General features: G+C 38.3%; 4 protein-coding genes across 4 annotated transcripts in view; 1 reads left to right on the forward strand and 3 right to left on the reverse strand.

The window, feature by feature from the left end:
- Positions 1-180, forward strand: part of LOC137274310 (lactase/phlorizin hydrolase-like) — a 27037-nt gene extending 26857 nt beyond the window's left edge. The window contains exon 21 of the mRNA XM_067807452.1: positions 1-180. This exon is cut by the window's left edge and continues 318 nt beyond it. The gene's annotated coding sequence lies outside the window, so the exon portion shown is untranslated.
- Positions 181-6844: 6664 nt separating this feature from the next.
- Positions 6845-17133, reverse strand: LOC137274317 (uncharacterized). The gene is made up of 6 exons (XM_067807464.1): positions 17125-17133; positions 16540-16613; positions 16052-16116; positions 14241-14456; positions 7328-7570; positions 6845-7083 (listed from the first exon to the last, which is right to left on the reverse strand). Exons 1-6 carry the CDS (start codon positions 17131-17133, stop codon positions 6845-6847), a joined length of 846 nt encoding a protein of 281 aa, XP_067663565.1.
- Positions 17134-18313: 1180 nt separating this feature from the next.
- LOC137274327 (fucolectin-like) lies at positions 18314-28268 on the reverse strand. The gene is made up of 4 exons (XM_067807476.1): positions 28226-28268; positions 27816-28031; positions 19750-19992; positions 18314-18552 (listed from the first exon to the last, which is right to left on the reverse strand). Exons 1-4 carry the CDS (start codon positions 28266-28268, stop codon positions 18314-18316), a joined length of 741 nt encoding a protein of 246 aa, XP_067663577.1.
- A 9075-nt stretch (positions 28269-37343) lies between these two features.
- Positions 37344-56543, reverse strand: LOC137281748 (fucolectin-like). Its single transcript, XM_067813350.1, has 4 exons — positions 56472-56543; positions 41733-41948; positions 40309-40551; positions 37344-37821 (listed from the first exon to the last, which is right to left on the reverse strand). Exons 1-4 carry the CDS (start codon positions 56521-56523, stop codon positions 37595-37597), a joined length of 738 nt encoding a protein of 245 aa, XP_067669451.1. The 5' UTR covers positions 56524-56543; the 3' UTR covers positions 37344-37594.
- Between the last annotated feature and the right edge of the window lie 15546 nt (positions 56544-72089).

A 72089-nucleotide genomic window follows, 5' to 3' on the forward strand; every position in this document is an offset into this window, starting at 1 on the left:
TTTCACCACCCACACACGCTTTTTATCAGTTACGATTTGTTTAAAAGCCGTTTGTTTGTTGTTTGACGCCGCATTCCACAAATGTCAAGCTGCAATAAATAATTGAGTCTGGACCAGATCAGTGATTGACATCATGAACATAAAGCAAGGCAACTGGGACATGGTGACATGGGTCAAGTCAGCGAGACCCCATTTAGCATAGATTTAAATCTATATGTGTCCAAAGGATGTTAGGACTGAAACAACGATAAAGTTAGATGACAGAACATTCGTATTGATTTGGGGTTTCATGTCACTGGAAAAAACTGGAAAAAAATCTTGACTGAATCAGCGATGTGTAGCGACATAAGAATAAAAGCTATAGAAATACTTTTGTCACTGATTTTAAAAAATCCCAAATTGCTCGCAGCAAGTATTGGATGGTAAGAAAAATGTGTTTTGGAAATGGTGTTTGGCTCGTTCCTTCGTAGAAATAATTGTATTCTTTGCAGCAGTGACCGAAAAATATCAAACGTCATGTAGAAATTCTCGCTGACGTTCCAGTTTAAAACAGAAACAAAACTCACATCATCCAACGTTTCCCGATTGAAAGGTTTACTTGTATCTAAAATAGGTTTCGGAAAATCTGAAATAATGACCAATCAATACTATGTCGTCCCGATTGGGGAAGGAATGTCTCTTATTTTAAAATCACAAATTGCAAAGGCAACAAGCTAGTCAGAAGCATCGTAAGGTATTCTACACTGAATTCCATAAATGTTATGGAACATCTTCCAGTCCTTTTGTCAAGGACATAGGCGTTGTGAGAAGTAGGACCAGTCACTAGAGCTTGACACATTGGCAGACCACATTCTAACCTCGCAGACATGGGCGTTGCAGTTGTAGTTGAAGAAGATGCAGAATCTGTTGTAACTGCAATGGGTGCTGCACTCAGCTGCAGATGTGACACCAACTAGGACAACATCCCCGACATACCTGGTTCTCACCCACGCTGAAGTTTGTTGCGGAAGACAGTTAAAGAAAGAGATCATCAAATACGTTTGAAAATAGATTTCACAAAGACGAAATACCTTAGTTTTACCGGGTATGGGAATTTAGTAGCTTCCACTATAGTGTTAAGCAGTAATCTCAGTTCACGACGGCATACACAAACTTGCCAAGGCTGAGCCAGACACACCGATGATTTGTAATGAACTGAATAACCGAGTTTGACCGAATTCCTTAATTCCCTTCTCATGACAAGTATAGGTAGAGTCAATGCAACTTTTATTTTGCAGGAATAGCAAACATCTGTGGGAAAATTGCTTTAACCTTACACTAAATTCTCTAACGTTAGGTCACGTACGGGAATGTAGCATCATAAGCTGGAGAATAACAGACGCATGGACTCTAATCAGTGTGAATCATTAGAAGTTTAAATAGAACCGACAAACCTCTTTCCACACCGATAGGAAATCTCGATTGTGACTATATCATGAGTATATATTTGTTTGCAGTTTTGCAGTTGTATGATATTGTTTGTAAGGAGATTTGACACTGCGAACGAGCATTTTCACACTTCCCAACAGAAACAACCCTGGTGGGGATGTTCCAGAACACATGTTGGCAGTGTTGTACAGCATTGTCTGACTGAAAAATGTTAACATATTATTATGGTCTGTAAGATCTACTGACCAACCGAACATGTTTGTGATTAAATGGGATGAACAACATTCGTGACCTCATCAAAATCCACAAGTATCTCTGCAGGTCCTAGAACTTACACAAATAAGAAAGGAATATTCCCCAAGTCGTTCTTTGAGGTTGAGTTATTCAATGAGGAGAAGAAAGTAGGCACACAAACACTACTAAGTGGAGAGTTTAAGAATATGAGAAGGAACGTAATACCCAGATGTGACAACAAAACGATGGGCAAACTGAAAAGCTCAGCTGTTGGACATTTTCATAAGAGTGGTATTCAGCCAAAATATGAAATACAATTCTAAAACAGACAATCCGCGATCAGTGTCTGAATGAAATACACTGTTCAGAAACGTACACAATCAATGCTGAAACCAGAACCCAATTTATGTTTCGGACCCTTGTTGAAAGTATGTTTGAGCAGGTTGCATAGTTAAAGGGCGTAGATAAACCTTATCACCGTGGTACGCTGTTTACACTCTCAAACACGTCAACTCCACACAGTGTTAGTCGGTCACTCTCCGACCGTCTGTGTAGACGCTGGATTCTGACATAACGCCCCTGGGCAGCACAAGAACATGATATATTTTCTGTTGCACCAGCAGGCATTGGCGCGTCATACATGACACACAGTTGTGAGGGAACCAGTTGGTTCTGGATGGGGTCATCTGTGAAGACCTTAGTCTGCAAGTCATGCATCCCGTCACCTGAAAGTTGCAGGGATTTATGACTAATGATATCCAATATATTTACCGCTTGTAATGGACTGCAACAAATCATGTGTTCATGCAGGAGTAGAAATGTAGCAACGTGGACATGATTGTCTGTGGGAATGCTGTATATCTTGTAAACTTCACATTAAAACATCCCAACGGAATATGTATGAAGACAAAAATGACAGATACCCTGCATCATATCATGTCATATTACAATATGGTTAAAATGTAGTTAGGGCACCACAGTAAAGAGTTGATTGTGTACCGTATCATCCTATCTATTATGTCGTCGATAATTAAAACTTCATAACTTCAAAAGAAAAAAGGAATACAATTACAGAACCTAACAAACCGGCAAATTAATCCAAAATTATAAACAACCATACACACTTCAGGGTAAGTGGAGGAAACCTGGAGGTTACAGCGTCTTTTCATCACATTGAAGATATGTGATATTTTACATACACATTTCTACATTCAGATATCATAAGTGTCCTCAATGCAGACATGCTTGACTGTTATTGTTCCATCATAAGGGATATACAATGGAGTATATTCACATTTTAATAATTGTTTGTGAGACTAGCTACGATATCGTTGCATAATGGCGTCTTCAAGTAGGTATGTTAATCCTTGGTTTAATTGATGGACAGCTAATTGGGTAATCCACTTCTTCCATTGTTCTTCAGAATTAAATAGCGGACGAAATATTTGAAAAGAGCTTTGTAGTCGCTGCATGGTATCAGAAGTGGTGTCCCAGATTAATTGAGTCCTGCTTTAGAATCAGCACCAGTCATTAACGTTCCCAATAATAATTACGAATATGACTGCGTGATCAACAAAAGTAGATGTCGCATTGGCCCGTTGTAACATGGTTGAATAATTCAAGAATTTCGATTCAATGTGGATGTTTCATTGATTCATTTTTAATTGTCTGAAGACAAGGACATGAGTCTGAAAAGATGATAAACTGTTTGTGTTTTGCTTCCTGACTGTTTAATCCCACATAAGCCGTAACTGCCGAAGACTTGGGTCATTGTGAAAGTTTTGCAAAATACAGCCGATAATAGTGTTTGAATCACTTTTAAAGAGATATTAGACATATTTCAAAACGTGATTATACAGAAAGGGTGCCATAACATTAACACCGGTATTTCCGTAATATACACGTCACACATGTGTCCAAGTAATATATTGTGACATAAAGTTGCACACATAATCTTTAACCGAAAGGAGAAGCTTAGATCTATTACGTTTTATCTAACCCCACACAAAAATGCCATTTTCTGATTGGCAGAGCGCTCTGCTATTATTTTCAATGTATCCCACTCATTTGGTACTTCTTGGTAATAATTCATTATCTCGAATAACACTGAATCACGGATGATACATGTACGGAAATTACCTACGTGTTGCGAATGCAAATCGCTGGGAGGGGGATAACACTAAATGTGTTTTTTTTTTGTTTGCGAAATCTAGCGATGGCCACAAAACGTTTGTACCCGAGCCTCAAACATTTCAAAATTAACATTGTGGTGTTCGGTAAGGTAAAAACCTTGCTCATTGTTCCCCCGAAGGGCGAGGGGAACATGTACAAACATCGAGGGTACATCCTCTTCGTGACCAGTGGACAACTTAGAATACCATCAGTTATGGGACTTTTCCAGTAAAACGTTCGAGTGATTGAGTGAGTATGTTTTGGGCTGCTTTTGTAAAAACAATTGATTAATTTCATTTACGGAAAAGTAGTCACCATCATTGTCAAGTGTGTTGTAACCAGTGCTAAAGAGTTACGATTGCAATGCTTTTAAATAGTAAGGTATTATTTATTATTATTTATTGCAGGATATTTATATAGCGTATATGTCCATGCAACTGTTGCTTGCTCAAGGCGCTGGTATATGTTTCCCTAGATCATTGAATGTCAGTCTCAGCGTCACTTCGTATTATCAACCTCAACTCCCTGGGGAGTATACAAACTGTTGCTTGCACTAGCCGCACCGTGTTTATTGTGGCTCTCTTATCCTACGAGGTACCCGCTCCAGAGCTGGGTGCACTGGGACACATAGTTTACTGCACATTGCTATGCCCGCAACCAGGTGTTTTAAGTGGCCACCATCTGGTCATATACCAACGGATTCGTGGGTTCTTTCAAGTTGAAATCATAGTAATTTTATTCAGTGTCTCAAGCACAGCGAACCTACCCAACTGCCATCATGTGACAACGTATATTAAATGAAGAATAATAAAATTAAAACATGCATAACAAGCTACATGTGATATACCGGAAAACGTTTTAGTTTTTCACCACCTACATATCGTTTACCTGTACAAATTTCGGTTATACATCTCGATGACGTTGACGTCAACTTCGACCGGAACGACAACGACAGTTCTGTTTGCCGTCTGTACTACGTCAACATCACGAACAGAAACGTGAATTAGCGTTCCTAATGCATGCATATCTCTATTCATTCCACCATGCATATGCCACCCATTTTACGTTTATTTGGCGATGACGTTACATAACCTAAGCCCAACCACAATGTCGAGTGGAAAACGGCTATAGCGATTCTTCCAGTGTGTACAACGTAAACATCATCGATTCAAATCGGACCAAGTACAGTATGATATAGCAGTCTTATTATTGAATTATTGCATCTTGAACGTAATTTTACAGTCTAGGAGGAGTGTCCATTATTGATGGTCGTTATTGGATTTTGGAGTGTCATCGTTATCCTTTTCGAGCACACACACACACCCTTGAAACACCCACTAGTACTTGAGTTGATATGCAAACGTCTGTCCAATTGATAAAGTTTGACGTTATACACGTAATTACTTGATTGGATCTTTTTTGTCGTTTAGCATCGCAGCCCTATATAAGGTATGGCCCTCGATGCTTGACTCTATGTCCAGATTACATACCATTTTGAAAATTATAAAGGGGGCACGGTGAGGAGTGAGTGGTGAGTGAGTTTAGTTTACGCCGTACTCAGCAATATTCCTGCTACATGGCGCCACATGTGTCAACCAAGTCAACCAGCCTGACCACTCGATCCTGTTAGTCGCCTCTTACGACAAGCATACTCGCCTTTTATGGCAAGCATGGGTTGCTCAAGGCTAATTCTACTCCGGGACCTTGACGGGTCGGCACGGCGAGGACCTTAACCCATCCACCATAGAACATTTAGGGGTCTGTGCATGAATAGGACGTATACCGGTTTCTCCAAGGAGAGTATTATTTGTTGTAGACATATGTGTGTCATTGTACATGATTCTCCATAAAAATCATAATAATCATCTTATGCCATAAATTATGAACGGCCCCTAATCACCAGGACAATTCACCGCCCATCGTTATAAAGGAATGTTAGAATTTTACTGTACATGTCAAATGATAAAATGTGTATTTAATAATGAATAGTAACCTACATCATATTAATCTCACCCCCATGTCTTAAGAGGTCTGACGTCCTCGGGGTATTTGTGGTAGCTGTGGCAGGCCAGAGTCGTTGTGGATGACGAACTGGAAGTCGTCCTGACGTTGTAGGGCAAAGAGGAGTTTAAACACGCTAAAGTAATAAGGGTGTTTAACCAATGCTCAAGTCAATACTAATATTGACTTGATAGGATCTCTTTATCGACACCCATGTAACAATGAGGGGGCAGATTTAAGGTCCGATTTTTCAACTGAAGTTTTGTGCGAAATCAAAATCACTCTATCAGCTGCAACACTCTCAAATCTTGGCGTCCAGTGTCAATAATTGGCGGAAAAGAAAACGGCTTGAGACAATCTTCATTAGACGATTAGTACCGGAGATTAACAGAGATCTGGAGGTTTACCTCCCTAGTGCCTGGTGCATCACCAAAAAATCGTAGTAAAAAGACCGACAAGGGCACCCATGGAGGAACCATAACTTCTATGTACTGTTAATAGTATTACTTTACATGCTATACATGCAATACCTTTATCAAAAACTCTCTGTACATGTCCAAACTTACAATTTGGTATACTAAGGATCTGTCATTTCTAATGTAATCCAACAACACTACTATATATTCAAAATAAGATGTATTCATTCTAAGAGTCATGTTAGTTGTAACCATTCACTACTAATTCTATTATGTTGTCATAGTATTCCTGTTAGCTACTAGTATTACGTTGTTATAACGTCATAACGTTATCATTGTGACGTCATAAGCAGTGTTAGGTCATGGGCAGAGTAAACAGTATAAGCCTTACTGTTCAGTTCAGCTCAGCCTGATGAGGGGGCTAGGATAAGCCCCGAAACGTTGTGAAAATGTACTCAAGAAGTTGCTATCCATAAACTTTGTCCTGAATCCACAAGCCTGTCAAAAGCAGTGTAACGTGTTGTACAGGTATCATTGTGCACCGCAGTGTCAAAAGCAGTGTAACGTGTTGTACATGTATCATTGTGCACCGTTCAGTCGATTTCCCAGCGACACAGGCGCTGGATATAGTAGAACCAGTTATTAGCGCTTGATGCAGTGGCAGATCCCACTCTAAGCTCACACCTATAGATGATGAAGTTGTAGTTGAAACCGATGCAGGTTCTGTTGTAACTGCAATGAGCGCTGCACTCTACCGCAGATGTGACACCAACTGGGACAACATCCCCGACATACCTGGTTCCCACCAAACGCTGAAGTCTGGTGCTGATACCTGTGCAGACAGAGTTCAACAAATATAATAACGATGGTGTAATAGTACAGAGTCCGCCAATACTTGAAGTGCCAAGGATGTGTATCAAACCGAAATAAAAACTGCTCAGAAACGTACGTCATCTATGATAAAAATCCACTGTGTGGATTCGGGCTCTTGTTGAACGAGATGTTTGAGCACGGTTACAGCGTTCAAGGACGTATGAGGATAACAAGTATTACTATGGGAAGTGTTTTATACTTACACTCTGGTTGCGTTCTCTCAAACACTTCAACTTCGCACAGTGTTAATCGGTCACTCTCCGACCGTCTGTGTAGACCCTGGATTCTGACATAACGCCCCTGGGCAGCACAAGAACATGATACATTTTCTGTTGCACCAGCAGGCATTGGTCCATAATACATGGCACACAGTTGTGAGGGAGTCAGTGGGTTCTGGATGGGGTCATCTGTGAAGACCTCAATCTTTAAGTCATGCATTCGGTCACCTGAAAGTTGCAGGGACATCTGTTTATGTGTGAGTTAAAATTTAAAGCCACTTTGGTAATGCTGTAGCCATACCAGAGCTGAAACAGTAAATACATTATAAATGGTAGTAAAACAACTAGTACATGACAGTTAAAACAGAGTCATCAGGACATTACAACATAAAATGGATCGCCATACTCGGGACCACAGGGACTTACAGTGGATTTGCTACCAACATTGACTCTAGCTCGATTTACACAATTCAGCCACTGTAGTTACCTTTAGCCATAATTCAAAATTACAAAATTGCTACATTTGAAAAATCTGATCAGATTATTTTATTTCGACAGCTTTGGGAATTGATTACCCTCTCAGGCAGACAATATTTTAACAGTACTTAAACCCTCTTCGAGGATACAGTCACTAACAATCTGAGTTGCTAATTGAAATTTCCAGTTATAAAAATACATCTATGACAAAACATATTACTCAAAATTTATCAATCAATTACAGTTATTTTAAGAATTCGGTAATAAAATGATGATTAAGATTTTAACTCCGAAATATTTTCCTTCTGAGGGAAACATTTGTGCAGCCAAGCAGTGTTTCTGACTAGCAATATGCAATATATTTACCTCTTTCAATGCGATGCCAAAACTCATTTTTTCATGTGGGCTTGGAGATACACGTTCTTTCACCAAACCAAAAAAATATTTGACCTGCTTTTTGTGAAAAGATGTCTCAAATAGATACAAGGTTAAATCTATACATGTCAGTTAATGACCAGGTCAGAGTTATGGAGTGAGTGAGACCAAATTTTAACGTTACATTCGCAATATTGCAGCCATATATTGACGAGAAATGTTGTAGATGCACAATAATTACCAGTAGTTAAACAATCAGTCATCGACGGACTGTAAAATAACCGGGGTATCACAAAGAGAGGTAAAAAAAGCTAGCATGTATTTTTAAAAGCAGAAAAAATATTTTAGACAATACCAGGTAAAATGGGCTACTGACCACCAACATGTGAAGGTAGATCACCATACTAGGGGCATTGAGGACACCATCCCTTCAGCTGCTGGCGATTGTATGCAAGTTTAAAAAATTAAAATTAAAAATTAAAAAGACAATACTACTACAGCTAAAATGTGAAAGATTAAATTTGACTTCCAATGTTTTGGGACTTACGTACCCTTTCAGGAGGACAATAATTTTACAGTACTTTTGAAGGACCATTGAAGATACCGCCACTAACAATCTGAGTTGTTTATTTAAACCTCCAATCATAAAAAGTGATCTATTTACAAATCAGTCAACCATTCCAGTTCTTTTAAAAACGCAATAATTAAATTATAACGCATATGTCTGAAACGATCCTTCATAGCTATATTTTCCAGCTCAATGCCAACAGCAGCAATAAATGGCTTAACTCTGTGGTGGAACAAGAGAAGACTTTTTGTGATACAAATCCTCAGAGAGAGGATTGAAGACACAGTTATATGCAGGGTTAGATTCGTTAGAATATAGTTTTGTGATATACTGTAAAGATATTTTATACGGCGTTGAGTAAAAGATGGTTCATCGGCCACAAGGTAGAGACAGTCATCAGAAGAGGTTCTAAAGGACCCAAGACAAAGTCTTAGACCTTGATGGTGAACAGAATCTAATAGTTTTAGGTTACTTTTGCAGTCTCCACTATAGACGATAGAGCCATAATCAAGTTTGGAACGGACGAGCGGTCAATATAGATGGAGGAGGGTAGCTTGATCCCCTCCCCATTTAGAATTTGAAACCACTTTTAACAAGTCAAGAGCTTTCAGGCATTTAGCTTTGAGGGATTTAATATGAGACAGAAACGTTAAGTGTGAGTTTACAACTTTAATGAGCGTGCCATCTAGAGATAGTTCGGGGTCAATATGTGGTTTGTATTTACGGCAGAAATGTATGCATTCAGGTTGCGATTTAGAAAATTTGAAGCCGTTTTCAAAACACCATTTATTTAACATGTTTAGACAGTTGCCGTTCAATAGTATGCACATTTTGACCACGACAGAAACATGAAAGTCACCCACAAATAACGAACCATTAAGTTATACTAAAAGGTGTGACAGACAAAATACAACCTTGTGGAACACCCTAATCCTGATTGTAATGATGAGACAGGATAGAAACCACGCAGACTTGAAATTGTCCGTCATTTAAAAAGTTGGCTATGAATTGGGGCACACGGCCTCTCATATCGAAATCATGTCAATCTCTTAAAATGCCACATTTCCACGTCGTGTCATATGTTTGTCAAGATCAAAAAAGATAGACACAGGGTGCTGTTTATTAATTAGAGCGTTTACAACAAATGTTTCCAAACGCACTAGGTGATCGACAGCACTTCTGTTTCTACGGAAACCACACTGTATATCTGCCATAAGGTTGTTTCCAAGTACCAAACAAGTCGGTTATTTGTCATGCGTTCCATGGTTTTGCTTTCACAGCTAGTTAGCGAATTCGGTCGATAATTGGACGGACCCATACGATCACGTCCAGGTTTAAGTATTGGTACTACTACAGCGTCACGCCATGATGAAGGAAATTTCCCTGACGTCCAAATATGATCAAGAATATATATAAGAGCGTCTCTAAACACGATTCTGGCAAGTGATCCAGGTGTTGATAATGTATGTTATCAGCTCCTGAATCAGTATCGTGAGCGGTATGGAGCTCATACACAGAACATGTTTCATTATAAACATTATCTGAATTGAAATTAGTAGGTTTCTTTTCTTGGTTTTGATAGTGTTGGAATCTAGGCAAATAAATAGAAGAGATGTTTGCGATATGTGATTTATCAGGAAGTAATTGATCTCTATGCTGGAGATGATAGACACTAGATTTAGTACATTTACCTTTGATTATCTGGACCATGTTCCATACATGGGCATGGGTGTTTGAGAAATGTTACTAAGATTGGCGTTTATTCTGCTTAAATGCTTTAGCTTTAAAATTAAATATTTATTTAAATTATGCACTACAAGATGGGGGCGGGAATTGTAAAAGCAAGATTGCATGTGTCAATATTCCATTAAATTGTACGTGTTAACATTGTTTGAAGTTTAAACTAAACTCAAGTTTACTTAAATTTCAAATCCACATATCATAACTCTTCTAATGGTATACTAATTCATATTGTATTTAAAGTTTAGCCTCGTTTCCAGTACTTGTGTATCACATGACATCCCTAAATAAGCACATGGTCTAAACAACATGCACTTCAGTCTGTGCCTGACCACCATACGAGAAAGTTCCTCACCTCACTGTCTTCCAATTACTGCATGTTAAGTAACAAATGTATGTTACTGTGAACTCACATAACTTCTACCTTTAATCCTTTCTTAGTTGTATTAATAATGAATTATATATAATTCCTGGTAAACAATTTTTGATAAGTTTAAAGAAATGTTGTTCAAATGTGTATTCAACCAAATGTCTTTGTACAATTTCAATACATACTGTAAAGTTTGTTAATGCCTCAAGTAAATAACTTTGAAGTGCATTGAGCAAAGATTATGGAATTGTTTTTTTTTTGCTTACACTGTAGTTTTTTAACCTCACCAGAGCTGAACAGATTTTCTTCACGCCCCTCATTCGTGAATCGGTTTTCGTCTATCTTGATGTATTGTTCAAGCATTCATCTACCTGTCAGTCAACGTCTCAAGAATGTTTTCAAGGATAAATTGTAACTGGATATGAATATAATAAACTCTGATGCGAGTATGGAATATTTTGTTGTTGCATCTACAGAAAAACCGATCAGCTTTCTTCCCTGCCTTCATAGCCTGCTTGCACTTATCGGTGAACCATGGTTTTCGTATATGTGAATTGCAGAAGATTTGGGGATACAATCATCAGCTATATTATCAGGTTACCAGAGAAATCCTTTATGGCAGCAGGATCCTATATAAAAAGTTCAAATTCAAGTCTGTTACTACAGAGTTCGGTATAAAGTCCAGATAGCGTTTTTAAAATTCAATATCGAGGATGAGGTAGTGTCAGATGGGTTCACAGGTTGTAATACCGTTGGAAAATAATCACTTCCACAGAGGTCATCATGGACTGTTAAGTGTTAATCTGTAAGTGATAAATCTAGAGCTGAATGGGTTCCCGAGCCAGGATGTAAATATGTGTTGTAACCGTCATTACATATGCATAAATCATTATCTGAGCAGAACTCTTCCAGTAGATGATCCCTAGCATTAGTTGTTATACCACCCCAGAGTGGGTTGAGGCCATTCACAACTTCCATAATGATACATAGTTTTGGTAGTTGATCATATAGATTTTGTAGTTCAGTCTTGTGAAGAGCTAAAGACGATGAGATATACTATGAACATAATGTTGGTGTAACATGTAAAGTGAGTTATACGGCAACTGCTTGAGGATTAGAATTAAGTGTAATTGGGCTATAGATATCCTTGCTTTTTTTTGACTAAGATTGAAGATCCTCCAGTGACCCTGTCACCCAGAAGTGAGCAGTAATGATAAGCATTGGTCTAACTGCTTTAAATAAGGCTCCTGCAGACATAGTGCTGATGGTGTACTATCCAGGACTAATAACCTCAACTACCTCGCACTTTTTTGGTGGGTGACAAACCGTGTGTCCTAGACCAAACGTTTTCGGACACGTCCATATCCTCATGAGATCCATATTTGTTGAACAACTGAATTTTATTTTCTGATCCTTTCAGGGTTCTGCCACTGAGCTTTCTTGAGGATTTTGGCTTTTAACCTTAAGTTTTTAGCGAATTGTTGAGACTTCACTGTTGACAGAGAGGATGGTTCATGATCAGAGGTTGTCTCTGATTGCATTTGGGGTGTACTGGGAAGTGGTTCTGCTGTTTGAGTAGATATATCAGATGAGATAAGTTGAGGAGTACCTGTTGTCACTCATGTTAAGTTGGTCTGACAACATGCAGATAATTAGGTGTGTGTATAGGTGGCTGCTGACGTTCTGGCAATGGAAACATTGCTTCGTGTTTGGTCCGAGCTATGTACCAGTTTCTTTGCGTCTGCAAAACTAATAGTTTGTGTAAAGTGTATTCCATTGATAGTCATTTGCTCTTTCCAAACAGAACAGTCTTTAGAGAATGATAGTTGTTCCCCTTTGCAGTTAGTGCATTTTTTGACATCACAGTCTTCTGTTGTGTGTCTTTTCACTGCAGTGAGCACACACAACAGACAATGTGCAAGTATTTACACCGTGATCAAACGTTTGACATTTGAAACTCTTAAGAGGATTCGGAATGTATGTCTCAACATCGAGGTTAGAATAACCCGCCTTCAGTGATTTTGGTGCATTAGGTAGAAAGGTAGAAAACAGATAAGTGTTGTGAACTTATAACATAGAGTACACCCTTATCCTTCATGTCGGAGACGATATCTAGTTCTGACATGTCAGCCAGCCATCGCCCACGATCTTCAACAATTCCCTTGCTCGTATTAAGGGTTTTGTGAGCCGCGACGGTAACAGAAATGCCAACAAATGTTTTGGTGCTCAATGTGTTCAAAGGGTTAGTTGACTGTTGTCTTTTCGTACACTCAAGCACCAGCGCACCAAAACACAATCTTTTAATGGTCTTCACAACGACGGCAATGCTTTGGATACCGTTAGACACAGCAATGGGGTTCAATTTTAATTTTGTCCAATCACTCCATGGCAACGAATCGTGCCCAGTAATCAACTGACGTCGTTGTCAGCAGGGGCATTTTCAAATGGACGTTTATTTGTTTTGTTTAGGGCCTCATAAGCCATGGTTTGCGCTGTAGATTTCATGATGCGAGCTCCCCAGCCACAAAGGAGCATCACAAGGGCATGGCTAAAAACAAGTGGGTCTCCAACTTGCAGCACCAAGGATAATCGGGTGATATGCTCCAGCAGAAGAATTATACATAATTTATCCACCAGATTGGCACATGACTCTAGACAAAAACATGAAAGTGGGAAAGTTCGCCAAGACTTACTATTATTATGGCACAATTTTCAAAATTTTGAGCAAGATTACTTCATGTAATGCTCAGTTCTTGGCGTGAGCAGCCGATTGGTTGAACCCGGCCGATTGAACCACCCGTCTAGGTGAATGTAGGGCCAAAGTGGTGTGTTAGGCAAAAGGAACACGGTTCCAGGCCCCTATTGCCCTTAACGACCAGGATCCCTTCCTCCACCGACATGGGGTCGCAACCTACACCGAACGGGTTGGTGGACCAAATATGCCCCCGGGTCCACAGAGGGTGTTGGCGAGCTCATAGCGTTACCCAGCACTCACCACGAGGAGGTGCCTTGCCATGGGTGTCTGCCGCATCATGAAATAATTGCTTCCACACTCAGTCTTGAAAACAAATTAGCAGATCCTTTAAAACATCATCCAAAAAAGAAATACAATTCCCTTAACACCATGCCAAAATAGTCCATACCTGAAGTGAATTAATCACACCGACGTACTACCTTAGGATAATGTGGGGTAGGCAGCCCAGAGGTTAAAACCTTTGTTTGTCAAATGGTAGGCCCATGTTTTCTTAATTCCAAACCAGAAACACTGCTTGACTCACTTGTTACTCACCTCCAGGAAATAGGCTTTTAATTCTACAACTTATATTTGTATATTTCTACATGCTTCAAAGATAGTCAAGTATCCTTACCACAGCAATCCCCTCTGTTAGTTATTGTAATGTATTCCAAAATATAGTCGCCTTGAAGGTCAACCATCCAGAAGGGCTGCATGTCCCCCAATCGGCTCTCCCAGCATGATAACTGGAAAAAACCTGAGTCTTTGTTGCCGTCGACTGCTCTGTCTTTGATGCTTGCTAAAGTCGAAGATTCAGCTGGCTTACGCAAAGCTAGATTATTGAGGGTACCTGTGAAAAGCAAAGGGACTGGGCAGCTGAGATGTTCAATGTCATGAAAACGATTGGGCATATTAGTTAGCTTTCACGGGAACCTGCGAACTTGATATGAACGCCTTTGTTATTCAGGGATTGACACGTGGCAATTTCGGCTGGTTGAAAGAATTATTCGATTGCAAGGCTAGGTCTGTTACGTGTTAGATTAAATCATATTGCACAGATAACACCCTCCATTCAATTACGATATAGTTACATCACCTCAATGGGCCTAAAGAACAAATGAGATCCGTTCCAGAAAGGGATACTACTAATATATAAACAGTAATGGACAATACCACAAATGAACAGTGGTATAGTCCGCTTGGCTCAAAAGCGGACGGATGAATTGCAGTGTAACTTGAAAACGAAAAAGCATATCATACTTAATGAAACGCTGATCATAAAAACAATCAAAACATCGCACCACCTCTGTGAGGGTTTTGCAGAAGGTCTGTCCCAATAATAAAAAAAGGTTGTTTAATAAACTACCATTAAAATATTGACACAGTTCACTTTACTACGAGGGAGGAGTGCAGAGAAAGGCACAGCCATGTGTTCGAGAAGCACAAGTGCCGAGAAAGTTACTTATTCATTAACCTGTGCATTAACAACTTTTTAAATTTTAAGGAAAAATATTCTGCAAAATCCGAGTTGCATAGATGGCAAGGCTACAGAATACTCGATGCCTTCTGCCGTCTTTGAAAGCCTATGTTAGAGAGTTCCCTATGAACGGCGTTACGTTTATGTTGCAGACTGGACTCGATTTTTCAAAGGTCATATGCAACGCAAAACACTTTGCAGATTCTGATACCTTTCGGTATGCACTTACCGAAACAAATCATCAAACATGCCATGAAAAAGCGATGAAAAAAACCCCAAACGCGTTCAAACGATTCACTAAACTGCACCATAAACAAAATAAATTGATTTATGATTCCTGTCTCTGTCACATTATGTAATAAGGCAGGTGTGATACTTGTACATATGACATGTTTTTATGTCTGTGGGTTGCAAACAAACTACATCCGTTTTTCTCTGATGGCTGGATCTGACGGAAACTGGTGCGAACTCTTGTCAGTTTCAAGTCCAGCTTTGTACTTGGACGAATGACAGTTTCCAGCCACACAGTAGTTCACCATCTCTACTGAGATGATTTTTGATTGGGTCGAACGCAGATTCAGAGAACATGTGTTTACAAAACCCAACATCTCTATACAATTCTTTATGGATACCAACTTCTGCTAGTGTATACGATTTTGTTTGACAACGGTATATGAATCCATACTGAAACGACGCATCAAGTACAATAAAAGAAGTAATACGAGTCCACGATGTATTGCATGACGAAATGTCTAGTTTCCGGCATACAAAATCTTAGGACAACTTAAAGACTCACCAGTGCGTGAGCAACAGGATTTTGTCACGATCGTTTTTACTTTTATCAAACCACGAATTAAAGCAAATCGAAAGCTTCTTGCCACACGATTTCTGGTTACATTTCCAACACAAATTGTCTTTCCTGTAGCTTTTCTGTTTACATAAATAGAATTTCCGAATACAACATTTACCGCATGTTTTCCTGTCCAAGTTTCCAAAAGACCCGTGAATGAAGTTCTTCTTTATCTTCCGATAACTTGAAAATGTCCCACAATTGCATGTTCTGAACACCTAGTAGTAGCTGTAGACTTCCAGTTATGGCCGTTACTAGGCTATGGCAAAATATGACCAATCACTTACCTTTAAAGAAATTTTCCACGCTCATTCGCTCCAACTCCCAGAATTCCATAGTTCCGTTTTTCTCAAAGACGCATATATTTTTTTAGTTGTGGTAACTTACCCTTCATTCTGGAAATCGTTAGTTAATTCTACTAACCACAAGCTGCCTCAATTAATTCGTTTTTAATTTATTAAAAGTTATTTTTTTTCGAATTTATAGCTCGTGCTTTTCTATAATAGGGAGTGCGGATGACATTAAAGAATGCAGTTGGTGACATTAAAGAAGGTACTCAGCAGACGTAAGACTACACTCATTCACACACTTATCATACGAACTTACCTGAAACTAATGCTGCGTTTGTCAGAAGTAGAACCGACTTCAACAGGAACATCATTTCTCCACCACAGCGCAACCTGAAATGTTTTCGAGAAAGGTATGCACACTTTAGGTAACCTAAAGCATATGACGTGAAGATGAAGAAATCGATATCCGTGAACTTATTGATCACATACATGACTTCATGTATTGAAACTCTGTATCTGGGTAAGTAGTAATGACGCATGTTTTTGTTCTCGACTCCACACATTGATCGGCTTATCGGAAGTAACTCTTTTAAACAGAAAATAGAAACAAGAAGTGTTTTCGAAGAAAACGCATGAGCTAACAAACGTCCATGTAAGATATGTTGCCATAAGATTAACGCTATTTTTGAGGGTATTACCATTTGCAGAAGCCCGGGGTTTTTAATGAACTGCCCGACGAAGATAATTATATAGAGATTTTTTGATGATATGAAAACAAACAACTGTATAGCTTTTGAATGATTTACTACAAATAACAAACACCAGAGTTCACTGAGAGCAAAACACATGACGTCCCTATTGAGCATGACGATATTCGACCTTGGACTTTGCCCATACTAACAGCGGCCATCTTTTTCAGTGCTCAACACCGTTAGTTGTTTTCAGTGGTGCATGTTGTAATTAATGGCATAGTTGTTTAGGTTGGCACCAGCAAGAAAGTGCATGATGTCACCGAAACTGGAAACAGTGAACGTTGAACGTTATTGGCACCAGCAAGAAAGTGCATGATGTCACCGAAACTGGAAACAGTGAACGTTGAACGTTATTGGCACCAGCAAGAAAGTGCATGATGTCACCGAAACTGGAAACAGTGAACGTTGAACGTTATTGGCACCAGCAAGAAAGTGCATGATGTCACCGAAACTGGAAACAGTGAACGTTGAACGTTATTGGCACCAGCAAGAAAGTGCATGATGTCACCGAAACTGGAAACAGTGAACGTTCAACGTTATTAGTGTGAGAGGGAGTTAAAATTTATTGACATCGGCAGTATTCAAGCCATATCCTGACTAGGAGAGGTTACATTTGTAAATGTACACATGAAATAAAAACAAACTTATATACTTACTTGTTTGTGAAGGACAGTAAAATGACATAGCTTATAACAATAGAACACTGTTTCTAACTCTAACGGTACAATGTAAGCGTGGGCTGTAGATTTCCAACAACTGAAGGCCGATCACCATACTAGGGACCACGGGGACGTTCAGTACATTTGCTTTCTGCATGGACCCTAGCTGGATTTACACCATCCCTTCACCCCATAGCAGTTTGCAAAATGTAGCCATACATTAAAAGATACATATTTTACGATTAAAAACGTGAAAAGTTTAATTAACTTTGAAACTTTGTGGACTTACATACTCAGGTTTGTTAAAGAGCTGTGTATTTGTTATTATACACCACATTTCACTCTTTGTTCTTTGGATATAATCATTTGATTTAAAAGGCCCAGTTGTGTGATGTTCGTCGTTGTTTCGTGTCTTGCATCATGTGCAGGCGAGTTACTGTGGAATTAAACGAGAGAAACGCCACATATAATTTCCCAGATGACCCCCAAGTACATAGGTAGTTAGGGAGTGAAACAAAGGTCAACTCCGTCAACGAAAAGTGTACATGATTCTAAAAAGTTTCTGGAACATAAACCGTCAATGGCCTGTTGCCGTCGTCCTGATGGGCAAGGAGGACGCTTCTGAGAAGCAATGCTTTATAGTGTACAATGGAGGTAACGAAATGTTATTGTGCATCTTTCAGTCCTCCTCTAAGTGACATAGGCGATGGATGAAGTAGAACCAGTGATCAGCGTTTGATGCATTTGCAGATCCCACTCTAAGCCCACATTCGTCGGTGTTGTAGTTGTAGTTGAAGCCGAAGCAGGTTATGTTGTAGCTGCAGTTGATGCTGTACTCAGCGGCAGATGTGACATCAACTGGGACAACATCCCCAACATACCTGGTTCCCACCAAGCGCTGAAGTCTGGTGTTGAAACCTATAAAGACAGTTAAAGAAAGAGCTCAACAAATACAATAAAAATGCTCAAACTCTTGATGACAAAGTTTGTACTGGTTTTTGGACTTTAGCTCAATAACATTTAAATGTTCCCCCAGTAGTTTAAAGTAGTAATCTCACTTCATGGCAGCATTCAAATCATAAAGATTGGGACAGGACAACCAGATGAGGTACAGGGAACACTGTTATGATTGTTCGTAGATACGAGTGAGTGAGTTTAGTTTTATGCCGCATTCAGCAATATTGCAGCTATATGGTGGCGGTCTGTTCATAATCGAGTCTGGACCAGACAATCCAGTGATCAACAACATGAGCATCGATCTGCGCAATTGGGAACCGATGACATGTGTCAACCAAGTCAGCGAGCCTGAACACCCGATCCCGCTAGTCTCCTCTTAGTCGCCTTTAATGGCAAGCATGGGTTGCTGAAGGCCTATTCTACCCCTGACCTTCGTAGATACGAGATATGGAGATAAGACACAGTAGAAGGGCCTTTTGAGACTTCATAACAGAAACTAAAAGGGGCATTACAAACTCTTCATCCTGGTGGGCAAGGTCCACGGATCGATCTAGCTTTCACAGATAAGAAATATGCAGTCCCTGGGTCTCCCGTTGAGGCTGAATAATTTCAATGAGGAGAACACATTGGGCCTTCACGAATGCACAAAATACATACTCCCTACTGAGTGAAAATTCGAAGAAAATCATTAAAATGGAATATGCCAAAACGATGGGCCAAAACGAGAGGAGGAACCTATTTTCGTAAGAATTCTTCGATAGGGTCAGTGATTATAGTAAGTGCACTACTGAATGGACAAATTGAGACCAGGTACGGAACTAAACAAACTCTGTACCATACATAATCGGAAAACAGTATCCACTCGGTGATTCTGAGTCTTGCTAAACGGTTTCAAGGGTGCATGTGAAGAGCGTCTCAAACTTTGACGCATCATGCATCATCGGTGCAAGTGTAGACTGCTGCAGTCCCGTTTTGGTTTGGTCGTTGTGTACCTTTTTCAGGTGGATACTTGTGTCTACATTTTTTTCCGAGGCTTGTTGGGATGGGAAAGATGGGATAAGGTGTCATCCTTTCCCGAATCATTACCCCTTGGACTCGGAAACTTGACTCGGCTCAAAGGCTCAATACCTATCACCATGTTAAACGTCATTTACTTACACCCTGGTTGCGTTCTCTCAAACACTTCAACTTCACACAGTGTTAGTCGGTCACGCTCCGGCCGTCTGTCCAGACTCTGGATTCTGACATAACGCCCCTGGGCAGTACAAGAACATGATATATTTTCTGTTGCGCCAGTAGGCATTGGTCCGTCATACATGAAACACAGTTGTGAGGGAACCAGTGGGTTCTGGATAGGGTCATCTGTGAAGACCTCAATCTTTAAGTCATGCATCCGGTCACCTGAAAGTTTGAAGGGATTTGTTACCAATGATGCCAGAAATATTTACCAGTGGGTTGCCAAAAATCAGTTGTTAATGCAGGACTTCAGTTACATGTAGTCTTCACCATACTAAGGAAACATCTGAACTGACCTTATATACCAAAACAAAGTGTGGAAATAAGATCTTAGATTCCATTCAAGATTATTTCAAGTAACACTGGTTATACAGTAGGAGGGGTTATATTAGTGTACATATGTATGATATACTTAATTGGCATTTAACATGTAGCAATGAGTATGGCCACTATCTTCTTGTCTGGCAAACCCTGAAATCTTCGTTAGATGCTACACACAGCAAAAATAACCTGGTTTCCGCAGTGCGGAAACCTGATGGAAAGTGGACTGAAACTTAAGTTTCCAACAAGAATCCAGTGAGTTTCCGTTCTTTTACACTGAGTTTCCGCAATGACGGAAACTGTCAATTACCCACTTTCTAAGGGTTTCCGCACGGTATCCGTTACCCATGCTCCAACAAGTTTCCGTTGAGTTTCAGTTAAGTTAGAGATCCATCAGGTTTCCGCAGGGTTTCAGTCACCAAGACTTCATCAGGTTTCCGCAGAGTTTCTGTTGCCAGAAAACTTTCCACAGCATTTCATTTACTCGGGTTCACAGGAGTCATTCAATGTGTGTCATTGCATATAACATTCTTGTTACTCCTGGTTGGCAAAGAAAATATAAGGAGTTTGTGTACAATCATCACGTATACATAAAGAAAAACAAAAGATACAATAAGATTCACTGTTTTATTTTCAGACAAATATGGATCAAACATATATCTAATAAATAATAAAAAGATATAGCACTAGATAACAGATCAATATTTGTCACTTATGACAAAAATATTTCTAAAAACATGCTATAACAGTTGCATCCCTTGACTCCTCCTGCACCTCCTCACGCTCACACAGAAAAACACACCCCAGTCAGTCAATGCTAAACATATAATAACACACACCATGCAATACAATACAACAATGAAATAAAATGCAATAAAGAACTTAGGTTACATTGAAAGTACAAAAAATGTATTTAAAGCATATAAAGGTCTCTTGGAAAATAGATAAAAATTAAGATTGAATAAAATTGTATTAATTGAAATACAATCAGAATATCAAAATTATTAAAGTTTTACATTGAGAATAATTCAAATTTAATTGATCACAGATAAAATTACGTTCATGTGATCGATTAGCTATTTACTAGCCCACTTGGGCATCCTTGAGCGGATATCTCTGTCATTGTGGTTGGATGCCGCATCCTGGTCTTCATGTTGGTCTTAGCTTTGGTGGTGGCGTTGAAAATTGTGGCTGAGTCCAGTGCAGACATCTTGAGTTTAGATTCCCAGGTAAAGGGGTAAGAGAGCAATGAATTGGCATCTTCTTCATCACTCACAACTGGTGAAGTCATTTCCAAGGTAAGTATAGTTGAAACCCTTTCCTTTCGCCGATCTGGCCAGTAAATAGTTTTCAGGCTTTTCATGCGCAGTGCAATTTTCTGAAAATTAAACAAAAATCAATCAACAGATAAACCATAATGCCAAGATGGATTGCAAATTATTAAAAAGGAAGTGTCGTGAAAAATTATTTACTTCATTAATCACCCCAACACAAGTTAAGCAGTTCATCACATTTAATGACATATCCTATTTTCTTATGGACACACAATCTGTTGCTCTGAAGTGACATGAAGTCACTGAAGTGTAATAACATGTTTATATATCACCATTAACTGACTTGATTCTTATGTTATGATTTATGAAATTATGATCTGAATCATGTGTTACATATCTTAAGAATGTAAAAAGCAATAATCCATAAACATTTTAAATGTACATTTCCGGAACTTAGAATCTGTCACACATTGTAATGAGAAGAATTGTTACATGTTATTATTCGAATAGATATACTTACGGATTTCATTCTTTTTGGGTTTTTTTTGTTTTTTTGCTGCTGTTCTGTGTGACACTTTCTTTCCGGTTTCTTGTCTACTGAGATCATCACGCCTGTTCCGCCACACTCTACAAAGCGCTTCTGAAAATAAATGTTTAAAGTACTATACAGTTTGTTTCACACATTTTAGTTCATCTGTTAGGCAAAGGTATTTATATATGCCATGCTGGCTTGGTTACTGAAGTTAACATCCATAAATCTGTCTTTACACTATTAATTAAATCATTAACTATTTATAATGACAGGCAGGTGAGTGAAAATTACCTTCACAAGATCCTATTGACCATCCTTGGTCGTGATATAGTCACTTGTTTCTTTGACTACTATATTCATAGAGTCCTCGTCATCGGCTTTACTGAAATAAAAACAAATGTCATTTTTCTTGCACTTCATGCAATCATGCATTCAACACAATGTCTATTAAAATTAACGATCGTCAGTGAAAATTATACAACCAAGTAAACTGCAGATTTATAACTTTGAATACATATATTGTTCTGAAAGCTTACCATTTTGTAGTTAAATGATTTAAAATAACTTCCAAAAAGGCTAACCATCCTTTGTGTTATTTCGTGCAAATTCTATGTACATCCTGTTTGCCAAAGTTATGCAACCGGTAAGTGAACAACTGACATAAAGATCATGATAAAAGAAGTTTAGTTATATCACATGACATAACCTTGCAGCAATTAAGCATTGTAAAATCAAGGGGTCAGTTTGATGGCAATCTCACACAGGTGTAATGTTAAACTGATTTAGTTTACCGGCTATTCAAATCCATTTGCAAATGATACTTTCATGTATTTTTCATTTTGAGAAAACGTACGTAGGGAAGTGAATTAATGAAATATTCAAAGTAAAATTACCTAGTAACATGAGCACATACCTTCGATAGACGAGGGTGATCCTCCAGGAGCAGTCGTGTCCAGATTTTTCTCACAACAGCCTAAAAGATTAAATCAAATACGTTAAATATAACAGGTATATATATATGATTATGCTCAACACGTATGTATTAAATTATTGAAAAATTACATGAAATTTTAAATGTATCCTACGCAGAGCTAACAGTTTCTTATATGAATTTAGTGTTTGCCTCAAATAGTTCAGAAACACATCTGACCCCTCTGAGCGAATTTGGGGGTAAACAATTACATTTCACTAATGATCCAGGATTGCATTTAATAAATTACACCGAAATGTTGCCATTGTAAAAGCCCATCATTTTTATCATTCTTTAAAATATATCTGAATTGGTGAAATACATCTTGCAATACCCAGTAAACCCATGAGTGAACCACTACATATGGCGGATCTTTTTGATGCAGATCGTAATTCATCCCCCCCCCCCCCCCCCACACACACACCTTTTGTACAAGTGTTAACCGAGTTGCAACGCTAAAATTTGCAAACTATTAACAGGAGCACTAAAATCAAAAGTCTGCCCCTTTAAACTTAAATAAATACTTGTGGTTAGTACTAAGAGAGTTAGTTACAAATACAAGCTTGGTGTATTCTATACCATGTCGATCTGTTGAAATGGAATATAAACAAACTTATTTTTCAGGCCTATTTTACTTAGATTTAACGATAACATTTAAAAATAATACGAGCGAAAATATACATTCGCGGGATAAACTTTATAATCTAACCGGATTTCTGTCATTAACGCAATATTTCTTTAAACGTTATTTACAATAAAATACCCTCGGTCTTACCTGACATATCCGAGGTACTCCGAGTTGCTCGCATCCGTTCTCTGCTTTCTTCTCCAAGTCGCGAATTCTTTCGTCGAGTGCTTTTGGGGAAAGTGAGGTGGCCATGGCAAAGTTTACACGACGCAGCCATCTTATGCTTAAAGTTTTGAAAAATAATTGCTAGGAAAACAAATTTGTTCCTACCCGCCAAACAAGATGGCGTCTCGCTAACACTCACGGGAAATAGACAGTTTTGTCATTGTGTTTTTTTAAACAAATCTAATGTGACCATTTGATAGTAGATTTCCTCGTTCTACAACAAAAGAGGAAGGTACACCCTGTTGTGAGTTGTTTTGTTAACAATTAGATAGTCTCGCGTGGACGTGATCCTGTCGCCATTCGTTTATTTGTTTACATTGCCGACATCAAAGGGGAGTGTGAAAAGTGGAATTCAGCGGATTGAATGTAAGTACTCAAAGTGACAACAGTGAGCAGTTATGGTTTTAGCAGTCTTTTCATCGCATTAGCGTCACTGATTGCTTTTTCTCAGTGTCAAGCATCAATATGTAGACCTTGTGATTATTAACAGTGATTAATTGTGAAAACATGTTCACCTTACTTTAACATGCCCGTGCGTCATGAGTCCTACTGATTTAGCACTCATGGGAAACTTTATTGTGGCAAATAAGTTATTTTCTAAAATCCTGTCAGGAGAAGGTAGTATCCGGATATATTTCTGCTGGATGGACCCCCCCCACACACACACGTACCATGTAAGTAATTTACGCACTGTGCTCACAACATTGTTTGTTCTTTTCAGTTATACACCCAGATCTACTATCCCTATCTACCCTTTAAGTTAACTTTACTACTATTACTAATATAATTTGGTGATGTGTCACAATTTCTTTGAAACCTTAATTCATTTGTCAATGTGAATGAAGAATGAAGCACAATCCCACTGAACCTTTGGCTATGATTTGTACATGCATAATTTCTGTAGACTATTCGTGGCACTTTCTGCTGCAGGGACACAGTTCTTTGTGGACATTGCGACAAGTAATTGTCAAGAAAAACAACCTAAAATCACGAGAAATACGTTTCTGAAATATGGTTGGTTTCTACAATATTTGTTTTAACATGGGTACCCAGAGATATTCCGCATATATGTCTTCGTTATATCTATTCATATAATCTGTACTTCAGAAATATTTCAACCAAGTCACATCATACATTTATTAGTTCATCAAATTATCTAGTATCTTATGTTCTGTGTCAGTTCTGTGTATCCAGTTGTACCAGTTAATCAGTTTCATGGTTTGATATTTGTTTTATAACCATTAAAACCTTGTCCCTTGCATGTGTTAGCCCTACAATGCATTGACATTATCATCACACCTCAAGTTTCATATTTCTGAAAGAATCGTTGTGTCAGTTATTTGATTTACAGATATGGATTGTGGACCAACAAACTCGGAGAATGATGCCCGGTAAGGGAATCTCTTTTATAACAATATTATTCATATAGCTTTATAATGAAGCTGACACTATGTTAATACATACAACAAACCTTTTTGACCTCACTCAAAGTGTAACGTACATGGATTCAAGCATAATATATACATATATTTTAAATTCCAGGAGAAATACGGCTTTTCTGTCCTCACTGCCAGACGTCTGTTTCAAGAAAAACACGTTATCTCCATCTCCGTAACAAGATGTTTGTTAGTTTGTAAAGATTTTTCGGGTGAATGACAAATGTTTCATCAGGTTAGTCATCAAAGAATTTATAGATTTCACTAAAAATCGAGTTTGCACTGTCACTTTGCTATCCATGTTTAATATATTTAATGTATGTATCATACATGTAACTGTAATAACTGAAAGTGAGCAAATGGTAATACGTATTTAATATTTGTAATACATGTTATCTGCATTATCATATATATTGCTGTGTTTCATTCATTGAATTGTCTCTCAGTTGAATTGATGATTCAAACTGAATGTCCATTTCCTTTCCAGACACTGACAGTGACCAAGATATTAACAGCACATTCAAGGTTTGCGAGCTATTACCACCACAATGTGAGAGCCTGATTGATTCGGATTCAGATGTTTCGCCAGATATTAACCAGGACTCGCATACACCAACAAACATCTACAGAAGAACAAAGCACTTTGTGTACTGGCTAGCTCGTCTTCATTCAGTGTGCCTACTTCCTGAGCAATGCTTGTGTGCAGAGAATTCTGTTACTCTTCTCTGAGCGCCCCAGTTTCTTAATACAGAGAATTGTGTACTACTGCAACTGCCCTGTTGCATTAAAATGTGAGCTTTTCTAAGAAATGAAACAGTTGGATCATAATATTTCCAGCGTTTGTTTTTTGTTCAAATAAATATGTAATAAATATAGCAAGATAATACAACATATTTCAGCTTTCTAAACTAAGCGAACTCTCATTGTCATCTTCCTTGTACAGAAACCTAGCGGAAACCTACATTACCCAAGATCCACAAGGTTTCCGCAAGACCAGAAACTTACTCACTCCAGCTATAAAGGTTTCAGTAAACTGAAACTAAATGGAAACTTCCAACTACAGTTTCAGTTGACGGAAACATGACGGAAACTAACACTTGTTAGTTTCAGTTGTGGAAACTATGCGGAAACTCTCATTGCGCGTTTCCTGAAACTGAAACCTAGCGGAAACCTACATTACCCAGTATCCATCAGGTTTCCGCAAGAACGGAAACCAAGTTATTTTTGCTGTGACAGTCAGTCCAAAAGGCTGTGTGTATAAACTGAAATGTGACTGAGGTGACATCTACATTGGTGAGACAGGCAGACCAGTGGCTACACATGTGAAAAACGCAAGACTTCAGTCGACAATCTGCAATCTGCAGTTTCTTACCACATTGTGAATACCCCTAATCATGAAAATGGCTGGGAAAGTTAAACCAACGCAAAACAGGGTAATGACAAAAAAGTAATGAGGTATAAAGGAAATACAAGATGATAGAAGCTATCTTCATCATACGTACAAAATGACCAATCAGGATATGCACTTCACCTGTGTATGGTTGATAAAACAATAGACAATATCATACCTTCGTCACTGTTTCATGAAAACGCTGTACCCATGTATAAACCATAATTTCTATGTACACAGTGTACTTACTTTATAGTCTTACATTTATAAATTAAAATCCAAGAATTTTGTGAAGTACGTATCTGTACTTTTAGGAATTAACCCAAGAAGTTTGCAGTAAACGATATTTTATATAACCATGCATATATGAATACCATGTATTCCTATTAGCCATGTTAACCGTTATGACCTCCATCTGTATTAAGTCGTCACAGCATTGTGACGTCATGGGTGCACTTAACTGTTTACCTGACGATAGGGGAGGTCCAGGTCCCGAAACGTTGAATCAAAGAATAAAAGAAACGTGAAACAGAAAATTCTTTATGTACGTATATATGCTCAACGTCCTCTCTTGTTGTGTACGACATAAACATCAAAATAAATTCACCATTGGACGACACTTGTATCGTACAAGGCACCTAAGTAAGTCATAGTGAAAGCGGGTGGCATCATATTTATATAAAATGCAGAATGCTATAACGGCCTACAACATAGACGTGTCGGGAAAGATGTCCAAAGTAGTCTATGAACCTAGCAATTACAAGTATTAATCATCATTTCACGTATCTTAGAACTGACTCAACTGGATGCTGAGGTGAACCTATACGTTTAATAACCATTTTGAGCCAATGGTATTGATGGTTATTTCTTTAAGGTAAGTAAGAGCGAGTATGTACTTAAAATTAAACTGTCTGAATTATGCAAATTTATGAGTACACTAAAGGATTTCAGTCGTGAGATAATATGCTCATGTATTCATTCATGCTTGGAATTTTACCAGTTTTGTCACCAGGAATGTGGAAGCAGTCCGACTGTGATTATATCATTTCAGGAAAACAAACAATGAACATATGTCGTCAATAAACTTATAACGCAAGATTCACGGTCATGAAACTGTCCTGTGCTGCAATGGAAAATATGTATATCGGGTAGCTGCACACTGAACATTTCTACGGTCATTTTTCTATCTCAAAGAACGTTATGTGGCCTTACCACAACAATCCCCCCTGTTAGTTATTGTAATGTAATCCAATAAGAAGTCGCTTTGAAGGTCAACCATCCAATAGGGTTGCATGTCCCCTTCTTGGCTCTCCCAGCACGAGTTCTTGTAAAAATGGGATTCTCTATTGCCGTCTACTGCTCTGTCTTTCGTATTTCCGAAGGTCGAAGAACTAGTTGGCTTACCCAAGGCTAGATTATTGGGGATACCTGAGAAAGGAAACAGTTCATAAAAGGAACCAGACAGGTAAACTTGTTGGAAGCATGATTGGCCGTGTCAGTGGGTTCCTTCAACTCTGCCAGCTTGGTATAAACCCTAATGATATTGAGGTGGCCCGTGGCGAGTTACGTTGATCATAAGCCTGAAGGATGAGATGCCCATGGATGGTGCTTTGCCTGATTACCTGAGTCATCGTAAGCAAATGTTAGTTTTCCAATGGCAATCATAGCTTTATGATAATCCAACAGTGATCATTTGCGGGTCTGCTTGTCAGTGTATGTTACAGGAAGGGATACATGTCATCGGTTCATCAGTTGCGTATATCGATGTTAATACTGATGATCGTTGGATTGTCCGGGCCAGACTCGACAATGTACAGACTGACGCCATATAGCTGGCATATTTCTGAGTGCGGCGTGAAACTAAACCCACTCACTAGAACACCAGTAAGATACTAGCTCTGCCAGATATCGAAATTCAATTCCCAAACGTGCATGATTGCATCAAAGACGTATTCCCCAAAATACTACGTTCATGGACTCTTATTTAAAATGCATCGTAAACGGTAAAGACCTGTCTGTATCAGTGCCAAACCTTCATAAAAAGAGTTTGAGCGAGTGAGTATATTTTTACGCCGCGTTTAGCATTATTCCAGCAAAGCTTCGTACTTACACGTTACAGCTATTCCAAGAGTGAGAAGTAGGACCGTCTTCAGCAGGAACATCCTTTCTCCAAGGCAGTACAACTTTTACATAGCCTGGAGAATCTGACGGTACACGGTGATTTTGGTGTAGATGAACGGATCGAAATCCTCCGGTCTTAATGATGTTGTTAGCTTAGCATGCCTACCTTTATTGCTTGTATCCACTGATTATTTCTCAATAATACATGATTCTATTGTTTACTGGACATTGTAACCCTAAATGTGTTTCATTATATGTTGGATGGAAACAAGAGCTACTTATAAATGTTCATGTTGGAATGGGGAACATTCCCGGAGTTGCGCCCCTTGCCCGACTGGAGCGCTGCGGTAGTTACGGTCCAACAGTAGTCGTCATTCTGGTACTGGAATTACGAACATATCTTTTCTTAAAACTGCAAATACGTTTAACAAATAATGTTAGCATCAGTGCTTCAGTGCTTCAATTTTCGTTCAAATCGATTTGATTGAATTATCGGTTCAACAAATTATTACACCCATTTAGACTGTAGCATTACTTCCGGTGTTTAGATTCTAATTATTATGGCCGTTAGTCAACCAACTCCATGAAGTCCAGTATTGTATTTATGAACAGGTTATCTTAGAACAGATTATCTTAGAATCTGCTCCATGCCCTTCATCAGAACCGAAAATGTACAGTAAATTGTCATATTACACACATGTGTGATATCTAAGAATGCAAACAGTATTGCGACAAGTTGATTGGTTGCTTTGTTGTTTTAAGCCACACCCACCAGTATTCCAGGGTATGGCGGTCTGTAAATAGTCAAGTATGAACCAGACTATCCAGCGATCATCATCATAATAGATTGATGCATTTGGGATACGTACAGTGCCAAGTCTGCCAGCTTTACACGATAAGAACCATGGATGTGTGACGTAGTTTCAATGCCAAGGTTCAGGTTTTTAGGTTCTGTAGGATCGTCGGTAAGGAAACAAGTGTCAGCCGAGCAAGTGCCACATCAAATCGGCACATGTTCAGTTTTGTGAACGGATGGCTCTCTCAATTATCGCCGCATACGTTCCATGTGAAATGCTTTGAGGAACAGCAAACCGCCAGACCCTGTCGATGAGTGAATGAGTGAGTGAGTAACTGACCATTTTCAGTCACATAAACAGTACTTCGGTCAAGCCGTGACTAAAACAAGTCTTACATTCACCATACATATATGTAAATTATGAAAAGGAACAAAAACACAAAAACTCAAAAAAGCTACTACAGTATAAATGTAAAACTAGTGTGTAAATCTAAAATGTTTTATCTACAAAAGACAACGCAATATGAAAAACAGGCTGTAAGATTGCAAACATACTACATTAAAGTGACACCGGTCTAAAGCCCCAAGTTGTCCTATTCCCCACTGTTCACGGTATCTTAGGTTTACCCACTTCATATTTCAGTGTAAATAAGTATCAGATTTTTAAACAAAAATTATCCTCATTTAGATAATGTTTTTGTAACAAAATTGCTTTAACTGAAAAAAAATTGTTTTCGTCACAATATATTGCCGATGTGACGTTAAATATCCAGTCACTCACTCTATATGGGTTTCGACTTGGTAACGATTCTTCGGTGAAGTTTTATTTGCTGTAGAGGTAAATGACATGATCATACAAACCTTATATGTATTTAATCTGTATACTACTGAGACAATAAACTCTACATGCATAAGAAACTACAGTCAAATTAAAGTTTGCCCAGACTTGCTGGTAAAGCCTATGGGCGTATCACTGTATGAACTTTTTTTCTTGGAAGTTGAGTGATGACAATGTTTATTGTTGAATGAATGAATGAAAGAATGTTGCTTAACGCCGCATCAGCAATATTGCAGCCATTCGCAGCGAGAAAAAATAGTAAAAGTGTTGTCGAAAATCACTAAAATATCAGTTAAGCATCAAATGCAAGGGTAGACACTGATCTCTGAAATATAAGTTGTATTTTTCATATAGTTTGATTTCTTTTAAATATGCTAAAATTAAGTGGCTATAAACTCTGTTAAAAAATGCACATAAAGTAGGAACATCGTCATAAAAACGCTCTCTAATATGGGAAAAGTCAACACATTCAAGCAAATTGCGTTTGATAGTAATCGGTCTATGGCCTGGGATGCAAAATTTTGGATCTTCACCTTTCAAGAGAAAGGAATGTGTATAGTAACTAAGGCCGACGCGACATCGCCGAAGCAGAACCTCATCTTGACGACTAAGTCCAGTAAATGGATTCCGCCCAATATTGGGTTTGATGGAATGAAGCTTATTTGAGACTTGATCATCCCAACTCTGCTGCCACTGATCTGTTATATATTGTCGAATAGCAGGTTTGAGGTCAGAAAAGGGGAGCGTAGTGTTAGTAACTGAACTTTGTAGAGCTCCTTTAGCTATGGAACCTACTATAGAGTTACCTCTTATACCAGAGTGGCTTGGAAGCCAACAAACAACAATAACCTCCAAAGCCATAGATATATCTAAATGGTGACTTAAAACAGGTGATTATGTTTGATTCTAGATACCAGACGAGTCGAGGTATCATACGTTCCATGGTCTTACAGACACAGCTAGTTAGAGCTATAGGGCGGTAATTACTAGGATCTGTATGATCCTGGGCTTTTTTTGGCACTGGTATAATCATTGCATCATGCCAGGAAGGGGGGAAGTTTCCAATATCCCAGATATTATTGAAAATATTTATTAAAGTGATTACAGATTCATCAGGTAGGTGTTTCAGTAATTGGTAATGTATATCATCAGGCCCTGGTGCTGTATCATGAACTTTCTGAAGAACTTCTTGTAATTCACTAAGGGAAAAAGGTTCATTCATAATCTTCTGAGTTATCCGTGAAGGTCCCGGGGTAGAATAGACCTTCAGCAACCCATGCTTGCCGTAAGAGGCGACTAACGGGGTCGGGTGGTCAGATTCGCTGACTTCGTTGACACGTGGCATCGGTTCCATTTGCGCAGATCGATGCTCATGTTGTTGATCACTGGATTGTCTGGTACAGACTTGGTACAGACTCGATTATCTACAGGCCGCCGCCAGATAGCTTGAATATTGCTGAGTGCGGGGTAAAATTCAACTCACTCAGTCATTCTGAGTTATCAGACTTAAAACTCTTTTCCTGTTGGTTCTGGTATTTTTGAAATTCAGTATCACAAGAATTCTGAATGATCCTTTCGCCCAATTTGTTAGCAATGATCTTTTCAGATCTTGAGATGTTGCACCGGAACCTTTACCTTTGATTTTGCGCATCATATCGCACACTTTGCTAAGCTGAGTGCGTGTATTTATTTTAGAAACAAACTGTTTCCAACTCGTTCGTTTACATTGCTCTACGCACCGACGAGCCTTAGCTCGTGTAAGTTTATTGTTGACGAAGCAATTACTACAGTCAGGCAAGCAACACAAGTCTTCCGATGATTATGGTCAAAGGATCTGTAACAATATGTTGCTTTTGAGACGCTTGTTTGAATATATCAATATTTCAAAGAATGGTTGTGTCTTAATAAGCTCCTTATAATCGAGCAGTGCTATATCTAATACAGCTAAAACTGTTCAAGGTGAGGTCATACTCAATCAAGCGCGTTGAAAGACGAGTTTTTAATCGATTGATTCCAAGATCACCTGGCGTTTTCCTCTAACGCTAAGGCTTTGTCGTGGAGTGTTCTTCTGGTGGGACAGGAAACCCGATAGTCATACGTGTATTGTTCTAACCCATCACTAGTGACGCCCATTCTTGTTCTGTTAGAGTAAACCCCAGTATTTGTTGAAGGAGGCGACTACTATTCCGTGTTCGTATATGGTTAAGGTTTGATATGGAATCTAAGTCTATCAGAGCCACATTGAGTGTGAAGTGTGTAAAGTGTGTGTGTGTGTGTGTGTGTGTGTGTGTGTGTGTGTGTGTGTGTGTGTGTGTGTGTGTGTGTGTGTGTGTGTATTTTACCTCACACATAAATGTCGTTTTCTAATTGGCTAACTTCAATGTAGAAGTTAAGGTGATGTCGTCCATGTTACCCATTTTGTTCTTGGGAGGTGGTGGGTCATCGATTTTATACCACATGATCTGGAGGTGGGGACGGCGTTCATTGAATTTGCACATGACAAGACATCCACCCACCCCCCCACCCCCCAAACACCTTCCCCCACCACCACACACACACACCACCACCACCACCCCACACACGCACACACTTCCTCCCCTAGCTATATATTATGAACGGTCCCTTATAGTGTAAGGTCTAAGGTGTACGAATCCCCGTGCCAACCTAGTAGCGAACAAAGTGCAGAGGATTGGCTGGCACATGGCGAGTCAAAATTTAATCTTGGTTTCACTTCGCGGTTTTGGTTTTGCAGTCACGATGATCCACAAATAAGACACAAGCACAAGACACAAGGATGACACAAGTTTACATCACGAGAGATCAAATTGATGTGGGGTAATATGACGAATTTAAGACTGTCCTTCAGAAGAGTTATGACACGACTGAGGATGGATTCCATGACCGTTTTTGGATGGCGAAGATTGAAACAGATAAGACTTTCCTCAGTTTCTCAGTAGTGAGGACAGACAATGTTTTGCTGCATAGAGTTAAAGGTCACATGCAACCAAACAATAAAACATAATTAAAACACAATTATCACTTATTCATGACATATAATATACATCACTGCCTGTAAAAAAAGAAATAAAATTATAAGCGTACAATCACCACAATATTTTACAGTTGGGCTTACTTCCCTCGAAACGAAGCCCTCGGGAGACCGAACCCAGTCCTAACGGGTGGGGATGCACTCAAGTGTAACGACGGCTTCCGATTGGCTGGTTCATTTGCTGATACGCTGAGGGCTCATTGTGTGTATAGAAAGATGATCTGTTTCATGGGCATTAAAAGAAGTATGGCGAGTCACAGGAAAGTATGATTCATTATGGATAACAACTTCATTTCTTGCACTTGGTGCGTCGTTTCGGTATGGAATCATATGCAAAAATCATATTCACTAGAAGAAGTTGTTATCCATAAAGAATGTATATAGTGATGTAGGGTTTTATAAATACACGTTTTCTGAATTTGCGTTCGATCCAATCAAAATTAATCTCAGTGGAAATGGTGAACTACTGAGCGGCTGGAAACTGTCATTCGTCCAAGTACAGAGCAGGACTTGAAACTGACAAAAGTTTGCGCCAGTTTCCGTCAGATCCAGTCATCCGAGAAAAATGGATGCATTAGTGAATCGTTTGAACTCCGATTTCGCGGGCTTTTTTCATCGCGTATTTTTCAACTTTATAAGATGAATTGGCGTTTTCATGATTTGTCTCGGTAAGTGCATAGCGAAAGGTATCGGAATCTACAAAGTTGTGTTTTACGTTGCATGGGACCTTTAAGAAGTCCAAATGAAAGACATGATAAAGTGAGAAATCTAAACTCTTCAAAATAAGTAGGGGAACATGAACTTTCAATTTGGATGGGAACTGTAAACGTTAACAAATGTTTCAAGGGCAGACATCTTATGAACGCACCAACATTTCCCTCTATTAACACCCCTAAACACAAAACATGATATGCACGTGGACAACGCAGTAGCCCCATGCACGTGCATCGGGTCCCATTCTTGATTTTGATTTTTTTCAAGAAGGTCGAGAAATCAATTAGAACATTAAATTTGACGCTCATCTTGCATCACACATTTGCTAGTGTTTGTTTCTAGTGTTTTTTTGTTTTTTTAAAATGAAAATCGTATGCATGCAAATTACATGCCATCCGCCAATGATCTTAATACATTACAAATATCTATGGTTCTTAGGAGGTACAAAATGGTGATGCACTCTCAAAACATTCAATAATATCATATCAACATTGATTGACTTCGATGAATATCCTAAACATGTTTAATGGTAAATATAAAAAAATGAAGATCCCCTACTTTTTGTGAAGAGTATTTTAAGGGAACAAATTCTCAGAAGTGCAGGGAGAGATTTGGGCATAATTCTGTGTTACGACAGCTAAACGAATGGTCACATATACTCAACAGATTGTTGAAGAACGTGACATTTCTGGTTGAGTGAGTAAGTGATAATTATCGTCCCATCGGCAATATTACAACTATATCGTGACGAGAATAAGTAATAATTACATTGTATATCTAGAAAAATGGAAACAAAAACCCTGTTGACGAAGAACAGTAAAACCACTAGTATATCACAGATATCCCTTTAAGACTAGTAATTAAATCTAAAACAGTTTAACTATAGATTACAATACAATGTTAAAATGGGCTATAGATTGCCAACAACTGGAAGTAGATCACCACACTAGGGACCATGGTGACGTACATTACGTTTGTTACCTGCATGGGCCCTAGCTGGATTTACACTATCCCCTCCGCCATCGACTTTTATGCAAAGAATTAGCCATACATCAAATTAACAAAAATCAAAAGAGACAAGTCACGAGGACAGTAAAACAGTACCATAAGTGAGTGAATGAGTGAGTTTAGTTTTACGCCGCACAGCAATTTTCTGTAACTGTTTGGTTAAATGTATAATACTATTTCGATAACTTGTCAAGTTACTCGCAGGTTTATGTTATACAGCATGAGCAGTAATCTAGGCAATACGATGGGATGCAACGACATTTGTCAACCATGTCAGCAAACCTGATCACCCGATCCCGTTAGTCCCCTCTTACGACAAGCACAGTCGCCTTTTTTGGCAAGTATGGGCTGCTGAAGGCCTTTTCTACCCCGGACCTTCACGGGTCCCCATAAATGACAAGAAAGAATCGAACAGATTTGCAGTTTTAAATCAACGAAAATGTTATGGCGAGGTAGGTCACAAGGCGCGGAGTGGTAGGTCGTTACTATGTTCCTTGTACAAAGAAGTTTGAAATATTTGCCAGGAGTATGTTGGGATGGTGGAGAGTGGTCAGAGAAATGCAGGTCAGTTGGAATCCGATATAGAGTAGAATGTGTGGGATATGTGGAATAATGTCCATTTGTCATGGTAAAAGAGTTGATTATGCTGTACAGGTAAATACGAGATAGAGTCTCTAGTGCAGTGTTGAGGAACATATGAGAGAGAAAACGTTACATGGATTATGATTGTGATCTGTCTATCTAGTTTGGTTGCATTGGGGAATTTTTATCACTGTCCCTCATTGATGACTGTAGTATCATTGCATGGAATCGGCTCCCCGATTATTTAAAAAGAAATAACCCTCTTCCACCACTGAATGCCCACCTAAACACTTTCCGTTCACCAACTGTCTCGGACCCTAGACGCTTGGCTAAAGCGCTTTGAGCGTAAATAGATAGGCCACTGAGAGGCTGTCGTCATATATCTGGGATAAAACTGATGTTGACAGTATTGTTAAACAACATGCATTTACTTTGAGGTAATGCTTAACGGAAGGGATACTTATGAAAGAAATAATGTGTTCCGGCTTAACTAAACTGCCTATTATCCAACAGACAGAAGCGATGAAACTCTTATCTCCATATTCATTATGAATCTCTTCCAAAAACCGGCTCAGTTGTACAGCTGTGACTCTTTCATGAGCAGACATTTGTTTCTGCGGTATAACAGCAGTATGATGACGTTTATTAACCAATAGGGACCAAACCAGACATTCCAGTGATTGTAAACCATGCGATATGACGACACAGCATGTATTTATGAACTTCTATCAGAGAATTGCACCGGGCATCATGTTTGTCACCGATGCATGAAATTAAAAAAAAAGTCCTCCACGTGTCTACCGTAAAACGTTTCGAAAGCTTTACTTAGGCTGTTGTAATCTTGATCGAACAACTTCGGGAACAAGGGTAGAATGCTAAAAATGCCGTGAAAGGAAAACGATATTTTTGAGTATGAGACCGAAATATAAACTGCATATTCAAAATTAACTGTTCTCATTTATTGAAATCAATATTGCCGATTTTGGATTTATGCTCTGAACTCAGTGTTTTGTGTAGTGGGTTTTATCAACCATGTTAGTTCATAGTTTGTAGTTCATAGAGTCTATATATGATATGGTCTTGAAACTTCTCTTCAGTGTGTTTTGAAAATCAGCGAATAATTAGTTGTTTATGTATATCCAACTTTCACTATCATATATCGTCGTGGGATTTTGTACTGTTACTCGCCCTGTGGTATAATGTAATAAAACTATGATGATCTGAAATTCTAGATTTTATAATGTACTTTGTTAGTTTCACACGGAATTCTACACGTGTAGACTTCTATGCAAAATGTCAGAAAAAAATATGGCTTCGTTTTTGGATTAGACACGTCACAGTACATATAATTAAGAGTGGCAACGCATCTGAAGACAAGGATACATGGCAGAAGCTAGGACAGTCTTCACCTACCAAAAGTTAATTTCAACTTTATGTCGAACACATTTGATCCTGTCGTTATTTGCACTTGTCCATTCAAACATGAAACTCTTTATATACACAGATTTTATTGCAAAACTAAGAACTGAATCCGAAATAGTACAGTTATTAGAGACGAGTTACTGTGTCAAAGAATGTCTTAAGCGAAACAGTTCCAGTAACCTACCACATGCTTTGTAGTGTTTGATCTCATAGATGATGGAATGTGTTTAACTTGACATATTCCGCGTCTCCATGATTCATGAACCCTGGATTCCTGACGAGCGAACACTTTAAACACTAGCCCCACATTAGTGACAGATTTGATAGGTGGAAGAGTACAATCCAAGTTTTCGAAACGTTTGTAGGAATGATGGCTGCGTTGTATGAATACAGTGCACGATACATCAGAGACGATATTGTGATCCAGTGGTCTCGTTTTCTGAAACACACTAATGTGTTTCTCACAGACAAGAGTTTTGGAAGAAGTAGTACCAGTCATTGTCACTTGTTAGAATGGCAGATCCCATCCTAAGCTCACAGTCTTGCGAGTCGTAGTTGTAGTTGAAGCCGATGCAGGTTACGTTGTACATGCAGTGGGTGCTGCATTCAGCTGCAGATGTGACATCAACCGGGATTACATCACCGACGTACCTGGTTCCCTTCAATCGGTGACGGTCGGTGCTGAAACCTGTGACAGTTAAAGGTAATTATAAATACTTATTGCGGCGGTTTGTAAATAATTGAGTCTGGACCAGTGATCAACAACATGAGCATCGAGCTACAAAATTGTCAACCAATGGTATGGGTCTACCAAGTCCACCCTATCTCGTTATTTGCTCTATACAACAAGCATAGGTTGCTGAATACCAACCATAACCCGGAACATAATGGGAATCGAGGTAGGACAGTGTGATGAGACTTAATCAGTTTGGCTCTCATCAGTCACAACAGTGTTTTTTACGTACAAAGCATTATTTCAATTGAGATCAGTACATTTGAAATCAGCAAAACACAGAAACAAATGTTGTTGGTTTTGCATTGAGGAAAATTGCTCCACAGGTTCTCTGCACAAAACCAACTATCGAATTCTTATCAACTTCATTTGACAAACAAACTGAACATCTTCAGTGTATGTTATCATTTGTGGGAACAGGTGGAAAGTTTCATTTTGAGAGAGTTTTCTTAATGAGGTTTCCCTAAAGAACAAAAAAGCCACAGCTTCCATGTCGGATGTTCACACGGACAATGTGAACGTCCAATGGCATCAATTTGATTAAATACCTCTATGAAAGAGTTGTGAGGGACACTTGACAAAAGAAGCAGATTTTTCAAGATTGATTTCGTGGACCTGGACTTTGAGACGTCGTGATGCCTGCAGTGGAAAGTTCTGAGCCCATGCCATTGTTGCAGAATAGGAAAGGTTCGGGGAGGAAACAATTCAAAGTTGAGACGCACAGAGCTTCTGGGTTTCATTGGAACTTGAAATGGTTTATATGTCCAACACATATGAACCAGCCGTTTCAAAGTAGAATTTTCTTACAAAATGTTGTAGCCACACCTGGGAGTCTGAGGAGAACAGGTGATTGAGTTAATGTTAACGTCACATCGGCAATATTTCAGCAATATCGTGACGAGAACATGTTTGATATTGAAATGAAATATGTATATGTCATAGAAACCTCTCCTCAAAGGACAGTAAAAACAACTAGAATATCACCGTTACAATTAAAACGTTGTGGAACTATTTGGACAGAACAATATACAATACCGGCTATACATCACCAACAACTGAATTTAGATCACCATACTAGGGACTATGGGGACTTACAGCACATTTACTTCCTGCATGGACCCTAGCTGGATTTACACCATCCCTTCAGCTGTTAGCAATTTAGGAACTCTAGCCATACATTAAAAAGACACATATTCTACGATTAAAACGTGGAAATTTACTTTGAAAGTTTGTGGACATACGTAGCCTCTCAGGGGGACAATAATTTTACAATACTGTAACCTCCATCGAGGTTACAGCCACTAACAATCTGAGTTACAGATTTAAACTCCCAATCATAAAATATTTATCCATTTACATATCCGTTAGCAAATCTAGTTCTTTTAAAAATGCAATAATTAAATGAGGACGAATATTGTCAAAAAGATCCTTCGTTGTTCGTGAGTTAAAATATTTATCCCGTATGATGGAATGAGCCGAACAGGAGTTACACGAGATAATGTATTGGATCAAACGATAAGTCTGGATGCAGTATTAGAAATATGTTGGAGCTTCCTGAGGAATCTTGCTTCATGTTAACCAAAAGGCTGTACCTTAATTCATATAGCACAGCATTAAGTGTCACACCAAGTGATGAGTAGTGATCGACATCAGTACTGACTTTTTCTTGAGTGTGTAGCAGGTCCTAGTAATTAAATTCAGTGCTGAGGATCTTGTGTGAAATATGATCGTGGGAAGAATAATCTATCTGGAATCAGGACCGAACAGCAGTAATACACTGCTACTGGCCCTCTGATGATTTTTAAGACATCCAGGGAGACTTGAAGACTGACACAGTTATCAAGAGTATTAATTCTCTGATGAGGAAAGACGCTCTGGAATCTTAAAGTATCGATAGCAAAGGTACATCGATCACACAGACACCCGTACATCTGACAGCAGAGAACATTACATAATCATAAAAAGCACAGGATGCAAGCTTCATGCATGTTTCTGACTTCATCGTAATCTTAAATATATTAATCAATGCACAGTGGTGACAGTGCATGTATTCTGAAAGTACCAGTGAAATGAAATGCATGCTATAAAGCCTCTGTTCCACTGGCTCCAGGTCAGTCTACGGACCTCTTGATTCAAAGTTTCTGATGGGCAATGTTGACACCGCATTTTTTTTACAGTAGTAATGTGGACAGAATGAACATGTTAGACACATCAAAAGTATTTCTCAGGGCATTCCATGTTTAATTATGCTTTATACCTCAGTGTTTTAAGGGAACACTGGAACACCTGTGTTTGAACAAACATCGATATAAGGCAGTGGATCTGTTATAATCTGAAAGTTATTCATAAACACAAGCTCGTGTTTTCGTCATAATCGTACAGCGGATCTTAGCATTTGCGTTTGCAGTTTAATCAAGACGAAGCTGAGAGTGAATTACTTACACCTTATATGTTCTCGCTCAAACACTTCCACTTCACACAGTGTTAACAGATCATTATATGCCTGCCTGTCTAGACCCCGTATTCTCACATAACGCCCTTGGGCAGCACAAGAACATGATATATTTTCTGTTGCACCATCAGCCATTGGTCCATCATATGTAGCGCACAGGTTTGAGGGGGCCGATGGGTCCAGTACGGGATCATCTGTGAAGACCTCAATCTTTAAGTCATGCATTCGGCTACCTGAAAGATACGAGAAAGTGTCCTTAATAATAAAGAAATCCTCTTACATTGGATTGCCAAACATCACCTGGAAGACGCACCGATATTCGGACTAATTATCAATATTCTAACCACTATTACTGGACTGCCAAAATGACAGTTTTTCAGGCCGTTACGTGTTGGCAATGCCGACGTATGATATTTGTATATCGTACTTCGTGTTAGTAACTTGTATTGTGTATAATCGAGTCACATATGATGAAGCGAAATTACCTATGTTTTGCGAATGCAAATCGATGGAAGGGATATAACTCTAAACTCGACATTTTGTGATAATTGCCTAACGCTCGTACTCGTTATTATGATCCGATACATGTGCTTCAACCAGTTCAAACTTCAAGCTCAAGTGTTCGTTTGGTCCCTCGTGGCGATGGGTTGTTGTACCCTCTTTATGCTCTTTTATGATAGAGCATATCCTCTTTATGCTCTTTTATGATAGAGCATAAACACACATGGATGGTACATCCATCGATGTTCCTATCACGACCAATGGACATAGTCTGAAGTATTAAGCATGTCGCTAACAAAGAGTAAAACGACGAGGGTATGAAAGACTTCAAACTAGCAGTGGCTGTGCCTTCAAATGGGGATTGTAGAATACAATGAATGTCCACCTGAGAGGGAAGCGAGTCGAAACCCACTGGAGGTAAATTTAGATCTTCCAGCTTTTCAGTCGTAGGATATTTGTGCTTTAAAGTAATGGCTAATTGTGACAGTGAGTGAGTGAGTGAGTGAGTGAGGTAATATTTAACGTCACATCGGCAATATTGCAGCCATATTGTGACGAGAACGATTACTTATAAAAACACAAATGAATCAATAGCACATTGTAAAAGCCTGTCAACGAATTACACTAAAACTAACTAGAATATCACGGAGTAGAATGTAAAACTAGTGATTAGACCTTAAACAATGTATCTGTAGAGGACAATACAATATAAAAATGAGCTATAGGTTGCCAACAACTGAAGGTAGATCACCATACTAAGGACCATGGGGACATTTGCTTCCTGCCTGGACGGCCGATTGTGAGAAAAAACTGACAGTAGCTGAAGGGACGATATAACTATGGTAACAAAATCACCATTGTTATATCTAGAACACATGCCAAAAATGCGAACCATACGGGTGTGTTTTCTTACCGCAACAATCCACTCTGTTGGTGACAGTTATGTACTCCACAAAGAAGTCACTTTGGAGGTCAACCATCCAGTAGGGATCCATGTCATTGTTTTGGCTTTCCCAGCATGAATTTCTTGAAAAGACTGCATCCCTGTTGCCATCTACTGCTCGGGCTTTGTTGTTTGTGAAGGTTGAAGACTTCGTGGGTTTACCCAGAGCTAGGTTGTTGAGGGCACCTGGCACATGCAAAGAGAGACAGGTTTACGAGAGGGACCTCTTGTACATGTTGGCTATCTTGCTAAGGATGAGTGAGTTTAGTTTTGTGTCGTTTTTAGCAATATTCCCGCAAATCACTGAGGGGGGATAATCGAACCCAGGTATTCATCGTGACGAGCCAGCGCTTTAACCTCTGAGCTACTCCGCCGCCCCATATCTATCTTGCAAAGGATGAGTGAGTTTATTTCTATGTCCTTTTCAGCAACATTACCGCAAGTCACTGAGGGGGAAAACCAGCAATTGGCTTCACACACATACTCATATGAAGAATCGAACCCGGGTATTAATCGTGACGAGCCAACGCTTTTAACCCCTAGGCTACTCAGCCGCCCCATGTCTTGAATCTGAAGCGTCGAAAACCATTCAATGAATACAAATTTAAAGCCAACATCCTTGCCCGCCAGACACAGGAATGCAACTTAACAATCACAGGAACTCCGCATGATACATGGGTGATTTACATTATGATGAGGAGTATCAAGTTATATACTAAAACTAAACCAAAACACTTATTGAGCTACATTCCTCATTGGAATAAGTGTGGGCATATTCAAGCAATAAGATGCGTAACTGATTGGTTAAACGTATAACAATATTTCGATAACTTGTCAAGTTACTTGCAGTTTTATGTTATACAACATGAGCCGTAATCGAGCCAATACGATTGGATGCAATGGCAATTGTCAACCATGTCAGCAAACCTGACCACCCGAACCCGTTAATCATCTCTTACGACGAGCATGAACATTAGAGGTAAATCAAACATTAGAGGTAAATCAATCTCCTACAGTACCTTCTTAGAGAGACAGAAAAACGACAGAACAAAATATCTGGAAGCTAAAATAATCGATATTGAGGATGCTATTCGTAATAACTTCTAAAACATTAACGAAGCTCTTCTGTCAGAGCTATCTAAATATAAGTTCGAGCTGGAGAAAATTAAGAAACAAGAGATCAAAGGTATTCAGATCAGAAATAGAATAATAGAAACTTTATCAGTAAATCAATGAACTGTCTTCTGTCAGATTAAGGTGAATTAATCAGTGGAGGATATTCTGGCCAGGCAAAGACTTTTTTTATCAAGAACTATATTCTGAAAAAGATAGTAAGATAGACCACAAAATAGTTCTATCTACACTTAATGTTCCAAGTCTTCCAGCAACCTTGACAGAAAAATTAGAAAAACCCATTAATAGGAGTGAAATACTAAATGTTCTGAAGTCTATGAAAAATGATAAAAGTCCTGGGATCGGTGGATATCCCATAGAATTTTTTAAATTTTCCTGGAATGATTTTGGTAAATGGATTCTCCGTTATATACATCAAACATTTGAAAATAGCCATTTAACTTTAACCATGAACAGGGGGATAATAACCTGCATACCCAAGCAAGGTAAGGATAGAAAACTGCTAAAACTGCTATATCCCTCCTAAACTCTGTGTATAAATTGATTAGTGCTTGTATCACTAATAGACTGAAATGTACGCTAGACTATTTAATACAAGAAAACCAGACTGGTTTTATTCCAGGTAGGTGCATTAGCGAAAATATAAGACGTCTGTATGACATCATTTTTGAGACAAGAAAACAAAATATCAAAGGTCTCTTGCTATTAATTGATTTTGAAAAGGCATTCGATACTGTTTCAAAACCTTTTATTTATGCTGTCATGAAAACGTTTGGATTTGGCACAAATATACTATAATGGATCATTCTTTTGACAAGTAACGCAACGTCACGTGTCATTCAAAACGGCCACCTATCAGACTTCTTTTCTAACTCAAGAGGCTGTCGTCCAGGTGATCCAATTTCACCTTACCTCTTTGTTGCTGAAATTTTAGGCATTATGATTCTTGAGAACAGAGATATCAAAGGTATATCGCAGACGATACTCAAGTTTTCTTGGATGGCACTGATACTAGTCTCATGGCTGTTATAGACACACTATCTCTATTTTATAAAATGTCAGTTTTGAAAATTAATTTGGTAAAAACTAAAGCAATATGGCCTGCGCTCGGGCCTGCGGTCAACAGTAAGGATATCATCTGCAGGGAATACACGTTAGACTGGGATTCTGAAAATTTTGAGGTTTGGGGTATATTTCTGAATGCCAGCCTAAAAGATCTATGGGTTATCAATACTAAAAAAAGACTTCAATTTCGAAGATTTTAGGAAATTGGCAAAGAAGTAAGTTGACTCTTATGGGGAAAAGTACTGTTATAACAACTCTAGCTCTCTCGTGTCTGGTTTAGGGCTCTCCCCAATCCACCTGAAACGTTTATTAAAGACTTGGAGGAAAAGTTCTTCTCTTTTGTATGGAACGGAAAGCCAGGTAAAATAAGGAGAGTAACACTGAAAAAAGACTATGAGGAAAGAGGAATTAGGATGACAGATATTACTTCTTTTATTGAAGAAAATACTTTACGAACCGCTATGGCTGAACCATCAGTTTGCAGACTCCTCTTTTTTATATATAACTGGTTTAAAATGGGCGTGATAGAGATCAAAGATATATGTAACTGAATTTAAAGCCAGATTTCCAGTTAAGGGTACCTTTTTAGATTATAATAGACTATTGAAAAATATTCCCTGGACTTGGAGAACTACAAAAAGCAATCATAAAGTGGGAAACCAAAATCTTGGTATCGATGAAGCGATTTTGACGTTGCTTACACCCTTCAAAGGTTGCAGAATCTTTTATGATAAGTTGGTTAGAACTGATAAATTGCCTGAAGTTTGCAAGAAATGGGAAATTTTAACAAATATTTATACATCCTGGTACACTATTTTTCTAAACTAAAGAAAGTGTACAAAATACATTAAACTGTTAGATTTTCAGTATAGATTTATTAATAAAGTTATCTGTACAAGAAAAGAACTGATAAAAATGAAGATAATAGATAATGACTGATGTACATTCTGTAAAAAAGAATCTGAAAACATTGTACATGTGTTTGCATCTTGTGATATTGTTCGGACCTTCTGGAATGACTTAAGTCTCTATGTTAGATATACTGTTAATATTAACATTTTATTCTCTGATTTTGTAAAATTATTAGGGATTTACACTGGTTAACCTTTTGTTAATAATATCATTCTTGCTGGAAAACGGTTCATATACCTAGCTAGTATAAATGAGAGAAAGCCTACTCTTGACATTTTTTTTTATGCGAGTTAAAAAACCTGGTATTAATCGAAAGATACATAGCCAGGAAAGATAACACTATGACAAATTTCCAGCAAAAATGGCCCACGGAATTAACACTACAACTGGCAGCCTAGCTATTTGTTTCTTGTGTGCAGTATATATTACTCACTGCATGTATGTAAACGGTGCTAACAGTATACCTGCCATCTTAATGTCATGTTGGCCACGCCTATGTTACACTATATTATTACATAAACGTCATGTAGCTTGAATGTACCTTTTCACTCTGGACGTTTTGAGAACTGCTTTTCATGTCTTTAATGTATTTTATTTGAATATCTATCTATCTATCTATCTATCTATCTATCTATCTATCTATCTATCTATCTATCTATCTATCTATCTATCTATCTATCTCTCTATCTATCTATCTATCTATCTGTCTGTCTGTCTGTCTATATATATATATACATATTTACACACATATATATATATATATATATGTGTGTGTATATATATGTGTGTATATGTATATATATATGTGTGTGTGTAAATATGTGTGTGTGTGTGTGTGTATATATATATATATACATATATATATAGACAGACAGACAGACAGACAGACAGATAGATAGATAGATTGATATTCAAATAAACACACACACACACACACACACACACACATATATATATATATATATATACACACACACACATATGTGTGTGTGTGTTGTGTGTGTGTGTAAAACATTTACGGCAAGCATGGGTTACTGAAGACCAATTCACGGGTCAAAGAAGACATGGCCCACTGAGATATGTTACTGTATTGTAACACGAAGGAAATTAATGTCCCTTCTTGGGTAAGAGGTTCTATGATCAGACGTCAAAGCTGTTATTGAACTTAATAATCTGATAAAATGTTTTGTAGACCCATCATATTTCACTACTTGTACATAATTTACTGCCTCGTGATTTGCTGTTTGTTTTACTAATTATTAAATATTGCAAAATATATATAATGTATATGTATGCCGCCAATGTATACGGGCTTGAGGCTTTTTTGTACAATACACGTCTTTGACTTTAACTGGCCAAGATAAGATCTTCAGGATATCTTCTGGTCCATGACAGTGATACTGAAGGAACCCATTGGTTGAAAAGGTCAGGTGTAATTCGCCACACAGGTGCAATGTGTAAATCCATTTTGGTGTCCCCTTCCGTACGAACTGCAGTGCAAAATCCATGGCAAACCTTTGTTCCTGGCCAGGTTATAATGCCCAGGAATCCTTACAGCTCCTTGAGGTTAAAGCATTGGTAGAATCAGAGTTCTACCCATTCAGCATATTCCACTTGTTCAACGACCTTTCTCTAGGGTGCCACATTCGCTGCCATCACATGGGACACTGCTGCTATCACACAGGGACAAATACTTGCGAACCAATTGTTCCATTTTCTGCAATTTCTACCTTTCCCTGGTTCCGACTCAGGAATATCAATCCATCTATATATGATATAGCAAGTGTATGGCAAGGAGAGCCGGTCGACTTCCAATCACAATGCTTCTAACAATTCAAAATTATTCAAGTTTCAGTATCATATTGGCAGTGTATACACTCAAATCTACCTTAGCATGCAATTCATTCTGCAGAGTCACTAAAGCGCGTCTACACTCACAATATCTTTCTCTAAGCAAGAACGTCCGTCTCAACTCAGTTAATTCAACTTCAGGTTAAATGCTTACATGCACTTATCGATTCCCCTGATCACAACGCTTCAGTCTTTTAGCGTCCACTGATGTTAATGGATTTAGGTGGATTGCGTTCTGCAATATCGCACTGAACATTCCAGTTTCTTTGAATCCTTTACGAGAAAAACTCGGTTATGACGAATACATTAATACACTAAAACTTCCTAGGTTCCAGGACGCCATTTTGAACAAACCCAGTGTCCTATAACAAAGGCTTTAAGGCCCATGGACATCGAATGTTTCGTCACATGATAGCTTGATAGATCCAAACCCATTCTGCTGCTCGGCTAGGTTAAGGGAGGGTGGAAGTGGTGTATTGGACAATGTTATCCTAATCATAGAACAGCCCCTAACTGATAGAATCCAGAGCCCTTATTCTCGAAACGTTCGTATCGCTAAGAATTCTTAACTTTAATCGTAGTCTATGTGTTAAGAATGGGCTTAAGAAATTCGTTGGGTTACGAACGTTTCAAGAATAGCTAGCCAGTGTTCCACCAACACAGACGCACGGCGACAAACGGAATGCCCAATCTGTCGCGTCTTACAACCGGAAATGAGGTGCTGAGGACCAGTACTGACTCGGGTGCCTACAGGGAAAGAAGGATCACTAAGCACGCACAATTATAGTAACCCGTCAAGATCCTCGTTTGTATTGGTTCCTCAACAATCCATGCTTGTCGTACGATCTGGAGTGGGTGGTCATGCTCGCTATGTTTAACGGCAATGTCTCATCGCATTCCAATTTTGTAGATTCATGCTCGCGATGTTGATTGTTTGTTACAAATTACTACCGCCATATAGCTAGGACACTGCTGAATGTCAACAGCGACCACCATAAAGAACACACACAAAAACGAAAAAACGTATACAGCAAAAACCTTCCTCTATTGTATGTTTTGACAAAACTTCTCTTTGTCCTATTCCTTTGTTTAACATTTCATTTCATGACTCGTCACTTTTTTGAAGCGTATATGGCAACGCCACTTGTCAAAACAGTGAGTGAATTCAGATTGAAAGTCACATTGGCAATATTTCAGCCATATCGTGACAAAAGGAAACAATATTTCTGGAATCTACACAAAGCTGATTCTTTTTAAAAATCCTGTCAGAGAAGCACTTTAAAATCAATTCGACTATCACAAATATGAAAATGAAACTAACATGTAACAATAAAACAGCTTACAGGAGGCAATACAAATTGTACCATGTGTCAAGATCACAGATGATTTCGTTTATATAATTAGTTTATGGTACTGTAAATAGATGTAGTATGGTATTGTTAGAGTGTGTTATATATTGTTGGGAGTTGTTGTTAGATTATGTTCGGTAATACTATGGGAACAGGGTTATGTTCAGGGAAGCGTGACCAGGTATGGCCAGAGAGCTGGGGTGTTAATTTGTAAACAATAGAGAGGTGTTGAGTAGCTTGGGTATGGGAGGTCAATATAAATAGTGAGGAAGGGTAGTAATCTGCACAGTCAGCCAGAATCACCACTGTGTTCACCTGTATGGGTTCAACTTTTGTATGGGATTGCATCTCACGCTGGCTGGCGTAAGTTTTTATTATCATTATTACTTTTGTATTTATTGATTGAGTAGATGTAGCAAGAAATTGTTTTACTGATGTAGTATTTCTAGATATATGTGCATATTGTAACACTATATAGCCACAAAGCCATTCAAAATTTGAATGTTATCGTTCCACAAAAACTGTTCCACTTTCAAATATGTAAATCGGAGTAAAGTACATGCATAAAGTATAAGACATTGACACATGTCTTACTGAGTAACTGTAGTTACTTATATTGTATTGTAGTGTCCCGGAACTGGCCGGTTATCCTTAAAGTAAGGAGAGGGGTATTATCTCCGCCTGTAAGGAGACAGACAAGAGTCTTCCCTGTTGTACAAGGAGCATGTATCTCCTAGTAATGTGAGATGTGGATGGCACAGCCATCAACCATTACACAGGCCCCTTAAACTCCGTGAGGGAAACCATCGCCTGGGTGTGAGGGATACCACACAAATACCATGACGTCACCAAGTGGAACCACAGTGCACTGACATTCTGATTACATTGTAAAGAGAAAGTGTTCTCTCTGAGTGGCAAATTCCTTTATTGTTATTTAGTTCAATTGTTTAGTTTCTGATTGGGATTATATGTAATCATTATCTATATTAGTGAGGGTATTAGGATTTTAGTGTAGTTAGTAGTAGTAGTAGTATTATTAGAACTTTAGCAATTTAAGTGGTAGACAGAACTGTATATGTAGCTAGGTTAGGTAATTAGATTAGTTAGTTGTATTTGCACCTGTAGAATTAGTTTAGTATAGGTATTGGGGTTACTTATATCTTAAGGGGAGGAATAAAGTTTTGCAAAACAAACTATTCTTCTGTTGTGGTTACTTTGGTATGTGACATTTTGGTGGCAGCGGTGGGATAATTAGATTATTTGTCACTATCAAAGGGAACCCTAGTTGTGTTCTGTAGCGCATTTGATGTAGCGTTGTTGATTGTATATCGCTGCAGAATCTTTGTGTCCATAAAGAAGGGTTAGAACATACGGCACCACTTCTGCGTCCTTGAGTGTATGATTTGGAATTCAAGGGTGGAGGGTGTATTGTGGTTATTGGTCAGTTAAGGCCATTGGTTCGTCGTGAACATTTTGAACATTGGGATATATGGGAAATCACCTCCGGTTTTATTCTTGGTAGGATCCCTATTTATTCCAGACAGTTTGACTTTTTGTGTACCCTGCTTTGCCCTCATACAGACAATTATGGACATTGACAAACTTATCAAACTGGGTCAGAGTTTAGGGTATGAGAAAGATGATTTGAGAGTGTTTGTGAAAGAGCAAATGGAGTTGGAGAATGAGAAAGAAAAGGACAGGCTCGAACGGGAGGAAAGAGCTAGGGAGCGGGAGATTAAAAAGTTAGAACTGGAGGAAAGAAAGGAGAAAGAAAGGTTAGAATGGGAACGAGAGAGAGAACGATTAGAATTGGAGAAAGAAAAGTGTAAAATACAGTCAAATGAAAGAATAGAACTAGCCAAGTTAGAAAAGAGTGCGGCAGGAAATCAAGAAGGGCAGGTAGGAGAGAATAGATCGGCAGCCATTCCCAAGATGCCTAAAATGCCTCCATTTGACGACCACAATGACAATATTGATGCATATCTGCAAAGGTTTGAACGTGTAGCTACAGCGCAAGGCTGGGACCCGTCCCATTGGGCAGCTTACCTGTGTACTCTGCTGAAAGGTAAGGCTTTAGAAGTATACTCCCGGTTAAATGCCTTTGAGGCTGAAAATTACAATGCAGTTAAAACTGCATTACTTAAACGCTATGAAATGACTGAGGATGGATTCCATCAGAAATTTAGGACTGCTAAAACTGAAACAGGTGAGATTTTCACACAATTTGTAGTTAGAATTGAGAACTATTTCAACAGATGGATTGAACTAAGTGGTACACAAAAGACGTTCGAAGGTGTGAGAGATTTGCTGCTGCGTGAACAGATTTTGAATGTGACTGGAAGGGATCTGGGTATATTCTTGAGAGAGAGAAAGCCAAAAGACGCGATGGAAATGGCTAGACTAGCAGAGCAATTTATAGAAGCTAGAGGTACGAGTCATGGAAGATACAATAGACCAGTTATTCCAGGTCAAACTGACAAGCAGGTTTCCAAAGGGAAAATAGTCGAGGGTAGCGCATCAGGTAAACATGGTACTTGTTCCAAACAATTTGTTCCTATTAAGGAAAGGACATGTTACAACTGCAATCAAACTGGGCATTTGGCAGCACAGTGCACGAAACCCAAGTTTAAAGTGGCAAGTATCCAGGTGAGTGAAGACAACACAAACATGTCTCTAATACATCCAGATAACACAAAAGTAGAGCCCTGCATACATGAAGTTCTAGATGGTGATGCAGCAACTTCAGAGGAGGTTACTAAAGCAGATGTAGCCTCTGGGAGTGTGCTTACCAAAGATCACCGCATGCCATTTTATCAGGGAAAGGTAAACGACACTCCAGTAGATGTGCTTAGAGACACGGGATGTAACGGTGTAATAGTGAGGAGGTCAATGGTAAAAGATGCATGTTTGACTTCAGAAACACAATCTTGTAAATTAGCAGATAGCAGGATCTTGACACTTCCGGTAGCATGGATTACTGTAAATACGCCCTTTTACACGGGTATGGTGAGAGCAGCATGTATGGACACACCAATCTGTGACTTAATATTAGGCAATATTCCCGGAGTTAGAGAGCCAGGAGATCCAGACTTGATGTGGGATAAGCAGGACATTAAAACAGTAGGTGCTGTAGAGACAAGGAGCCAGAGAAGAGTACGCCAAGTAGGCATGGAACCCTTGAAGACATTGGAACCTGTTGGGTTGAGACTGAGTCGAGGTGAGTTCGTATCCCTACAACATCAGGATTCAAGTCTGAACAAAATAAGAAAATTAGTGGAAGAAGGTAAGATTAGGGAGACCCGACATAGTACTTCCTCTTACTTTGTGGAGAATGATATGCTGTATAGGAAGCATACTTCCAATAAAATGGACAATGGTAAACAAGTTGTACAGGCAGTAGTACCGGTTGGATTGCGCACACAGGTAATGAAGGTATGTCATGAAGCACTGATGGGTGGACATCTTGGAATCAAGAAGACTCTAGATAGGGTAATCTCACAGTTTTATTGGCCAGGAGTAATTGGTGATGTCAGAAGACATGTTCAGTCTTGTGATATTTGTCAACGTACCATGCCGAAGGGAAAGGTAAGGAAAATACCACTGGGACAAATGCCATTAATTGAAGTGCCATTTGAGAGGGTAGCTGTTGATTTGATTGGTCCATTGTATCCTGTCACAGACAAGGGTAATAGGTATATACTGACGGTGGTTGATTATGCAACACGATACCCAGAAGCAGTAGCTTTACCCAGAGTAGAGACGGAATATGTTGCCGAAGCTCTGTTCGAGATATTCAGTAGGGTTGGTATCCCCAAGGAGATATTAACAGACATGGGAGCCCAGTTCACGTCAGGCGTGATGAAGGAGGTAAGTAGACTATTGTCCATACATCAGCTTACTACTTCCCCTTATCATCCAATGTGCAATGGCCTAGTGGAGAAGTTCAATGGAACCTTGAAGACGATGCTGAAACGGATGTGTGCAGAACGACCAAATGACTGGGACAGGTATGTACCTGCTTTGTTATTTGCTTACCGAGAGGTACCTCAAGAGAGTTTGGGTTTTGCCCCATTTGAACTCTTATATGGACGCACTGTGAGAGGACCAGTACAGATTCTGAGGGAAATCTGGACAAGAGATATACCAAATCCAGAGGTAAGAACCACATATGAGTATGTGCTAGATCTTCAAAACCGTCTTGAGGAGACTATTCACGTAGCACAGCAAGAACTTCAAAAGAAAGCATGTAAATACAAAAAGTTCTTTGATGTGAAGTCCAAGCCAAGAAAAATGAAGGTTGGTGATAAAGTATTAATTCTGTTGCCCACTGATTCAAACAAACTGTTGCTGCAGTGGAAAGGGCCATATGAAATACTGGATACCTTTGGCATTGGCAATTACAGAATACAGGTTGGTAACAAGATTAAAACCTATCATGCCAATCTACTGAAAAGGTACATTGAGAGAGAGGAGGTCAAGGACACAGCTGTATGTGACGTCAGCATAGCTCAACTTGTGCATGTCAGTGCTAGTCTGGTGGATGTCAAGGCTGAAGAGGTGAGTATGTTAGACATAGCTTCACCTTCTTTAGTTTCTAAGGAAACGTATCAGGATGTAGACATTTCTGAAGATTTGACAGAGGAGCAACAAAATGAGGTGAAGGAGCTCATAAGTGAATTCAAAGATGTACTGAGTGATTTACCAGGGAAGGTAGATTGTATGGAATATAAGATCAAGCTGACATGTAATGAGCCTATACGATCCAAGCCCTATCCACTTCCTCATCATATGAGAGATGTTGTAGCCAAGGAGATACAGCTAATGTTAGACATGGGGGTGATAGAACCTTCTCAGTCACCATATGCATCCCCCATTGTACTTGTGAAGAAGCCTGACTCGACTTACAGATTTTGTACCGATTTTCGCAAACTGAATCAGGTGACCGTATTTGATGCCGAACCAATTCCATTAGCTGATTCCATCTTTGCACGGTTACGGAACTGTAAATATCTTACCAAAATTGATGTAAGCAAAGCATATTGGCAGATTCCAATGGAAGAGAGTAGCAAAGAACTGACAGCATTTATAACTCCTGATGGATTATACCAATGGAAGGTGATGCCATTTGGAGTAGTTAATGCACCTGCAGTATTTTCCCGACTGATGAGACAAGTATTGCACAACATACCAAATACAGAAGTTAGAAAGATATCAGTATGGGAGAGAATTTATTTTGGAGACTGACCATCAGCCCTTAATATGGATGACCAAGGCAAAAATGACCAATGGACGAGTGATGAGGTGGGCCCTGACTTTGCAACCCTACAGATTTCTAATTCGTGCAATCAAAGGAAGTGAGAATGTTGGGGCTGATCTCTTGAGCCGGTGTTCACCCTAGTCATACTATGTGTATGGCAGTGTGTAAATAATGTACTCTCTGCATATCCAGATTATTTGTCAGCAGTTATTTCTTATGTATTACTGTGCTATTGTACATTTAGACAATTGTGTTTTATGATATTTATGCATTAAAACAAACTTAAATGTGATCTTGAGTGTAATATATAATTGTACTTGTGTACAATTACTTGAAGAGGGGAGTGATGTCAAGATCACAGATGATTTCGTTTATATAATTAGTTTATGGTACTGTAAATAGATGTAGTATGGTATTGTTAGAGTGTGTTATATATTGTTGGGAGTTGTTGTTAGATTATGTTCGGTAATACTATGGGAACAGGGTTATGTTCAGGGAAGCGTGACCAGGTATGGCCAGAGAGCTGGGGTGTTAATTTGTAAACAATAGAGAGGTGTTGAGTAGCTTGGGTATGGGAGGTCAATATAAATAGTGAGGAAGGGTAGTAATCTGCACAGTCAGCCAGAATCACCACTGTGTTCACCTGTATGGGTTCAACTTTTGTATGGGATTGCATCTCACGCTGGCTGGCGTAAGTTTTTATTATCATTATTACTTTTGTATTTATTGATTGAGTAGATGTAGCAAGAAATTGTTTTACTGATGTAGTATTTCTAGATATATGTGCATATTGTAACACTATATAGCCACAAAGCCATTCAAAATTTGAATGTTATCGTTCCACAAAAACTGTTCCACTTTCAAATATGTAAATCGGAGTAAAGTACATGCATAAAGTATAAGACATTGACACATGTCTTACTGAGTAACTGTAGTTACTTATATTGTATTGTAGTGTCCCGGAACTGGCCGGTTATCCTTAAAGTAAGGAGAGGGGTATTATCTCCGCCTGTAAGGAGACAGACAAGAGTCTTCCCTGTTGTACAAGGAGCATGTATCTCCTAGTAATGTGAGATGTGGATGGCACAGCCATCAACCATTACACAGGCCCCTTAAACTCCGTGAGGGAAACCATCGCCTGGGTGTGAGGGATACCACACAAATACCATGACGTCACCAAGTGGAACCACAGTGCACTGACATTCTGATTACATTGTAAAGAGAAAGTGTTCTCTCTGAGTGGCAAATTCCTTTATTGTTATTTAGTTCAATTGTTTAGTTTCTGATTGGGATTATATGTAATCATTATCTATATTAGTGAGGGTATTAGGATTTTAGTGTAGTTAGTAGTAGTAGTAGTAGTATTAGAACTTTAGCAATTTAAGTGGTAGACAGAACTGTATATGTAGCTAGGTTAGGTAATTAGATTAGTTAGTTGTATTTGCACCTGTAGAATTAGTTTAGTATAGGTATTGGGGTTACTTATATCTTAAGGGGAGGAATAAAGTTTTGCAAAACAAACTATTCTTCTGTTGTGGTTACTTTGGTATGTGACACCATGACTCAAGAAAATACTGGATTCTGATTGGTCGTTCAGAAAAATCAAACGGCATCATTTCTGACATACCGAAACATAAGTCTCACTAACCTATTCAGACAATGACCTACTTTTCAGATGATCCGAATTTTCTCGTGTGAAAGCGTAAATTGACACCACAAACATCTCTGGTTAAACTGAATTCCAATTCCTTGTTTCATAAGAAAATGGTATTTACAAATGAATTTCAATTTTAAACTTTAATTGCACCGTCATTCTCTACTTTATGTCGAGGTTGAGGCAGCATACCTTAACTATGGAATCACAGACTGCCCCTGTCTGATGAGGTCGTAAAACGATTTACAATGTATCTGGCACACTGGTTAAACCTGTTATGTGTTGCTTTGCACTTATTGAGCGTAGTTCTGTAACGAACAATGAGGTTGATGTAATATCAGTTCCGTCAGAGACCGCTAAACTTTTCTAGCGGCAGAGCCTCGTTTTGATATTTCCACCATTTCCAGGTTCCTGTTAATCAGAGCTCGCTGTACGACATAGCACGCCACACGACGTATTTACTAGGATTAGAAAGAGCTTAGTGTTGCAATATACAACTGCGTAGACTTATCAAATCACACTGTTTAATATATATGCATCCAGTTAAATGACATGGTCTGAAAACACTGGACTGGTTATCGCATTAAGCTGCGAAATAGGACAGAACCAAGTAAACAGGAAACGAGACTTTTCTGTAATCAATGTTTTGACATGAAGTTGACGCTCATCTGATTTTAGGCCGTTTCGCCGCGCATTAACAAGTCTTATTGTGAGAACTACATCCGTTTGACCAAAATGATGGCGAATCAAAACCTTTTTAACAACTCCATGGACTTTGACGCAGACTTTGGAATTTTCCACACGCACAATTGGAAATTTTGGATTGAAATTGCGACGGTTCACTACGCATGTATATACAACACTGCCGCACTACTTCAGCTTTAACACCAAAGGACACACTGATCAAAGGGAAGCAGTTTAAGTAAACTGTGGCTTTGGAAACTCAATAACACCCATTAGTTAGTGAGTGAGTGGGTTAAAATTTACCGTCACATGGCCATATCGTGACGAGAATCATTAATATTATACATAATATTAAATCGTAAAAATCTGTCAACGAAGGACAGTAAAACAACTAGATTATCACAGACAGATATTTAAAACTGGTAATTAAATCTAAAACAGTAACTATCGAGGGTGATACAATATAAACACGGGTTATAGTTTGCCAATGTAGATCATCAAACCAGGGCCCTTGGAACATCCATTAACGTTTCATTTCATGTCGCATAGACGTATAACTTTTCGTGAAACAGGTATTAAATAAATAAATAAATAAATAAATAAATAAATAAATAAATAAATAAATAAATAAATAAATAAATAAATAAATAAATAAATAAATAAATAAATAAATAAATACAACATCTAAATATCATTTTACCTATTAAACAATCATTTTCCATTTTAACTTCCATGTGATTAAAAGGACGTATTTGGTTGCAAAACGACCTGTGTTTAACATATGTTCCTGGTCATGTACTCACCAGATACGAATGTTCCATGTACGAGAATTAAGACCGTTTTCAGTAAGTACATCTCTTCACCGCGACACGACATCCCCAATGATTTCCACGAACTGTATGTTCACTTAAGGTAACGTTGACGGAATCAGTATATCAATATGAGAAATCAATAACCTTCGTTGTACGTCAATAAAGTTACGCACTGCGCATGACTACAAGTCTAATTGTTTTACTTGTCATCAGTCAATACCATCTAAGGCACTTATGTTTTTTGCATATAACATTTGATGCTGCAAATCAACAGAAAGTGGTTTTGAATGTTTAGTCTGTTTTTTTTTCTAGCGCATTGTCTTCTGTAATTAAACTGTTTTTGAGTTGGATACTAGCTAAATATTTCATATCTATGACATCCAAGATGGTTTTCCAGTGAAGATTCGGGTTAGAATATTGATATTCAGTAACCCATGATTAAGAGACGACCAACGGGATCGGGACTCGCTGACTTGGTTGACACATGTCATCGGTCCCCAGTTGCGCAGATCGATGTTCATGTTGTTGATGACTGGATTGTCTGGTTCAGACTTGATTATTTACAGACCACTGCCATATACCTTGAATGTTGCTGAGTGCGTTGTAAAACTCACATGGCCTTCCCATAACTGGAAGTGCTGAGTGTTTCGCAAGACTAAACTCGCTGATTTCACTTCTAGTTGGTTTTACTGTCCCTCGGTTTTTATTATTATTCTTTTTATATTTATAAAAGATTACCTTTATTTAATCTAAAATTAATTCTTGTTTTCATCACGATATAACTGAAATATTGCCGATGTGACTTTAAATCTTAACTCACTAATTAAATGATATATAGTGAACTGTCGTGTGTGACGGCAGAGCAGTTGCATGTATTGACGGGTATGACACAGTTAGACGTTGACCTATCATTCATCACCCACTTGAATTATAGCCAAAATGATCTTCGAGTGACAGGAGTGGAGGTCGATCACTTTTGTCTCATATCCTGTGGGATAGGCTAGTGATTAAAGGTTCGACAAGGGCGTTCGATTCCCCACATGTGTACAATCTCTGAAGTCCATCTCGCCGTGATAATGCTGGAATATTGCGAAAAGCAGCGTAAACTCAAACACACTCTTTCTTTTGGTACGAGGGAAGGATTTTATTTAAATAACAAATATGGGTGATTTAAGAGTGTAAGTCCCATCAACAATGTTTCAGCCATATCGTGACTAAAACTAGATCTAAAATCAACTACAAGTGCATATGTTTTATAAAATCGTATGACCAAAGGACATTTAAACAACTAGACTGTGCATAAAAACATGTATGTAAATATTAACTATTTTAAAGACAGAAGACGATACAATGTAAAGAACAGGTTACCGTGCCGTACCATGTTTTCGGGGTATTTCTTTTCCCCGTAACTTCTTGCGTACAGTGAGATGACAGCGCCACCTGTAAACACCGTGTCGAGTGCAGAAGCTTCCGTCGGAATCGGAACACAAAATGTTTTAAATGTTCAGCTTTCACGGAAGTTGTGGCCTAATTTCTGTCAAAGTACTAAAATTCTTACCACCATAGAACGTAACGCACTTTGAGAACCTACGTAAATGTGATCATATCTTTTGAAATAACGCTCGCAACTTGTCAAGCGGACCATCGTCTGTTCGAGCAGGGATACTCTACAGGGATAGGTTACTCGCTTGCCTTTGTACTAATTAACCATTTGTACTAATTAACGTGTGCCTCGTCATGCTCCAACGCACACAGTGACTGGGCTCGTTCCCAGTGCAACTTCAGTTGTGTTTAACCAGGGAGACTATATACAGTATGTACATTGTAGATTATCCCTGGTTTAACAGAACTTCAGCCAGTTTATTGTATCAGTCAGAATTTTACAATGAATGAATTATAGTAAGAATTAAGAGCAAGAATTATGTGAATGAATGAATGAAAGAATAAATGATACACCGCGGCCTTCCCTCCCAAAACATGTTAAAGAACGCAAAAGTATCGCGAGAACACGTGTTAACATCAGCTGTCCTTTTAAAAAATCTACTTTGAAACATTTTTGTTTACATTGATAATTTATTCAGATATTCTTATTGCATGTGGGGAATTGAATGGACATTAACAAAACGTCACACTGCCCTCAAGAACTAAAGTGTAAAACTATCACAAAGCGTTCTAAAACACCGTTCCAGTTTTGTCAAATAATGAGATCAACAAGAAAAAAAAAGAAGTTATGGAAATTTAACCCTCAAGCATCAATGGTGAATCACATCAGATCGGCAATATGTCCTATTTTTCACACACCTCAAATACACCCTACCTTTTTGTTTTAGATTATGGAACTATCACTATTACTTGCAAACACATTTCACCTGATAGTATATTCCCCTCATAAGAATTAAAGGTGTATATGAAAGATGTTTTTGAAGTAATAACTAGAAACACTCAAACAACGGCGTATAGTATTTCAATAGCGGATCAGAGCAGAGAGGCGATATGTCACATTTTTCATACACCTCAAATACACCCTAACATTTTGTTTTAGATTATGAAACTATCACTATTACTTGCAAACACATTTCACCTGATAACACACCTCAGTTACACCCTAACAATTTTTTAAGTCATAAAACTGTTACTATTACTTGCAAATACCTTTCAACTAAAGGTATGTTCTCCTTCTAAAAATTAAACGAATGTGTGAAAGAAGTTTTTATCGGCACAGTTTAGTCTGCCTTCGTGGTGAATCGAGAATAGAAGCCAGTGAGCTATAATTTACCGACTTGAAACTTTACTACAAATCTACTGTCCTAATACGGACACTAATACCAATTATTTGACTTAAACTGAAGTGACAAAATAGTTAACCTATCTTCTACATGTTGGATTTCAGTTGTTATAACACTCAGCGAACTTAATCAGCCGTTGAAAATAGACCGGGCTCAAACTTAAGTACTACACCATATTGGCTACACTGGTTATGTAACCACCCGAGACATACGTTCAGCGGCTTTTCAAGGAGTTTCTTCTCCCCCTCTATATAGGCTCCCTGGTTCGAGTGAAAAGCCAACCATATATATCACGTGACTCGAATGGAATGTTGCCGACGTAATAAATAAGGATTAAACGCCAAATCGGTCATCTCTTACATATAAGTTTTCGTGCTTCACTGAGAATTCGTACCAGGCATGTGACCCCGTGTTCATTTAAAGTACTACTGCGATGATACTATAATGCTCAGACATGACACGTTTTATTGTCCCTGCCATGGCGGGCCATGTTGACAAGGGGAATGAATGTGAAAATGATTGAATAACTTACCCGTAAATATGTGTATTTTTAACAAATTTCACAAAAAACATCCATTAAAATAATCAAGAAAATAATTAATAATTAAAGTTTGATTGACTTTAAATAGGCGATCTTTTTGAATTTATCTTCCGTTACTAATCCGCTAGGTGCGCTGATCCGGACGGTCCAAACTTAAACTGACAGCGCACGTCGTATGCCCGATGTGAGCCAAACGTGTTACTATTACACTTAGAGACAGTTAACCAGTATAGCCTTCACCTTCACCTGGAACGTTCACGTTGGTGCATGGACAGTATATCTTTTCCCTTTTACGATGATCTAGCAAGTGAAACATGTCCTGAAATATTTACTTCGATTTTCTATGAAACACTTGGGATAGTCATGACTGCTTATATTGCTAGAATGTATCGAGAAATAGCAGTTTGAAGAGTGAGGCGGTGGAATCAGCTTATCGCCATGTTTTGTCGGTTTGTTGAGGTTTTGCAATCGTTAATGTAAGTTTGGCACTAGATGTGTCAATATCACACATTTAATACTGCGGTGTATTTTCATTGTATATGTACTCATATTGCTTTAGTATTACGGTCGTTGCGGCTGCATTCATGTAATTCACTGCCGCGAGGAGCTGATGGGGTGCGCGAAATGAGAAACACAGAGAGTCATCTTACGTAAATTTTATCGGGTCATACAAGATGTAATTGAGATTTTTTACAGCACAAACATTTAGCAGGTAAAGAGAGAAGTGAGAAACAACGGTCACGTAATCGTAAGATAACAGTAACGGACGAATTATGTCTTCACATACATGTAGCCATACAACTTAAAATGTGATATAAATGGGCATAACTAAAATCTACTTTTTTATGTCTGTAAAGGTTTGTGATGTGTGAAGTATAAAATCACAGTATGGATAAATAATGCATAAAACACTGCAACTTTCTACCGCATTTTAATCATCCTGAATTTGGGGTATAAATTAAATTGTTTTGCTTTTTTCTTAATTTTTAATAAAAGGGACTGATATTAGGATATTCATTTATGAAATATAATATTTCAGACACAGAAGATGCAGTACTACTAGGATAAGTACATATTCAATGGCGCTTTCCAAATTCTGTCTTTTGTTGCATAGCTAAAAAATACATATAGTCATACTGATTATAAATTTCAATCTCTTGTATAATAAATGGCAGTTGTCTTGTGTTGAATGGCAGTGTTGAAGCAACAAATTAAAGGTTTACATTTACTGTTGTGTCTACACACAGCTTGCCTTCACAATAATCAGATTATTACAATAGTCATGAAAAAGCTGATACTGTATTTATTAGAGCTAGCTCTTCATGCTTTGTTAAAATAAATTGATTTTTCAAATTTTAACACAAATGTGTAATAAAAAGTCAGAATCTTTTCCCACTTTACGTTGTAGCTGCACTGTATAATGTTGTATTTCTGAGTTTTTGTATACATGTGTACATAAATAATAACTACACATGCGCAACTTTATTCAGGCATTGTACATATTATCTGTTAAATGTTTCAAAATATAAATAAATGCATAAACATATCTTCATGGAATAATATGTTGTTAAATTCGAATTATTTCATCAAAACATATTTGATTTTAAACACATTTTCTTTGTTAATTCCCAAACAAACCTACATAACCTAAAGTTTTTTAATAACTGTTGAATGAAAATCAGAAAACAAAGTTAAAGTTAGATAATATATGGTCTGTGATGTGAAATATTTGTCAATATATTGTTATCAAAACAAGAAACACATATATAATTCTATATCAGCACATCCTCTTGGCAGGTCAGAATTATATGTGGTTTGTTGAGACAAATCTCTGTAAATGACTATTTATATTAAGAACTTCATGTTGTGTTAATTTTTTGTAAGAAATGAATCAATAAATTCATATAATATAAAACGACTCACAACACTGAATGATGGACTTATTTTACAAGGAGTCTGATGCAACTGAATAACTGTTTGGATAATAGGCCTATAGTACTTCTAAAAGTATACATAAAAATATATAGTAGTGTCAGAATTTAAAACCAAAATGGATTCAGATGAATGAGGAACACCTGCTGAGAACTTAATTAAAATATTTCTAACTAACTGTTACATTCGGTAAGGCATTTCTTCAACTGTCAGGGATGTGTAATAATCACAAATTGGCGGTAAGTCTAGCCAGGGGATAGTCATTGGTTGCATGTGTATCTCCGAGTATCTCCGATTGTTTACATTGAGATCGGTGGTAGTGTGGGAACTATTTGTTGAATTTTGATGCGGCAATTGTTAATGAATTACCGATGGAAATAACATAGGGGTTGATAACATATAGGAAGAATTGTCATTGATTCACCCAAGACTTGCACTGCCTCGTGTTCTATCGTAGGACATGCCGTGACAATATACCGAGTTTTCATTGCGTTTTCCCTCGTTATCTATACAGCGTCAGTTCGTACTGCACATGGAAATTAAACAAACGATGCCTTTCTAAACCCAAAATCAAAGCGAAACATGTGTCAGTTAATGGCTTTTCGTCGTAAACGATCGTTTTTTCAATCAAGGTGACCAGTGCAACGCGTTTACTGGGTTCGGTCTTTACATGTAGCGAGTTGTCGCAGCGCACTTTGAGTCCGGAACCAGACCGGGAGCGAAAAGTTGGACCGTCGCTTATATCATTTCAAAAGGAGAGTTATCGCCCCTCGCAACAAAAAGATCTCCCATTCAAATGCTACGTTGTATTTGTTGATTTCTGTGCAGAAGAATGCATCACATACGCCTCCATATGAGGGCGTTACCCCGCGCAATAACGAGTAATCCGAGTGAGTGAGTGAGTGAGTGGGTGAGTTAATATTGAACGTCACGTCGGCAATATTGCAGCCATATCGTGACGAGAACACACGTGACATAAAAAGGAATATGTATGCATATTATGAAAACCAATCGACAAAGGACAGTAAAACCACTAGACTATCACAGTTAGTATTTAAAACTAGCATGGAAACTTAAAACCTAATAATTTTACTATTTGGACAGTACAACGCCAACAGCAGAAGGTAGATCACCATACTAGGGACCATGGGGACTTGCAGTACCTCTGCTACCTGCATGGTCCCGAGCTGGATTTACACCTTCCCCTCAGCTGCTGGCGACTGTATGCAAAATTGGCCACAATTAAAGCGACACATATTCTACGACTAAAAAAGTGGAAGATTAAATCTGACTTCAACTTCACAAAAGACCAGAAACTCACAGCACTGTGGCCACTCTTTCACAAGGGATTTGGCAAAATTAAACATGCAACTGTTATGTATATGTGCTAAGGATGAAAAAATGAAAAACTTTTTTTTCGAAAACTCAAAATTTAAACTCGCTCGGCATGCCCATGGGCGAACAGTGCCCAATGGGCAGGCCCATGGGCGAGAGTGTTTAATTTCGTCCAGAATAAATGTTTTGGAGGTTGTAAACGAATGAAAAAATGTTAATAAGTATCATGACACAAATTTCAGCTTGTGACTTGACTCTGCTAACTTACAGCGGTTTTAAAAAATCTCGCCCATGGGTGAAAAACATATTGGCCCATGGACGAGAACAATTATTTTCATTGAAAATACATGTTTTTCCATGCTTTGCAGTTTTCAAATAAGTGAATGTGCATTTATTAGTGTCGTGACACGAAATTAAGCTTATTTTGGCTTAATTCGGTTAATGTAGAGTGATATTTTAAAAAGTCTCGCCCATGGGCGAAAAACATTTGGCCTATGGGTGAGAATATTTACTTTTACTCAAAAATAATCTTTTCCCATGGTTGTGAATGGATGAAAGTATGTCCATAAGTATCATGACACAAATTTCAGCTCATTTTGACTTAATTGCGTTAATTTAGAGCGATATAACAAAATCTCATCCATGGGCGAAAAACATTTTGGCCCATGGGCGAGAATATTTCCTTTTACCCCAAATACATCTTTTCCAATGTTTTGGATGATGTAAATGAATGAAAGTACTTTTATGAGTATTATGACAGAAATTTCAACTCATTTTGACTTAATTCCTCTAAATGACAGCAATTTTAAAAACTCTCGCCCATGGCAGAAAGACATCTTGGCCCATGGGCGAGAATATTTGCCTTCACTCAAAATACATCTTTTCCTGTGTTTTGGAGGTTGTAAATGAATGAGGATAAATGTATGAGTATCATGGCACAAATCCAACTCATTTTGACTTAATTCTGCTAACTGAGACCGATTTTCAAAACCATTTCGCCCATGGGCGAAAAACATTTGGCCCATGAGCGAGAATATTTCCTTTTCACTCCAAGTACATATTTTCTAATGTTTTGGAGGATGTAAATGAATGAAAGTGCCATTATGAGTATGATGACACAAAATTCAACTGATTTTGACTTAATTTTGCGATTTCAGGGCGCTTTTCAAAAATTATGCCAGAATAATTACTTTTACTCAAAATACATCTTTTCAATTTCAACTCATTTTGACTTAATTCCTCTAATTTGTAACAAGTACAAGAATCTGGACTTCCACTTAAATTTTCATATTTTTTTATTGTCTTGGAGGTTGTTAATTTATGAATGAAAGTGTGTTTATAAGTATCATGAAAAAAAATGAAATCATTCCGATCTTAATTCGACTAATCTCGCTCGTGGACGAAAATATTTTCGTTTGCTTGTTTTCTTTATTTTGCAAACATATGGCTTAAAAATAGATGAAATTCTAATGACAATTCAGTTTAATTTCGTGAGTTTAGTTTTATGTCGCACTCAGTAATATCCCAGCAATATGGCGGCGGTTAGTAGATAATCGAGTTTGGGCCAGACAATCCAGTGATCAACAGCATGAGCATCGATCTGAACAATTGGGAACTGATGACATTTGTCAACCAAGTCAGCGAGCCTGACCACCCGATCCCGTTAGTCGCCTCTTACAACAAGCATAGTCGCCTTTTATGGCAAGCATGGGTTGCTGAAGGCCTCTTCTACTCCAGATCTTCACGGGTCCCGAATACAAGAGCTTTACTGCCAGCAACATATACAGTACACTTAGAATACTAAGCCTTGAGATTCTTTTGAAAACAAGAAAAGCAGTGTCGCGAAATTGTGGTAGGCTATAGTCATTACAACGTTACTTCTTTGAGTGGTATTATAGTAGCTGGAATGTGCAATATTGCACACCATGTCAAGAGACCTTGGGTACGTCTGAGAAATCGCTCTAGATATGTAATTACTATACTACTATTACTATTAAAAAGGTAGAGGATAGGGGATATTGGATTTACAGGATATAATGCAAATGTTGAGGTCAAGGAGAAAACAGATGAAGAGAAATTAGGGAAAATGTGTCAGTTTGTTCTATTCCTTTGGAAATGTTTCATCTGTATGGATGTATAATATACTTTTGTCAGGATATCAATAACGAAAAACTGGGTCAAGTTGTAAGTATTTCGGGTACTCCTCGCATCATTGTCACTGATATGAATGACTGATTTCTTGTGACGTCATTTAATGTTATCGATGCTCTCTCACAATGGTAAGTGTTTTCGATCGATCACGTGTAGTATATTGAAAATTTGCATTTACCATGAACAGTTCGTTCTGCCATAATTGATAAATAGATTTTGTAAAACCACCATTCTTTCACGTGTAGTCTTTTTGCGGAACGAAGGCTCCTAGGAAAATTATCAGATCGAGGGTATTGGTAAATTTGAAGTTTATGATTGTTTCTTAAATGATATACCAATATTTGCACAGCAAAACGGCAAAACTGAATATTTTAGTTCTAATGACAAATCATTGTGGGAAAGAGAAAAATCATTGTTGTTTATTTTCAAAGGGAAGTAATCGTAATATGAAGCGTTATAAAATCGCAAAGACAAACACATTCATTTACTTTGAGATCAGTTATTGTACATATATTGGATATTTTTACTTTTTAAATATATATAAAATGAGCTAGTCTGCGCGGTATATGGTTACACTATATTATCGTCATTGACACTTCACTTTACATGTGATCCCATCGTGATAATATTTGTAAACGATTTGTGTTTGTGATATAATCAAAGACACATTTGTTCACGAACACAAATACATATAAATGTCAATTTCTTGTTCTGTTTCAGTGCATAGTAGTAAATCCTATTTTCATTAAACAATCAAATTGTTCAATAAAGTCTCGTAAAGTAGTCATGTAAGGTTGTGGAACAGTAATAGGAATATATTACACATATATATTTTCACATATATATTTCACATGTAAACATGTAGTATTTTGTACATGGTCATTTTGAAAAATGGCAAGTGAAATAACTTACATTTGCTGTTTTATTATTCTTCTGTAAAGGATATTGATAAAAAAATTATAAGTGTACCTATAATGATATTATACTATGGACCGTCATTATCAATGATTAATTACGTACTTGGTTGTGACATTCATTACACTTTCAAGGCCGAGTGCTAAATGTTTCTGCAGCTTTACTGGAACGTTGATTGTGGAATTCCTAAATGTTAGAATATCTGGCAAATTTACATAGAACTACCTTTCTTTCCAACTGCGTCATGCAAAATTACACAAATACAAACATATACCGAGAACAAAAGAAACGCAACAGTTTCTTGTCAAGTTATAAAGTGGAAGACAAAGACATGAAGGCTTACTTTTCGTATTTTTTCAGGTTTAGTTTTTTTTCGAAGCTTCCGTTTCTTTGCTGCTCCATCCTTAAAACTAATACCTATCTTTTGACTTTTGCTCTTTCTACTATTCCGTCATCAATCAAAGCTGGATATTTGAACATCGGAGTAGAGGTGTATGAACCCAGTCCACTGCGGTGCTTGCTTTAGTGTGTCGAATATTCCATCACAAGGGATAACTATTTTAAATCACGAACTGTGAAGGATCTTTTTAGTAATATTAATTATCATTTAATCATTGCGTTTTAAAAAGAATTAGATCTGTTCCATGATTTGTTAATAGGTAAATATTTTATGACAGGAAGTTGAATCAGACACTAAGATTGTTAGTGGCTGTATCCTCGAAAGGGGTTGAAGTACCATAAAATTATAGTCTTCCTGAGAGGATACGTAAGTCCCAAAACAATTGAAATCAGATTAAATCTTCCACTTTTTTTAGCCGTAGAATATGTGTCATTTTAAATTGTGGCTAATCTTGCATACAGTCGCAAGCAGCCGAGGGGATGGTGTAAATCCCCTAGTGACCATGCAGGTGGCAGAGGTACTTAAGTCACAAAACATTTGATGTCAATTTAAGTCTACCAGGTTTATAATCGTAGTATTCATGTTATTTTAATTTTGGCTAGCATTTCATACACTCTCTAGCGGCTGAAGGAATGATGTAAATCCAACTAGGGTCCATGCAGGTAGCAAAGGTAGTGCAAGTCCCCATGGTCCCTAGTATGGTGATCAACCTTCTGTTGTTGGCGATCTATGACCTGTTTTTATATTGTGCTATCCTAATAATGATACTATTGTTTTTTCTAAGTTTCCACGCTAGTTTTAATACTAACTGTGATAGTCTAGTTGTTGTACTGTCCTTCCTCGACAGGTTCTTAATAATATTCATATATATTTCTTTTTTGTGTCTCGTATGTTGTCGTTACCATATGGCTGCAATAATGCCGAAGTGGCGTTAAATATTAACTCACTCATTTTTCTGCTCCGGAAAAACTGGGGGTCTACCACTTTGGTACGCCAGGGTATTATTCATAGACCTGTATCTCTTAATGCCAATCTGCAGACCATCGCTGTTCGTCTAACATTACACATTGCATAGACTCTGTACAGTTTGTATATCCTCCTTTCTGATATTCGACATCGGAACTTCCAAGGGTTACTCGAAGGTGCTACAAAACAGATGTATTTATCATCAGATAACGAGCCTGTTCAGTCTTAATCGGACCCGGTGTATTAAGCCATTCAAGATCTTAGTCGTCAGGTCGAATAATGAATGAATGAATGAATGAATGAACGAATGTCTTTATTTCCTCCAGATAGGTCCGAAGATCCAGAAAACATGGTCATGCAATTATATAACTAGGTAACAGAGTATTCAACAAGCGTACATACACACACACACGCATATATATATACATATATGTACAAGCACAGGATATGGGAATATTTCTCCAAATATATACAGGTCACCAACCGTCAGGTCTTGGCTAGATTATTACCACAAGTGATTGAGGATATCTTTTAGTTTATACAAATATTTTGAGAACTCTATAATAGTAAAATGCCGTGTTGTTTCATCAATATCACTGTTTTTGGCCCCTAGAAAGAATGCTAGCATGTCATTCTCTTCCATCATCTCTATTTTGACATACATTTCAACATCAAGATTATCTATTAGAGTTGAGAAGAATACATCCCTCTCTGAAAGCAAGCATCCACAGTTTAGGATAACATGGAGATAGTAATCATTAGCAAAAGTGTTACAGTTTTTACATTCTTTTGATATTTTGGTTCCGGATCCAATTCTTATTACATACTGCAGTTCTTCTCTCAGTTCTGGATATAACAATGTCATGCTGTATAACATATGATGTGAAAGTGCTGTGTGTATTTTAAAATATCGAGACAGGTCAGCTCTGCATGATAGTTTGTATTTCCATGCTTTTTCCTCGTGGATACTTATTTCATTTACTACAATCTTTCTCCAGTTATTTTTCGTCGGGAATTGTCCGGTGCAGATATAGTGAAATACATGGTGCATTAGGTTATATTTCTTAGCTGTTGATAGCAACACGCCACATAAACTGTCTAAGTTCTTAGAATGAGAGTAATAGAGTGAGGTAGATGCACAAAATATTGTTTTACAGATTGGGACACATGATATATTACAAAGACGCCCAAGCAGCTGTAGTCTGCATTTATCGATGTAGCCAACCATTGTCCAGAGTCCTAGATCAGCAATAGTGGCATCAGTGGGAGAGCGTTTATCAAAACCTTGTACAATTCTGGCAAAGTAGCGCTGTATACTTTCAGTTAGTTCAAGATCTTTACCATAAAGAGTGGGTAATAATTCACAGCCATAGAAACTCGTTGTTAATATCATTCTTTTCCATATCTTAACACTTGCATACTGATGTAGATCCCTGCTGTTTAGACCAACAGAGATGAGGGAACTAACAGTGCGCCTTGCTTTAGTACAGCTGTCCTCAATATAAAGCTTAAAAGAAAGATTACTTTGGAGAAGGACACCCGCGTATTTTACACGATCAGACATAGGTATGTCATGATCTCCAAGGTGATAAGCATGCGTACGGATTAGTTGCTTCTTTTTATGAAACACCACAATGTTACTTTTTGATGCATTATAGGTTAGTCGCCATTTGGATGCATAATTAGCAACTGTGTTTAGAGCTAATTGTAGACTTTTAGGACTGTAACTAATAAGTGTAGTATCATCAGCAAGTAATACACATGGCAACCTGATATTATATAAGCATATTCCAGTGTCTAGCTGCCGGAGTTCAGTTATGAGGTCATTTATATACACAAGAAATAACCAAGCTGAAATGACTCTACCCTGACCGATGCCTTGTCTAACAGCAAAAGTGTTTGACTGTTCACCCTTATACTGAACGCACGCATACATGGAAGTATAGCAGTGACGTAACAGAGACCACATTTTACCTCTTATACCTAGGTGATAGAGTTTAACAAAGAGACCTGATTGCCATATTCGGTCAAAGGCCTTCTCATTATCTAGGAATGCGGTGTAGATACACGACCCCCTATTAAGATAGGTTTGCACACATTCAATAAGGGTAAATAGCGCCATGACTGCGCCATGTTCTTTCCTAAATCCGAATTGTAGCACATCGGGAAAATTACAAGTATTTTGGGAGGTCCACTTTTCTAGTCTTTCTAAAAGAATTTTCTCAAAAAGTTTACTTAAACAAGATGTCAGCGTAATGCCTCTATAATTGGCAGGGTTTGATTTATCCTTTTTACCCTTGTAGATGGGTATAATCATACCGTGTCTATACGCAGTGGGTGTGTACTGCAGTCTAAGAATAGCACTGAATAGTAGTGCTAATTTCTTTACCAAAAGCTCACCACCAAACATCACATGTTCATTATTAATTTTGTCAGGGCCAGGCGATTTGTTTCTACCCAGTTTCTGTACATATCTTGTGATGTCATGGACGGATATGTCTGCACATAGTGCACTATCAACACATGAATTGGTTTCATTGCTAGAGGCTATCTTGTCAATTTCGCAGTCAATTCGATGTTTGAAATCTTGGTCAAATGTATCGGAATGGTACGGTTTGGCTAAATCTGCATAGTATTTACCCCATAGCTGACAGATGTCAGTGGGAGATGTTGCGCTGGAGTTATCATATGTTAGTTTATCAACCCCGATTTTGTGCTTACGTAGCTTCCGCACAGACTTATAGAATGTATTCACATCGGTCTCACAGGTATTTTCTAGGTCTGAGTACAGATTCTTAGTATAGGCCCGCTTTGACTGTCTATGGCGTCGTCGGAATTCTCGCTTGGCCTGCTTATACGTTTTATACGAATCGAAATTATCTCCCCTTGGCTTATCCTCGTACAACCATCGCCTCCTAGCAACGCGCATGTTAAAATGATCTTTGTGCAGCCCATCCTGCTTCCAGTAAGGTTTTAAATGCGCTTTAAAGCTACCAACTGGTAGACACTCACTACTGGCATGGATCATACATTCGCTTATCACTGTACTAAATGATTCAATAGCATCCCGTGTATGAATTGGTGAACAAATTGGTGAACAAATCTCTGCATTGTTAAGCAGATTATCGAGACAGTTCCTGTATGAAGAGATCTCAATACTGGAGGCTTTGTCCCATTTAATAAAATGAGCTTCTTTAACCTTTGCCTTTGTATTATCACTTATTTGAATGGTAGCTATACATGGAAAGTGATCAGATATATCATAATGAGTGAAAAACACTTCACTTGATGTGACATTATTATGTAAAAAAGAGGGAATCAGAATGTAATCAATGAGAGATTTGTTCACGTTGTCCTTGCTTCTGAAGGTATGTGAACTAGTATAATTAATAACATTGACTAAGTAACGAGTACTAACAAAGTGAGACAGAAGTTTGTCGCGTGATGACATAGATCGCTTACATATATCCGAGTTGAGATCACCAAGGATAATTGTCTCGCCCTTGACACACAGCTCATCATATAGGTCACAAAGTTCGTCAAGGGCCGTGCTGTACGTAGAATGAAGGGCATTGGTGGATGGAAGGCGACATGCAATTACGTATATGTCAGCGGAACATGGGTGAGTTAACTTAACAGCAACACAACTGTTCCCAGACGAACTTACACACTGTGCTTTCCAACTGGAATGAGTGTTCTGCAATAGAGCAATACCACCAGACCCTCGTGTGCTGGTAGTTGCATCATCACATATGTAGGACAGAAGTTTATAGCATTTCAAATCATTCAGACATTGAATATTGCTTGTCTTCAACCAGTGTTCTTGTATAGCAATGATGTCGACATAATCCGGTAAAACAGAGTTGATTTTGTGTGTCTGGTGCAAAACACCGCGCACATTCCAGGTCAACACACTTAGCGCAACCATCACAGATAAAAGAGTTAGTGCGTACAGATCCATTTTGTTAATAGCTGTTTTCTCTGTATTGTTGCTGTTTCTGTTCATTTTGACGATACCTTGGCACATAGTCCCGACACACAATGTCCTCAGGCCAGAAGTATTCGTCATTGATCATGACGTCATAATCATTTAGTGGCAAGTTGACTTGTACAGTATATGTTTCCGATTTATCGAAGTGGATCCGTTTCTTCATGAGACGGACGTAAGTTACACGGACGTGACGTTCTTGGGCATATTGGGATATGACGTTCTTTAGTTCCTCGAAGGACTTGTCTGCCTTGATGTTAGACAGAACAATTCGCTTCGTTCGAGCATGCGATACACCCTCCAGGGTGTTATAGGATTTACTGAGGGATCGTATGGGATAGCCTTTATTCTGTGGGTTACTCACTTTATTTCGTTGGGTAGATTCCTTCATTAATCCACGTGTGTCGTACTTTGTGGTCTCATTAATATCTCCATTAAACTCAAGGCCATGGGAATTCTCTGTGTGTAGTTTCCATATATATTCTTTGTCAGAGAGATCTACAATATTACTCGGTCCTTGGTGACTAGCGTTCCTAAGAGTTTTCGAAGGTCCTGTGTCAGACACAGGCACTTCAATGGCAGAGTCAGCATATGT

The sequence above is a fragment of the Haliotis asinina genome, chromosome 1 (assembly GCF_037392515.1).
Source record: "Haliotis asinina isolate JCU_RB_2024 chromosome 1, JCU_Hal_asi_v2, whole genome shotgun sequence".
NCBI lineage: Eukaryota > Metazoa > Mollusca > Gastropoda > Lepetellida > Haliotidae > Haliotis > Haliotis asinina.

Coding starts and splice junctions, on each gene's coding strand:
- LOC137274317 (XM_067807464.1), bottom strand. Junction 14,457..16,051: donor CTTGGACAGGAAAACATGCG/GTAAATGTTGTA, acceptor TGCTTTTCACAG/GTACCCTCAATAATCTAGCT. Junction 7,571..14,240: donor TAACAGAGGGGATTGCTGTG/GTAAGGATACTT, acceptor TGCAACTTTCAG/GTGACCGAATGCATGACTTA.
- LOC137274327 (XM_067807476.1), bottom strand. CDS start 28,268: ATGATTGCCATTGGAAAACTAACATTTGCTTACGATGACTCAG. Junction 19,993..27,815: donor TAACAGGGGGGATTGTTGTG/GTAAGGCCACAT, acceptor TCAAACTTTCAG/GTGACCGGATGCATGACTTA. Junction 18,553..19,749: donor TGAGAGAACGCAACCAGGGT/GTAAGTAAATGA, acceptor CTGTCTTTATAG/GTTTCAACACCAGACTTCAG.
- LOC137281748 (XM_067813350.1), bottom strand. CDS start 56,523: ATGTACTTACTGAAAACGGTCTTAATTCTCGTACATGGAACATTCGTA. Junction 41,949..56,471: donor ACATGGAACATTCGTATCTG/GTGAGTACATGA, acceptor TGCATGTGCCAG/GTGCCCTCAACAACCTAGCT. Junction 37,822..40,308: donor TGAGCGAGAACATATAAGGT/GTAAGTAATTCA, acceptor TAACTGTCACAG/GTTTCAGCACCGACCGTCAC.